Below are 60,935 nucleotides of genomic sequence, written 5' to 3' on the forward strand. Positions count from 1 at the left end.
ATAGATTTTATCATTGATTTGGGTTTGCCCCATTTAGGCAATGTAACAAACAATCTTTTTATTTCTTTTCTTATTTCGGGTGTATATTTTTGTAAGCACATGGATGCTTAAATTATCATTTCCCTTAGTTGTAATTAAATACTAGATAACTCATTTCTCTATCATTATGCACTAGTATAAAAGCTAAAACTAGCCATTACATGTCCCGAAGTCGAATGGTGGAGCAAGGCTAAACAAAGGAGACAGGGCTGAGGTTTTGTCTCGCCCTATCCCTTCATAGAGAGAGAATTCCTACTATGGCAGCCCCGCCCTAGTGGGATCAACCCGTTATGGCGGCCTCTGCAGGGTCAGCTTCTGAGGAGAATTTCCTGAAGGTTTACCCTCCTTCCCCGCTCCTTGAGATCATTTATCGACTTCCAGAGTTAAAATTAGGCCAAAGAATTAAGTCTCTCTTAAAACAATTTGGTGGAGTTCTCCCCAAGATTGAACCCAATAGTATACCCACAAAACTTCTCCCCATTATCTCGGTTTAAACCACATACACATTATAAGAATATGTTCATTAATCACCTTATAGATTAGCACTAGACCATAGCTCTCAATGAGTTACAACTCTTCTTCTGTTCATAAGTTTATCGAGGATCAAACAATAATATCTCATTGCGAATTTCAATATTCACGCAACTACATTCCACACATAGGCAATTATTCAGGCAACATAAAATATGCAACACATCATATTATCCATGTAAGCATATTTAATACACCATATTATTCATGCAAGTACACTCCACACATTGTCAAGCAGGCAGGTAACACTAAGCACATAGTCAAAAAATTTAAACTACATCACAGAAGCCAGTAAAAATCAATAACTTAATTCGCTTCATGGATGACCATTAGTTAATCATTCATGCACTTACACAGTCTCTAAGGCCAGATACCAATTGAAACCTTCTGGATTCTAATTTTTTTTGTTTGTGTTTCTTCAGCCGCGATAACAAAATCTGATTACTTCATTGAGATACCAATTTGGATTCAGAGATATCAATTATACTTAACCCATACCACAAGCGATAGACCGCACGAAAAGAGAAAAGAAGTGAAACAACTTTCTAGAATACTTTATAGCTTTCCGAAGATTAGATGTGGATGTCAATATATCAATCTGTAGGAACGTTTCCACATTTGCTCTTGTACTGGAAGACCGGTAAATTGGGATCCGATACCAACTTGTCATGACACAACCCATTGGATTGTTCTGGCACCCACTCTATACCTAAGTAGAAGAACCCTCAATCCCCAAAGCGGTATAACAAGTGGAAGTTTAACAAAATATAAATAATAGCATAAAAGAATTATGGAGTCACTATACGTTAAATTAAAACTCCAAGATTGATTACAAGAGGCTCTCTAACACCTTCCAAGGATACAAGTCTAAACAGGTATAAGCGTTTCTAAGAATACAACATATAAATAAAATAATGATACAGCTCCCACCAATTAGAGGTGTACAAAAACCAGCTAATCGATAAATCGAACCGAAAAAAGTATTATTGGTTTATTTCTATTGGGTTATTGGCTTAACGGTTACTTAATGATTTTATAAAAAAATATTTCAGTATTAATTTTTTAATATTGGGTTATTGGATAAATCGATAACCCATTAAGACTAGAATAATTTACTAATTTAGTTTTTTACTCATACACAAATATCAAACAAAAGTATTAATATAAATATATAATCAGTTAAATACTATATCATACTATTTAATATTTAGTATTTACCCTTTAGGCTGCTTTAGATTTAGTGCTAAGCAGCAAGGGTTTGCAAGTTGTTACGATGATGGCTCTAGGAATCATATATTTGTTTTAAAAGTATTTTCTTATAGGTTAAACCGAAAAATGAACCCTTTAAGACCAAAAATCGATAATAAATATCTTATTGATTTGGTTATCGATTTAGCGTCTTTGGAAATCAAAAACTGATAATACTTAAAACTAAATTGAACAGACCAATACATACCCTTACCACCAATAGGAAGGAAAAATAGAATATGTTGGGGAGCCATCTTCATCTTCACCTATGAGACATCACTTACCCTTCAACCATACTATGTCAAGTGACATATCAAGAGCAGTATCAGTCCTAATAACAAGTACTTGTAAGCATCATCGGTCAACTCGATACCCATCGCATAATACACAACAATCAACAAGATGAAGTATGCACTTAAGAAAATACACCGCCTAATCTTTATGCACAAATTCTACCATCCATCTTTTACCTCCTTAATGTCATTCCAACCTAGTACTTATCCCTTCTAGTTGGTCCGCTGCCAACTCTAATACGGATCAAGGCTTAGTCCTTCTATCACGCATGGAGGAGTTTTCGACTACAAATCACCCCAAATTCTCCTAGCTCGCTTACAATACTTTATACAAGTTTCCACTATAACAATTCGATCCTTGACCACATAGTATACCATAGCAAAGCTACCATCCCGGACTGAACCTCCTTCACAAGGTTTAACAGTCACTTCGTCCCCATGTCAATCATTCTGATTCTTACTTGTACACTTTCCTATACCTAGGATCCTAAGGACATCTGACCGCCACAATATGATAAAAATTGGCTTATTCAGAAACACATTACTAACTACAATTTCAGGAGCAATATACACAAGTAATAACAATATAGCAACACAGATAACATTTGAGCTTCCAGTCTTTCACATTAATTATTAAACAGGATGGGCCTGATCAGTTACAATTGTGCTAACTTCAAATACAACAGCCCTCACACATGAATTCATATTCAATCATAAGTATTCAATCAACAATGATTCTCTCATGGAATCCATACCAAATTATTAGTATGTACCAGCATGGTACCCAATTAAATATATGTCAGGTGACACCTGATCCAATTATGTGTCGACATGATATCCGATCCAATATGTACCAGCGTGGTACCCAATCCAACAACCACAATCATAAATCACAAAAAACAATCACAATGAATAGCTTATAGCTTTTAAAATCAAGTATCTGGCTCATTATATGTAATTAATCACCATAGTCATTTCATTAAGTTTATTACATCTTTCCTAGTCACATCCATGCATGCAATACTATTAATCGCAGTTAAAAAATGCATATAACACAGATAGAAATGTAAACCATCACCTATAATTATACATACAATCTTATCTCTCGATATACATCAATAACTAATACTGAACTTCCCCCTTTGATCATCACAAGCCCTAAAATCTTATAACAACCCAGCAATCACCCTACACTTAATCTCTCAAGAGTCATCAACCCTTTCAACAGGTATCACCAAGGTTTTCATTCAAGCACGAGACTATTACCACAAGTCATAAGCTAATCAAGCCATGTATACACCTGCAATTCTGTCCTAAACAGTAATAACAATCACTACATGTCCAACCCCGTGCTCGAAGGCATAAGCTTGAAAACTTCCATTAATCTACAATATAGTATGCATGGAAATAAGTTTCCAACTCTTTAATTGAGGAAACCTAGCCTACCTGGATGTCAATCAGATATAGAAGGATTATATCACAATCCCTGACTTTTGAAAGGAGAAACAATGGTGACGGGCCTGAATTTCGCAGTTTGTAGCCTTTCTTATGCTAGAATTTTCTTCCTCCATTCTCTCCAAGACAAAAGCATCTTTTTAAGAGTTTCTCTGATTATGCTTGCCAATTTTGGTACTTAAGGGAAGAAGGAGGAAATAGAAATTTGCATCTTTTAATTTTTTTCCCCGACCCGCCAAGGCGGCACCATTGTGGTGGGATGGTACAAACCAAACTCAACTTCATTCACAATTTTTTTGCCCCACCTAAATAACGATGGTTCGAATCGTTATAGAAGAAGATCTCATCAATATTCTGTCAAAACCAAGTTGACATTCAATTCAATATCAATAGATAATTGAATAAATTAAGAAATTAGTAATATTTACCTTGCACTAAACAAAAAATATTGATCAGACATACTCACCAAGTCCTGATAATTGAATCTATCATTCAAATACATTCTTATTTCCTCTTCCTTCTTAATGAAGACGTTAAAACCCTCTCTTTTCTCCACATCCACAGGTTTGTACAAATTCACTTTCAATTTGTTCTTCCCATATTTTTTGCCTTGGAATTGATTGTCAACCTTCTTTTTAACGTAGGAGTATAAGGAGATTTTCTTGCATAGCTCGAATATATAGTCCTCTTTAATTGTTTCCCATCTAACATTGTAGATAAGAATTTTACTTCCATCAAAAGGGTTTCATACTTAACACAACATGTTTAATGTTTGCAGCAACAATCAATATTTAAGGCATTCACATTTGTTGTTTTCATCACACCAAGGGTATCTCCTGCTCTACCAAGATCAGCTAAATATGAGTCACCTCTTTTCTACTCCACCAAAAGATTTACAAGTATCTAAAGCAATCTGACTATCACCGTCTCTCTCAACACCATAATATCTCACAACACTATTCACTCCACCAGTTATCTCAAGACCCTCCTCAGTAATAGTTTTATTCATTTTTATAGTTGTTATAAGTGTCAATTCTTCTTTTAAAATATCAATTTTTGGATCTGAACTGTCTTTATAGGGATCAATATTTTGAACAAAAATTTATTCCTTCTTTATGTTTGTTGGAAAAAGAAAAGGGTGAACAATCTGATTCAATTGTCCAACAACAACTCCAATTGTATGTCTTTATGGGAACAACTTCTATTGTTGCTAGACAACTGAAGTAGTTGTGGGAACAACAAGTTCAGTTTTTTAATAATCATGATAATATTTAAATATTGCATAACACAATTAATATTATATAAATATATAATTTTTTTGAAACAACTAATTTAATTGTACAACAATAGCTTCAGTTGTATGTGTACAACTTCTACTTGTTGACAACTGAAGTAGTTGTGGGAACAACAAATTCAACTAATTTAATAGTAATTGACTATTGCATAAAATAATTAATATTATGTAGATATATAATTTTTTTAAAAAAAAACTAATTCAGCTGTCTAACAACAGCTTAAGTTGTATGTGTACAACTTCTATTGTTGTTGGACAACTGAATTAGTTGTAGGAACAAGAAGTTCAGTTGTCCAATAATTACAATTGTTGTTTAACTGTTGCATAACATAATTAATAATATTATGTAGATATAATCTTACTTGTTCTTTTGTATGATAAATCGGATCAATATTTGTCTTATAAGGGGATGTTGCAGCCATCCATTTAACCATTCTTGGAATTGATCTTTCAAGTGAAGAATCCTTAACAATCGTTGAAGTGTCAAAATAGCTTCAAACGACCTTACAATGTAATAATAAAAATAGCTTAGTATACATAGTAAAGTCAAATAATAGTTTAACTAAAAATCATAAAATGAAAGCACCAATTTAATTACTTACGGCGAAGACCCACGGAAAGCCATGAACATTATACTGAATTTGATTGAATCTAGATCTTTCAAAAGATAGCTAATGGTAAGAAAAAAGCCTACTCGACTCCATGAATATGAATAGAATACACTTTTTTCCGACGTTATCATTAACGAATGAATTTCGATCTTCTCATCTCCACTTTTTGAACACAATACATAATGTAAAAATCAAATCATACTAATAGCAAATTTTTGCTTTTTGGTCAAGTATGGATTACACATTTTTTTATGAGTATAACAACATTTTCAGATTGACCCACTATATCAATAAAAAATTTCACCTTATTTTTCAATTTTCACTAACTACTGACTTAGAGGAGGAAGAGAATGACACCGAAGTCCAGTCATAATAGCGAATTCATTAATGCTTAAACAAGTAGGTAAATAATTATAATCAATCTAAAGATTTTTTTTCGTTTCAAAAAATATACGACGAAGACTAAGACCATGTACTAATTTCATTGAAAGTTGTACTGCTACAGCTTGATCCAACTTCAAAAGTGATCAAAACAAGATTTTTTAAAATTATTTTCAATATGTTGTGCGATTAAAATCTTTCTAAACTCAACAAATTGAGCTCCAAAATTGACTCTCGCATTGATTTTTGAATCATAAGACCCAGACACATTCAAGTGGGTCTTAAATTTATAATTATCATTGGAAATGATTTTGACATAATAGAGGATTTGATACCTTTTCCTTCTTTTTCATCAGATTGTTTACTTTCAATTTCTTCACTTTTTTCCTCTCCAGTTGATTTATCTCCATCACTGTCATCTTCTTTCTCTTCATTTGGTTTTTTATTGTTATTTTCATCATTTTTTTCTTCACTTGATAGGTCATTACTGTTTTTACCGTTTTTTCCATTTATCTAGATTGCTTGCAGCTACTTTGGTCACTTTTTTTTCTCCAAATGGTTGTCCACCGATATTTTAAAGTATTGTGGTACCTCTTTTTCTAGCAGCAGTTAAACGCTCAACATTTTCTCTAACATCTGGATTAGATGAAGATTTTAGTTCTCTTTATCTTATATTAAATCATTATATCTACACTAAAATAGTTAAAAATTAATAAATAGTAAAAAAATAACTGAATAGGATCAGTAGAAAAAGAGCAAATGCAGTACATTATAGACAGATAATTAAATTTTGATCATACAATTAATCACTTGACCAACAATTGAACACAATTGTCTAACAATTGCAGTAGTTGTTGGGACAACTTTTGTAACCGTCCGACAACAACAGACAGTTGTTGGACAATTTCTGTATCTAGCAGACATATCCAATTATTTCTACAAACAACTTCAGTAGTTGTCTAGATAAATACGAAAAATTGTTGGCTGAAACAACTAAATTGAATTCACTAAATCCAGCTGAAGAATAGACACAACAAAATAATTTGTATACTTATCTAAAATGTTCTTTTGCGTTAATTTCAAGTTAAAACGAAAAAGATTCAATGAATTTTTTTAAAAAAATATAATAGATAGATGATGATAATTTTCTTCTTTATTAAACCCTAATTTTAATCTTTTGAAATAGAAAAGAGAAGAAAATTTACCTTTTATTAGAAGCTAATAATTGAAAAGGAAAATACAACAAAGAAGATTTGATGATTTTGAAGATGAAGAAGAAGAAAAAGATTTGAATTTTTGTTTTTGTTTCTGATCTTCCGTTCCTAGACTTCCGTTTATCTAAGAAAAAATTTGATGAAGAAGCTAATGGGAGCCCATCCGCTAGTATGCTTTACAATTAAAAAAGGGTTACTTTTATTTTTATATTTTAAAAATTACTAATTTAGTTCCTTATATCAATTAAGAATTAAATAAATAGAGGGAGAAAAAAAATAGAGGCCCCACTGGTCCCTTATTTTAATTGGAGACTTGTGAGGCATTCTTACCTCATTTTTTCTAAATTAATTATCAAGTGTGAGGTTTTTCTTTGGAACTTGAGAATAGAGCCGATTTCAAAAATATAGGTAAATCATTACTTTAAAGATAAGATTTAAAATTTTAAGAAAAAAGGCATGATATATCCCTCAATTTTTGTCATTTAGAGTTGATATACCCCTCGTTATGAAAGTAACTCATATATATCCCTATTTTTACACAAATAACTCACATATATACCATTTTTCTTCTAATGAAAGTACAAATATTAATATTAAAAAAATAATTCATATAGGATATATTTGATCTTTGTCACATGTTTTTTTTTAGAATTTTTTATTCAACAGGTAATTTGAATTTATTGTTTTGAAGGTCAAATTTATTTTCTCACTAATTTTATTGTAAAATTTTATTATAAATGCTCCAATTTTTTCTATAGATAAAAAAAACTAAATTACAATATGGTCAAAAAAAATTATTTAAATTACCATATAGCCGCCAAAAAATTATTTTATATTTTTTCTTACTTTTTTCTCTTTTACGATTCACATTTCTTTCTTTTTATTTCTCTTATTTTTACATTAAAGAATGAAAGAAAAAATTAAAATAAGAATAAAAAACTAAAATAATAATAATTAAATAAGCCAACTGATAATTTATGTGTGAAAAAGATCAAATATACCTAGGGGTGTGCAAAAACCAAATCAAAAAAGTGTTATTGGTTTCTTGTTACTGGGTTATTGGGTAACGGTTATTTAATGGTTTCAAAAAAAAATTATTGATTTTTTAATATTGGGTTATTGGGTAAACTAATAACCCATTAAGATTATAATAATTTACTATTTTAATTTTTACTCATAGATAAATATCAAAGTATCAAACAAAACATATTAAATAATCACTATATCATATCAGCACCCTACACAATTCACAGTTCACATTATTTCACTGTTCGCATTGTATTTATCCTTTAGGCTTTAGTATTACTTTAGGTTCACAATGTCAAAATCTAAAGAACAAAGAACGATGACGACAATGGTTTGCAACAACAACAACAAGGGTTAGGCGACGGCTAGGTTTATGAATTGTGAGTATTCATAATAAGAACGTCTGATTTGCTTGTTTCAATGCATGCATGTATGGCGTCAAATTGTTGGAGAAGTCATATATTTATTTTGAAAGCATTTGCTTATTTGTTATATCAAAAATCGAACTGTTAAAGACCAAAAACCGATAACTTATTGGTTTGGTTATCGGTTTAGCATATTTAAAAATCAAAAACCGATAAATCGAACCGACCGATACACACCTCTAAATATATCCTACATAATTTTTTTAATTAAAAATAAAAGAAATTAAAATTAATTTTTTCAATGATACTAGATGAAAGGTATATGTGAGATACTCTTGTGATGGTAGGAATATATGTGAGCTACTTTGGTAACGGTAGAAGTATATTATGTATATGATCCACTTTTGTAACGGTAGGGGTATATATGAGTCACTTTTATAACGAGGGGTACATCAATACTAAATGAAAAGTTAAGGGGTATGTATATCTGACTCTTTTCCCAAAATTTTATAGTAACAATAACTTGGCGAGCAAAAGAGAAGGCGTTTAATTGAATTATATTTTTATTTGATTGTTTACTAATTAATGTTGTACTGGAGCCCACTGACTTTTCTTTAAAAAATATAAAAATTAATTGACAAACTATGTTGTTGACTAGGTTCAAACCAAAGATCATGATGTTGAAAACAAACCCTCAAACCAATGATCCATTTAGTCACTTTGAGCATAGGTTCCTTTTGTTAATATTTAATATATTTTTAAAAAATTATACAAGTAATATATCAAATTTAATCGGAGGACCACGAATTCCCGTGACCCAAAATTAACACATAAATCCACCCCTGCTTGAGAGGGAACGGATATTGAAGAAAACTTTGCTATGAGCTGGTCCATTGTATTACAAGGCTTGGATAATCATTCGATTCTTATAAGATCTTTATGATACTAGCCAGAAAATTCAGCCAAAATTTATGTGTCATCTACTTAATTATTTTCATAATATATAGGAATCTGCTTTTTATTATTTGCAATTGTCAGGTCTCATAATTTAACGTGACGGTCACATGCACCTGGTCCATCGAATGAAACTGAGTACGTGCAAACCGATAAACCGTACCAAATTGACAAATCGAATCAAATTGGAAAAAAACCCGACTAGTGGTTTGATTTGACTTGGTTTGGTGTTTGAAAAAAAAAACGACCATTATAGAATTGGTTTGATTTTAACTAAAAAAAAGTCAAACCGAACCCAAACCGACCCAATTATAGATATATTACTTTTAAATTATGTTATACATAAAAATATTTATTAAAACGTAATTTATAAATATATTTTAAAAATTTTTCATAATTTTTATTTTCTTTCTTATATTTAGATTTGGACTTGAGAAGCTCATCTAAATAATATACAAAAAAGACTCATCTTATAAAGTTATATTATAAAGTTAAAACTTCAAACAGTGTTCTGTCTCCATCTTATATGTTGATATTTTGTACTAGAACTCTTTTTAAAAAGCACCGCTATATGCTTTTTATTAGATACTATGAAAAATCCGAAAACCCCCAAAAAATCCAAAAAACCCAAAAAACCCGGAAAAAGTTAATATCGAAAAATCCGACTTTTATTGATCTGGTATGATTTATAGATTTAATAACCCAACACAAATAATTTAGTTTAATTTATAAAATTCGAACAAATTCAGTCCATGTACACCCCTAATTACTCATATACATATCAATAAATTGACAAGTGAGGGTTGCTCAGTTGGTTAAGCACCTCCACCCACGACCGGTAGGTCCTGGGTTCGAGTCACACTGGAGAGGAAGTGTGGAAACACTATAAATCCTCCAAAATGGGGGGTAAAAAAAAGAAAAAAAAAACATATCAATAAATTAATGTCCTTCAAACTGACAAACCCATAAACCTAGTTAGTTGGTGCAATTAACATATGGTTCACTATCATTACTAATATTGATTACACTAAATATGGACAAGTCAAGTCAATTAACTAAAGTATAAATAGTTTACCGTACTTATCAATTTTCAAAAGATACATAAATAATAATATATCATGATTAATCCATCTTGAAAAACACAAATAAAAAATCAAATGACACCTGATGTTGCATCAAAATAATGTATCTCTCCAGCTTTTTTGTTTGTTGTATCGATGCATAGTGGATACTGTACAAATTCAAGCTCATGTTTCTTCACCTCGACGTACAACTTTACTCCTATGTCATTCCTAATAATCACAGCGGATAAATTACCTTCTATGATGTGTCAGATCTCCATTGTTTTTCTCAATCTTCAATTCAGCTGCAATGATTGATTTGAGATTCACAAATGAAATATTTTCTCCAATAACTGTTTCATCACTTTTGTATCGTTCATACATCACTTCACTTTTCCAAATTTCTCAATGTCTCAGCAAAATCGAGAAACTCATAATGTATCTTCTCAAAATTTTTGACAAATTGAAATCAAAATTAAAAGGTCGTTGGATGATCTGGGAGAAGAAATTTGAAATTTGAAATTTTTGAAGTTGTTACGCTTTGTGAGGGATTGATTAGAAGTGATAATAACATGATTTATAGGATTATAATTTGATTTTACTTTTTTTTTTCCTTTTTAGGCGTAACAATCGAAAAGTTAATGTATCATGGCTATGTATCCGAACTGCCTGTGATGTATCCGAGATCCATCAATTTTAAGATTTTTTTGTAATTTAAAAAAGAATAGGGGATAGAATGTAATCAAGGGCGAATCTATGTAGATTGGAGGGGTGTCATGCCACCCATGGTCTCGGTTGAAAATCTATGTATTCATGTATATTTGTATATATACTTATAAGAAAACTATAAATATTAAACATGACACTCTTAGAAATAATGAGTCTTGTGGTGTCAGTGGTTAAAACTCAGGTTGCATGTAGGGATGCTAAAATCCTGAATCCGCCCCTGGATGTAATTAGCTCTTATCTTATCACGAAATTTGTGAATTTTTTTTACATAAAAGAATCTCTTAAGCTATAGCTCAGTTGACCTGTCATATCTTTTTAACTAAAAGGGTTAAGAATATAATTTTAATTATATGGATATAATGAGTTAAATAAGTTTATGATTTAAAAAATTAGACTTTAATTATATAACATGTCAATTAGTAGAGAAGAAGTCCTTATAGTATTTAGTATTTTTTGAGAAAAACAATATAATAATAGTAATTGGATGAATGAGAAACACAAAAAAGAGGGAAAGGGACAACAGATTACCAACAAAAACTCAACATAAGGTTTAAAACTTAAGGAATTGATTCGTCAAAAGAGAATAGTTTAAGGGTGTGTTTGGTGTGAGGGATGTAAAATATTTTCTCAAAAAATAATTTGTTGTAAAATAAGTGAGTTTATTATTTATTTTTTAATATTTGTTAAATAAGCAAAAAATTATTATTCAAAGAGCATTTTTATGTAACCATGACGGGATGAGGGGGTTTGGCGATGGTCAAGGGATAGGGATTAGAGATGCTGGATGGATGGGAGATGACAATGAATTAGAAATGTCATTTGTGCAATTTATTTTTTCTACTTACATTAGAGAAACTATTTTTATCATTTTTAAGAACAAACTTATTTTTCTAAAAAGAATATTTTCTAAAATATTTTAACCAACCAAACCAAACCAAAAAATTGAAAAATATCTTTTCCCATGCCAAACAAACTTAAAAGAAAACGAACCATAGTTTCTTGTTATGATTCACTTTTTATTGAAGGGAGAAATTAATTACTTCCTCCCTTCCAATTTAGGCGGCAACTTTCGAATTTTGATATCTAAATAAGTTTATTTTTTACCGTAATTTTTTTTTATATTTTAAAAATATTTTAAATTATTAATTATTATAATTTATATATTTTTATATAATTTACAAATATATAAATTTCATTTCAAAAAATTTAAAATTCTGGATCAAACTTAAATTAACTATAAAAAAAACAGAAAGTACCAGTGTGAATACAATTTTTTATAGCAAAATAAAAATATGGATTTTTTCTAACACCTCCTCCCTGTCCCTTGTGTTGATTTTTATAAGTGAAAAAAATAGTGAGAGTACTATGAGTTGTAAGGAGTGTAAATTGAACACGTCAGAACATAAGAAATCCGGTGGACAAGAAGATCCACCAATGAAAATGGTGGTGCTTATTAAATGTTCCATTTTCTCTTCTTTGTCTGTTTGTTCCTTCACCGAAATTGATACCTCCAGAAGAAGGAAGAAAAATAGGAACTTTATGATAGTGAATTAACTGAAAAGAAACAAAAATATCAAGCTAAGAGTGCACGCTAAGTGTTTGCTCTTTTTCCACCTTTCTTTTGTGTATTAACAGGCCAAACCAACAATTTGGCAGTAGAACCAAACTCCTTGTTTTTCTCATAAAGGGTCCACAAGAATTTGATTAAAGATTGGTTTGACAATTTAAGAGACTCTGATTCTGATTCTTGTCATTGTGCTTCTTCTTGCTACTCCTCTACCAGTTATTGTAAGTCCTATTGCTCTCTTTTAGTATTATTATTATTATTATTATTATAAGTTCTAATGTATATTTTGGTAAGGGAGGTGGGAAAAGTTTGACTTTTTTTTGCTTCACAATTGTTATGATGGGATTTGTGTGAGAAACTTTAGAGTGTGACACCAAGATTGACATTTTGTTGTTAATAGAACTTATTATCCCCCTTTTCTTGGTTAATATGTTCATTGATTTTACTGGCTCTCAACTATTGATGTCTATGTTTATATTGCTTTCTGATTTTGATCAAATACAACTGTTTGTTGCTTATCAGGAGTTTACTTGTGCTGGTAAGTGTGAGGCTTATGGTTCGATGGAATGATCCTGAATAGAGGAATGTATATAGGGGATTACGAAATTAATTTGAGATTGAGGAGTAGTTGATTGCCTACTGTCCAGACTGAATGAAAATGTGTCAAGGGTATGCATAATTTAGTTCCTGGAGATAGGGCTTGATGAATTCAAACATGTAAAGGGAAAAAATTTCCCATCTAGCTGTAGACTGTTCGAACAAATTTGAGCGATCAATTAAAGATAGTTGGGAAAGAATAATGGTTATAAAGGAGGCTAGTGATTAGGTAATGAAGTAGATTTTGGGTCTTTACATGACCAAATTTATCACTGACATAGTTGGCCAGTAGTACTAGTATCTCTTGTTCAAAATTCTCAGAAAACGTTAAATGTTTTAAGGGCTACCATGCACAACTTTTGGTATAATTACATTGGTTATCTTTAATTGATTCTTTATGCAATATCTCTTTCTTTACTACCACCAGTGAAAGAGTTGAATTTTGTCTGTTGCTGGCTCTAATAGACTTTTTTGATCTATTTATTGGCTCATGTTCAGGTTTCATATCATAGATGGCGGCAATATTGGCTTCTCAAAGCTGTTATTGCCGCAGAGGGGAATTGATAAATCATGGAAGCAACGTAAACAAACTAAGTTTTTCAGGCTCAATCTCTAGCCTATTTTTGTCGAAATTTGATAGAGAATCTGTTAAATCACCTAGAAAGATTCACCGGCTTAAAGTGCAAATGCAACAGACTGAGTCCCCTGAAAAAGTAGGTATAAATGGCCGTCCAGTTAAAATGGTACCTACAAGTGAAGTGACAAAGAGAATGGCACCATCTGTAAACGGTTCTGTGATTGTTAATGGTTCCACACAGAGAATCAATGGGTCAAATCTAGTTAAGCGGGTTCCTACTCCAGTCCCTATAAAGAAACAAAAATCTAAAGAACTTCTGCCTGCTGAAGATCTAAAGGTTTTACCTTCAGATGAAGGTTTCAGCTGGGCTAATGAGAATTATAACTCCATCCAAAGAAGTGTAGATGTGTGGTCCTTTGTCCTTTCGCTACGGGTGCGTGTTTTCTTGGACAATGCAAAATGGACATATGTGAGTGGCTTTACTGAAGATAAACAGGTTGGTTTTTCTATATTTAATTTGAATTGATATTTGAGGGTAACCCGGTACCAAGTACGGAGCACAAATCATGCAATGATACTCACTTATCCCTTCTTCGTCTTCTCGGATTATGTGATTCTATGAACACTTTGAGTAATGAGCTTTGTACCTGCAGAAAACCAGAAGACGTGGAACAGCTTCATGGTTAAGAGAATGTGTCCTGCAGCTTGGTCCTACGTTTATCAAACTTGGGCAGTTATCATCTACTAGATCTGATTTATTTCCTCGAGAATTTGTTGATGAGCTTGCTAAGTTGCAGGTATAGCTTACCTTCTTTCTGAAAAAGCGAACATGATCTACTTGCACAATTGCCTTTGTATTAGTTCACACTTTAAAATGAATTATGCTAGCATGACTTTGATTTCGTATTGCTTTGTAATCATTCAGGACAGAGTACCTGCCTTCTCCCCCGAGAAAGCAAAAGAATTTATTAAAAAGGAACTGGGAGTTCCAGTTGATATTTTGTATAAGGAGTTTGAAGATCAACCCATTGCAGCAGCTAGTCTTGGTCAGGTGTTTGGTTTATTTATATTTTCTTTTATGTCCTTAAAGTGAACTGTATTTTTTAAGCTCTGATTTCTTAAAAGATATTAATTAGACCATCAGCTTTGTTGAAACGAAGCCCGTCAACTTTGATGAAATGAAGCTCAAAATGGTTACCTTTTAGATTGTAGCCAGACTTTAGCAATCTGGTCTTTCCATAATACTGCATGTAATTCGTCCTGATTTTCTGTATGTAAAATGCTCTTAGGTGCACCGGGCTATCTTACATAACGGAGAGAAAGTTGTTGTAAAAGTTCAGAGACCCGGCCTAAAGAAACTATTTGACATTGATCTGAGTAAGTATTATGCACTAAAAATGTTAGCCAAACGTGTTTACTGTCTATTGAAAGTTTAACATTCTCTTTTGATTCAGGAAATTTAAAGTTGATTGCGGAGTACTTTCAGAAAAGTGAAACTCTTGGTGGTCCAACTCGTGACTGGATAGGAATATATGAAGAGTGTGCTAAGTAAGCCAGAATATTCTAATCCATGTTCTTACAAAAGCTAGACGTAGTGGCAATTGCTATAAGAAGTTATTTTGTCCACTTTGTGCTATTTATTCAACCCACTTTCCTTTCTAGTCTACCCGAATATATTGAACCTTTTGTCAAAATTACAACTTTTCCCTTCAGCAAAACTAAGTTGACGTCAGATATACAATTATTTATTTAGCCTGATCTGACATTTTTACAAGGAATCGTCTCTCTTCTATGAACTTCCAGTCTGTAACTTAATTATATCCTGCCCTAGCCTTAAGTGATATAAAGAACCTTATCTCTTGCTGAGTAAGATGAACAATTCAAACTTTTCCTTTCGTTCTAACTAAGGAAGTCATATAGTTGGTGCTGAAGGAAGTGATATTATAAAGTTCTTGAATCCCTTCCATTGATATTTTGATGTGTGTAGAATAACACTATTTGATTGAGTTGAAAAGTGGATACAATTGAAAGATACAAATGGACAAAGGGTTCGACATATATCATTTGTTTTGTAACCTTACAGAAGGTGTAGAAGTAAAGGTGGAAAGAAGGTGCAAACCGAGCGGAAAAATGTTTGTGTGTGTGTTGGGAGGGGAGTGCTGTAGGCCCGTCCAAACTCCAAAAGCCGTACTCACCTTTTAATATTCTTGGCTTTGCCCTTCCTCCACCTATTACTTGTAATTGTTTTTAAGTAACTTCAGTGAAGATAGCAGCAGAGGAGCCTCTAGTGGACCTAAAGGCTTACAACCAGAACCTTAAAAGTAAAGGTCAGGCACTCCTTACTTGGTGAAGTATCTCATTCCACAACGGGAGGTCCATAAGACATATGCTTTCAAACACATCTGTGCTTTTGGAGTTTTTCTTGTATTCCTAATTATTTTATAAAACTTGCACGCGGCTTTATACTTCCAAACTCATCTGTCGTTTTGGAACTTTTATTGTATTTCAAATCACTGTATAAAAGTTCACGTATGATTTTATCACATATAATATTAAAAATTCCTAAACATAATAGAAGATAGAAACTGAGAGTCTCTAGTGGTTACGAAGTGGTAAGTAAGCACAACAATTTGAGAAGTTACCAAGTCACTTGTAGAGTTGCAGTGCAAGCAACTTTGTCATCAACTTCAACTAATTATCTCTCAAGATACTTGAAGTAGGTTTTAAGTTTTATATCAATCTACTACTTCAATTGCATATATGAGGAAAAAGTACTAGCTAATTCTTAGGTCAGTTCTCAGTTATATGATAAGCTTAATCCAAGAAATAAATGAGGGGATGATACTTTAGTTTCTTGTTCATATTGTAGAGACTGACTATAGTAATTGTATGCGCTCAGTTGAACTTTGTTCTTCTTCTTTCTTCTTGTGCATTTATGTGTCTTATGTACTTACTCAATAAAATAGAAGCCTTACAGCATACTTACTACTTAGAATCCTAGATTTTGTTCTACACAAGATATCTGCTTCTTTTTCTTTCATCTATAATTATTTTTTTGCATATAAAGACCCTCTATATCTACTAGTTGCAAATTTTATTGATTAGAAAATGCAAAAAGTATATTTTCTTGCTTTCACCCCCCTAAGATGAGAGCCTTGTTTTCATCACTGTGCAAAGTTATACGATGCAGAATTCACCATAGTTATATTATTAGATTGACATTCCTGACTCAAATTTTTTCCCATACTTTGACTCCCTTGATGGTCTGTCATACTTCCTGATTCTTTTCTGGCTTCAGTTTTCCACATTATGTAAAAAGGAGAGAAGATTTAGAAATGAGGTTTTTAAAGAAGGTAGAAAAGAAGTTATAGAATGAAAGATGGCACGAGACAATGTGGCCTCAGAGCCGATAATAGTTCAGAAAAACTTCTAGAATACATTCTGTTATCTGGCAGACTTTGATTCTTAGTTAGAGCTGCTTTACTGAGTATTTATATATCCACTGCTTATTTCCAGTATTGTCTCTCATAAGCTTATTGCTTGTTAAGTCTCCCATAAATCACCATTTGGTTAGAATTAATTTTATTCAATGCTAAACGATGTCCAAACCGCAACCTTCTGATAAATAAGAAACGAGTAGAATATATTTCTGTCTGCTAAACTTTGTCTTCATGAAAATTTCAGGATATTGTATGAGGAAATTGATTATATAAATGAGGGGAAGAATGCTGATAGATTTCGTCGGGACTTTCGGAACATAAAGTGGGTCCGAGTGCCTGTATGTTTCCTTCCGAGTTCCAACCCAAACCATTTATATTTTTTTTTAACTCTAGTTTCCTTTATGTTGTTTTACATTAGCAGTTAACCAGTTAGCCCTTATTTTTCATTTTGTGTGCGTATTTTAAGTAGCAAATGCTAATAATGGCTACATATGGATAAAAGCAAGTTGTATGGAGTAGGATTCATGTAGAAAATAATTAGTGCATATAATGGTTGATTAAGTTCTCATTTTGGTAAAAATATTTAACAGGTTCGGCAATAGGGTTCTAATCATATTTCTTTTACTACTACAGAAAACCTTATTTCTTTCTTTTCCTTTTCCAATGTAGTTGGTGTACTGGGACTATACAGCAACAAAGGTTTTGACTCTGGAATACGTTCCAGGTTTCTCTCTCTGCTTTGTCCTCCTTTTTGTTCAATAAATACGTTCATTCAATTTATCCTGCTTAAGATTCCATTACCTTAACGAACAGGGATAAAGATCAACCAGTTGGATATGATAAATTCACGGGGTTATAGCCGATCCCGAATTGCATCTCGTGCCATAGAAGCCTATTTAATTCAGGTGAGTTGATTAATTTTGCACTCATTCTAAAATATTCTGGATAGATGCTAATCAGTTGGGTTACATATTATTCCTTTGTGTCTGATACTCTTTTCCTGGCATTACCTTGTGCAGATACTGAAGACTGGGTTTTTCCATGCTGATCCACATCCAGGGAATCTTGCAATTGATGTTGACGAAGCTTTAATCTATTATGATTTCGGTATGATGGGAGACATCAAGAGTTTCACAAGAGAGAGATTACTGGGACTTTTTTATGCTGTCTACGAAAAGGATGCAAAAAAGGTCAGGCTAGTGTTTCTTCTTTGTAGTTTATAGTTGCACAATTAGAAACCAAATGCATTGTGCTACTCTTATGCTCCAGTAGTCTTAGTACAAGCTGGTGCAAATAAACCTGCTACCATTATGGCCCCAACACTCTCTATGTTGTCTTCATATTTATGGAAGTTCTTTGTTTTTTGTGAGTGTGTTGTTGTCCTGCTGTCTCCATCAAGAGATATGCTTAGGTGCTTCATTCTTTCAGGTTTAACAGAGACCAAACCTGGTCCAAATGTAATTATGTGATCAACTAAACTTGTGAGATCAAAATTCTTTCTAAGCTAAACCCAAAATAAACACTTACGTGTGATTGCTTTCATCTTTGCACTGTGCTTTTGTCCTCAAGTAGAAAATATTCTCCTTCCGTTTTCAACGATTGACTATATAGTAATTCTCTGAAATAATTTATCAAATATATTCTCTGCAATATGGTGATTTATTTCAGCTTCATATGTTTAGTTAAAGGAACCCATCGCTCATAAGGATAAGTGGCTTCCTTGAATGATGTAACAGTAAAGCACTATTTTCATAAACATGAACATAATTTCCATCCTGGGAGAGCCTGCTACTGTGCTACATGAACTCATTTAATTCTCTCTAGCATTGTAAGTACTTTAGAATTAAATGAGTGCAATATATTGAACTCATTTAATTCTAAAGTACTTACAATGCTAGAGAGAATCATAAAGTTGTTGTATTTAGGCTAAGTTGCGCAGTCAAGGATGATTTAGAATTAAAAAGTAACTACTCAAAATTTCGTTGACTTAGTCTAGTTAGTTACCTTTATCTTTGACTCTTTTGTTGAACAAATCTTATAAGACAGTCAACCTTTTTCCTTGTACTCCACTTGCGGTTACCACCTGTCACCCGTGTCACCAGCCTCAAAGCAAGACAAATGTTGATTGTAAATTCCTTCAACTTGTGATCATTGTTGCGGCATTTAAAACTCAGTAGAAACAATCTAATCCATCTCTTAGTATCTGGTGGCCAGAAGCATTATTGTGCTTTGCATTAAAATATTTTGGAGTAGAGAGTTAATTCTTTGAGTATATTAATAAGAGAAATATTATGTCTACACAGGTTATGCAAGGGCTTATTGATCTGGAAGCACTTCAGCCTACAGGAGACATGTCAGCTGTATGTTACATATCCTGACCTCAAAACCCTGCAAAGAAAAAGGAAGAAAATCACGAATGAATTTAAGGCCTTATCTAAGACTAGCTATTTATTGACACTCCTTAAAACTATTTATTCTTCTTAGGTGAGGAGATCTATTCAGTTTTTCTTGGATAACTTGTTGAACCAAAGACCAGATCAGCAGCAGACTTTGGCTGCAATTGGTGAGGTATGCAGAATTTGCAATTTTTCTCTAAAAAATAGCTAAGTTTATTAGTAATTTTGGTATCTTTTCGGATATTGAAGAAAATAAATGTATGGTGGACTATATTTGATTCAAATATTTGTATGGTCCACTCATTTAAAGAGGCGTTTATGAAGATTGGCCGTAATGTCTCATGGCTGCCATGTTTTCTTGAATTTCACCTTGCCAAGATCTTAAATTGTCTTTTGGAAAGTCTATATCACAATTTTGAAAATTGATTCAGGAAATTAGACTGATATATTCCATTTTTTTAATTAATTGTGTACGGATTTGCTTTTCAATATCTCTCAACTCACTACTATGGAACTAAAGTTTATCTTCATGGCTGAAGAAATCCTTAATCTCATGCCCCATGCATACTTCTTTGCAATTTTATTTGTCCACCCTTAATAGTTAGTATAAGAGTGTATTACTCGTGAAGAACTTGGGAGGTTGTTAATAACTGTCAAGGATTAGAGAACTTAAGAGGTGGCTAATAATATGGAATCTAGTTTACTAACTGTTAGCAGCAAACAAACTAAACAAAGCAACGAATAAGCAAAAGAAATAAGGCATGTGGGCATTAATTTTAATGGTTTTCTGAATCATCGAACTATTCCAATAAGTAGAGTGTTAAGAAATGGATCCTGGGCCTAACTCAACCCAAAAAGCTAGTGAAGCTAGCGAAGGATTGCCCAAGGCCATATAAGGAGACCAAGAACCCCTTATCCCACCGATGTGGAACTATAGAGGAAGTGTCGTAGTCTGTTAAATTAGCTTCTCACTGTGTGTTGAAACCACACTCACTATACTTTTCAACTGACTTGCAATAACTTGTACTCAAACAATTCCGCTGTGGCTATAATACTGAAATTTCAAGAAGTAGATTGTTAGTTTCACTTCAAACTATCTTTGCTTGTTTTACAATGTAACAAGAGGAAGATAATGCAGGATTTGTTTGCAATAGCAACTGATCAACCATTCCGTTTTCCTTCAACTTTTACATTTGTGATCAGGGCATTTTCCACTCTAGAAGGTGCTCTCTCTCTCTCTCACACACACACATATTCTGAAAAGCAAGGGAACATCCATTAGTTAAATAAAAATGGAAGATCCTTGACTTTTAACAGTCTAGACTCTTGATATTAATTCCCTTTTTGTCAGTTGGTATTTTTGTGGCTATGATGTTAAATCCACTTACAGATCACTAAGCTGAATGTTTCCATCTCTTGTTGCATTCTTGCAGGGATCGGCTATATATTGGATCCTGATTTCTCCTTCCCTAAGATTGCTGCACCATATGCGCAGGTTTGAAAGATTGTCAAACAACCCGTCTGACAATTAAATCTTATCCCCTTATGGTCTAAAGTTATTCAATCTTCCCTGCAGGAGCTCTTGGACTTGAGACAGCAGCAGCGCAGTGGTCCACAACTTGTTCAGGAAATAAGGAAACAGGCTGATGATGTACCCTATCAAACCCTTGCTTAACAATTTCATGTTTTAAGATCCGATCAAATAAGCATAACTGATGTAAATACCATCTAATGTGAAATATATTCCAGGCACGGACATCCACCATTTCCATGCCTTACAGAGTTCAGCAGATAGAAGAGATCGTTAAACAGCTTGAGTCCGGAGATCTGAAACTCAGAGTTCGGGTCCTCGAGGTAATTAGTCTACTAGAAATCATTGGATGCTTCTCTGAAAATTTGTCTCATACAAATCATTTCACTTTCTAATGCTTCTTGAAATTGTGATCTTTCCAAGTCCGAGAGAGCAGCTCGGAAAGCTACAATTCTTCAAATGGCGACCATGTACACAGTTATCGGGGGTACCCTCCTAAACCTTGGTGTCACTTTTACCAGTCAAGGCAGTCAAATATTTGCAAATGGATCTTTTATTGGTGCAGGTACATTTTAAGGACTATCTTCAGGTTTGATGAATTTGAATTGCACTTGTTTTCACTGCCAAAAATTGACCTTATCGTTCTGTATGCAGGTGTTTTCCTGACTCTCTTGATTAGGTCCATGCAAAGAGTGAACAAACTTGATAAATTTGAAAAAATGATTTAAGTCATTATACATTTCCTCCCCTCCCCCCCCCCCCCCCCCCTCCTTTTGGCTTCATTTTTCCTTTTTTTATTTTTGTAAAAAATATTTTTGTGGGGGAGAGAGGGAGGGGCCAGGGAACTGAAATGTGATTTCTTGCCATATTTAGGAACCATTTTTATTATGTGGTGCAAGCATACTTGTACCAAAAATTAAATTGGGAAATGGGATAATAGTGTTCCTCATGTTTGTAACTATGTTCATATTCTTGTATAGGAATAAAATTTATATGCTTCAAATTAAGGAATACATGTATAATATAGGGGAAAGAACACTTGTATTTCAAAAAGAGAAACTATTTGCAAGCAGTAACTTCTTACTTTTATACTTCCGTTTTTAATTGCTAATTCATGTTTACTGCTTAATATTATCGAAGTATATATATCCTCTAATAGTGTTAAAGAGAAGTAGAGAACACTATTCAGTTACTCCTTACTATCATTAGAGTATACATATAACAAACAATGTTATATTTAAAAAAAATTATCCAATTACTACTTAATATCATCAAAGTATATAGATGTCATTAGAATATATAAATATCATCAAAGTATATATATATTCTTGTATAATAAGGGGCCTGTAGCCCCCAGGCAGAACTATAGCAATATGTACAACACTTAACGTTACAAGCTACAATTACACAAACGAAGAAAAGAAACCAAATATTTCTTGTAATGCTAATGCAAGGTTGTTTACATATATCTAGAATTATCTTCTGCGTGAAATGTCAAATACGTGATGAAAATCTCTGAAGACTTATTTTCTCCTGCAAGGAGTAACCTGCAAAGTTTCAAAGCCGATAATTAGAAACAACATTCTGACAAAGTAAATATGTCAATTTGTAACATAACTTGAACTGAAAAATTGAAAAAATTTAAAATAATTTTACATCCAAAACAATACTACTCTTGGGTCTCGAATATCCTTCAATGAACCCAAAAATTCATTCTTACCTTGCTTAATATGAGCGTACCACATATATGATTATAAAGTTCATTCTCATCTCACTTTCAAGCAGATCATGCATTCAAATGGCAATATAGTGGCATTGTAGGTGAGAAGGACAGTGCGAGAAATCAAATTTAGCGTTATTATGTCTAAACGCTAATACAAATATCGCAAAATGTAAAATACAGAGCTAAAACGCTTTGAATTTAAAGGTGATTTACTTTATCTTTTCTTTTTCAATCTCGTCTCATCTTTGTAACTGATGAATGCAGGACAGTCAGCTTGCAGAGTCTGCATACATGATCCTTATAGAATGCTTCACTGAAAAATTAAAAAGGAAACTAAAACATATGACATGACGAATGATGACTTCTTCATGCCACTGAGATTACACTATAATTGATACCTTCTTGGTATACAGCACAAAGTCTTGATCTCTCACCTATCATATGATAGCCATGAAAAATTCTACTATAAGTTGCATCCTTAAGTACAAGATCCCTTTCTTCCATTTTCGATATCAGCACTTCTGCTTCCTCCATTAGTACATCCTTGCATTGCTGCTCAACAAGCATCGTATATGTGTCCTGATCAAGTTCAACGCATCCCTCTTATCATCTTTTTCAGCAAATGCTTAGTTTCCAGCACATTTCCGATCGATCAATATGTTAAAAGCTTTAGTGGAAGCTATTCCCATGTGCAAAAAATTTCTCCTGAGCTTTCTGCAAGTTCCCGATCTTACAGCATCCATCAAGAAGAGCAATATAAATTATCCTATGCGGGGAAAGCCCCCTAAGTCTCATAGAGTCGAACAATCAAAAAGCCTCGGACAATTGTTCTCCTTTAGCTAAACCAGATATCATGATAGTGTATGTCACTCTATTTGGTCCCAAACCTTCTTTTAAGATGATATTGAATATCATTTTAGCTCTCTCAGTTTGACCTGCGTTAAGCAGCTCAACAATCAAGTAATTGCGAGTACGTAATTAAGTTGGGACGAATACCTCTGTTTTGCGATTCCTCGTAAAAGGTGAAGGCCTTTTCAATGTCAGAGTGTTTAACAAAATAACAGATGAGAGCTTCATAGGAGGAAACATCAGCAACCAGATTCTTGCCATGAAGTTCTGAAATGACTTCAGCTGCTTCTAGCATTTTTCCAGAATAATTCATCATTGAAGCTCTCCCGGGTATGAGCATTTCTCTTCCCATTCTTCATTATCATGTTTGGAAGAGAAGACATAGCCCAGTTGGGATCCTTGTTGCGGCAAAGACAATCAGTTATCATACAATAGGTTAACTCAACAGAGGCCAGATTTTTCTTCTTCATTTTTTCAAGCAGCTCTAAGGCAGTGACAACATTACCTCCTTGACAATGTCCCTCAATTAACAAGGTATAAGTTGTCGAATCAGGCTCGATACCTTCTCTAGTCATCTCATCCACAAGTTCATATGCCTTCTCCATCTTACCAAACTTGCAGAGCTCACAAAGAAACGTATTGCACAGGGCTAAATTAACACCTTTAGCATCCTTTATATCCTTCATTTTAAAAGCCCCATCCACATCATCATGTCTCAAGCAACAATCAAGTAAAGCTTCATAAGCAACTGTATCAGGCTTCACTCTCATCTCAGACATCTCAGCTAATACCATTATTGCCTCTCTAAATCTATTCGCAGCACAAAGCCCATTAATAAATGTGGTATAAATATGTCGATTAGGGACTAACGACTTGGAAAACATGTTTTTTTTAAGCTCAATTGCCTCATCCACATGCCCAGCTCTAAACAACCCCTTCATCAAAAACTTGTAGGCAAACATATTTGAACAAAGGCCCTTCTCTTCCATCTCAGTCAATACTTTCTTGGCATCACTAACATTCCCCTCACTACAATGAGCATCACCATACTGGAATACGTAAGGGCATTGAACATAACATTTGCTTCACGCATTGCATCATAAACTCGCCAAAACAATCTAAAGTTACTACCTTTCACAATTCATCAAACTCTTTACGGCAATTATCAATAGACTTCAAAACATCTAAAGGGGGGAAACCAAACATGATCACAGTTTCAAGATCAGAATTAGCAGGACAATACAAACCGTTACTACATAGAAGAGCAGCTAGAAATGAATGAATTTCCAGATCTGATTGAACACCCACTTTGTGTTTGGACCATTAGAAGAAACTGAGGAATTTAGACTGATATATTCCATTTTTTCATTAAATGTGTACGGATTTGCATTTCAATATCTTCTTAACTCACTACTATGGAACTAAAGGTTATCTTCATGGCTGAAGAAACCCCTAATCTCATGCTCCATGCATACTTCTTTGCATTTTCCTTCGTCCACTCTTAATAGTTAGTGTAACAGTACATTACTCGAGAAGAACTTGAGAGGTTGTTAATAACTGTCAAGGATTAGAGAACATAAGAGGTGGCTAGTAGTATGGAATATAGTTTACTAACTGTCAGCAGCAAACAAACTAAACAAAGAAGCAAATAAGCAAAAGAAATAAGGCATGTGGGCATTAATTTTAATGATTTTCTAAATCATCAGCTGTTATCTGTAGTTTGTTGGATTTTAATAATGTTATGAACTATTCCAATAAGTAGAGTGTTAAGAAATGAATCTTGGGCCTAACTCACCCCAAAAGCTAGCTCAGGAGGAGAGGATCACACAAGACCATATAAGGAGAGACTAAGGACCCCTGATCCTACCAAGTGGGACTCCAACATAGAGGAAGTGCCGTAGTCTTGTTAAATTAGCTTCTCACTGTGTTTTGAAACCACGTTCACTATATTTTTCAACTGACTTGCAAAAACTTGTACCCAAACAATTCTAGTGTAGCTACAATACTGAAATTTCAAGAAGTAGAGTGTTAGTTTCACTTCAAACTACCTTTGCATGTTTCACAATATAACAAGAGGAAGATAATACAGGATCTCTTGTTGCAGGGATCGGCTATATATTGGATCCTGATTTCTCCTTCCCTAAGATTGCAGCACCATATGCACAGGTTGAAAGATTGTCAAACAAACCATACAAATTATTTCTCACTTTCTAATACTTCTCAGAAAATTTGTCTCATACAAATCATTTCTCACGTTCTAATACTTCTTGAAATTGTGATCTTTTCAAGTCCGAGAGAGCAGCTCGGAAAGCTACAATTCTTCAAATGGAGATCATGTACACAGTTATAAGGGGTACCCTCCTAAACCTTGGTGTCACTTTTACCAGTCAAGGCAGTCAATATTTTGCAAATGGATCTTTTATTGGTGTTGGTGAGTTTTTAAGGACTATCTTTCAGGTTTAATGAATTTGCATTGCACTTGTTTTTGCTGCCACATTAACCTTATGGTTCTGTATGCAAGTGTTTTCCTGACTCTCTTAATTAGGTCCATGCAAAGAGTGAACAAACTTGATAAATTTGAGAAAATGATTTAATCCATTATACATTCCCTTCTCCCCTACCCCTTTTTTTGGCTTCATTTTTTCTTTTTTTCTTTTTTTTAATTTTGTGGGGGAGAGAGTGAGGGGCCCAGGCGCCAAAATATGACTTCTTGCGATATTTAGGAACCCTTTTTATTGTGTGGTGCAAGCATACTTGTACCAAAAACAATTTGGGAAAGGGGATAATAATGTTCCTTATATTTGTTACTATGTTCATATTTTTGTATGGCAATAAAATTCACGAATGCATGTATATAAGTATATTGCCAATTACTGTCTCTCTCCTGAATTACTCAATGATCCCAATGTATGTTTTTTTATTTTTTAGTTAGTGTAGGTTGGGTAGGGGGATGTGAAAACTATTTGATCAAACAGCTACTTCTTGCCTCCTATTCTCTCTCTTTGCAACTAGACTCTCTTCCGAGCTACTCCCGCTTTCTCGAAAGGCTGGCTTTCTCTCTCAGTGGTAAGGCTCTTTCCTTTTCTCTCAGAGAGTTGGGCAGCTCCGGAGCGCTATCCCTTCCCATTGACTTGATCTTCTGCATTTCTTCATCGTGTAACATGATGGATCCAGTAGGGGATTCGGGGGCGGGGCCTTTGGCTCAAGATCTAGGGTTGGGGTGGTTTGATGGGTGAGACTAATAGAAAGAAAGGACGGGGGGCAACCATGCATGGTACTATCGATAAAGCTACCGCGAAGGCTATGAACTTAGAAATGAAAAGCGATTTGAAGAAAAAGTCGGAACCCGGTCTTGACGCCCCTAAACAATAGCAATAGCATGAATCCTAAGCTACGACACGCGAAAGAATGGTTCCATGAATCATGGTCCCCCTCAGTACATCCCTTTTTTGCTTTTGGCCCTTTTTGTTTAGCTTTTAGAATCCTCTCTCTCTGATCCCCGACCGTAAGACCCTTTATGAGTAAGGTTAAACGAAGGCCGATGGTAAGTACGTTTTTTTCATTCACAAAAGAGAATAATTGAAACCTAAAATCCTAAAATGAAGAAGATTCTATTGATTCGAGCAGTAGTTGCTGACGAAGAAGAAGATAATGAAGCAAATTGGAATGAAACATGGGTATTGGAAATCTTAAAAACCCGTAGGTTCCCAATTTTAAAGCGGGAAAACTCCAGAGATTGCTTCAAAATAAGATCCTTGCATTGACCCTTTCCTGAACCAGAACCAGGGGAGGATGAGAGGAAAAGTGGATCAAAATGTCCCATCAATAAAGTTCGGGTGCAAGCAAGCGAAGTGGAATCTATTAGAATAAAAAATAGTACACCTCGATCAGTATAAGAATAAAGCCAGGAGGTTGGCAGGAAAGGTGACTTTCTTTTCCTTTTCAAAAAGCAGGTTCTAGGGCAAGTGAATTTGAAAGCAGTCTCTTTTAAAGAGAGTTAGAAAAGCCAATACAGTTGTTTCTTTGGAGGCAACTAAAAAGGTAGCGAGACTGACTGCAATTTCAGGAATAAATTGACTTTCGACTTTGCGGAGACCTGTGTTTTTGGTAAACAGTCGCTCTGGCCTGGTCACTGCGACCCCCTTTGTGAGGAGGCACCCCTGAGGGCATTGTATATCCAAGTCTTGTCAGAATGTCATCCAAAAGAATCTACTGAATCTACATTTGAATACCCATCTCAAGTCAAATCCGCTTCATAAAATGGGATACCCTTCTCCTATAGTTTTGGAAATGTTCGGCAAGCTCTCTTACCGATGTCCATGATGGTAGCAACTGGTCTAGTTGCATCCATGTTTCTAGATACTTGATCACACAAGTCTTGGATCAACTTTTGTCAAATAGGGGAATTGTGGTAAGTAAAATAGGATAATATAGGGTCGTCAAAACGACTAAAATCATAACATAAAAATGCATTGTGTCTTTAATCGTCAGGCAGGTGGCAACGACCAGGCAGTAGGCAGAGGAGGCTCCTTTACCAATCATTTTTTCCCTACCCATACCCTCTTTCTTTTTCTTTAAATAGAGAAAGTGGTGTCTAGATTCGCGGCGAGTCTTGTTGGCTGGCTTATGATGGTTTCCTGTCCCAATTCAACATATTTCTGTTTTTGCTCCTGCTTGGTAGCAAGCTTGTGTGCAAGCTTACACGGACTTAAAAGAGTACCTAAGGCGGATTAGTGGTTTATTTTCAAAAGGTATTTTCTTTACCGTAACTTTTAGACAGCTAACAGCTAATCCACTAATCATACAACTAATAAAATAAAGTCGGTCACTATTGAAACAGCTTATAAAAGTCGTTGCCTTGATCGGAGCCTGGTCTGGGATCGAGAATTTTCCCTCTAATATCAAAACTACGAATCTGAGGTTGAGGTCTAGCCTCTCTTTTCAGCGGAAGTTGAGCTCGTCGGATCTATTGCCCGTGATGTGAGTGATCCTTAACCCTGTCCCTTCTTATTGCTATTTGTTGAAAATGGATTTCAGACAATATGAACAACAATAACTCGACATTCTCAAGTTCACCAATTGAACAGGCATATGGTCGCAAAGTAGATCCATACCATTATAGTAGAAAGACAATAATGGTTGTGGATTAAAGTTGATTGATACCTAAGTTGGAACCTTAGGCGCCCCCTCCCCTTTCTAGCTCTTCTCGAATTTGGAGCATGAAGCGGTCTTGTGGATAGTTCTCCGGTTCGGGTACCAAGGAAACAAGCAAGAAAACATATGCGCATCCGAACTATTAGCTTCACTAATGCATGCCTGGGCTCGAGAGGCTTAGGGGCCTATACAATCTTCAATGGACCAATCAAACAATTGGTGTTTAAGCCTTTAACTTGATGTTAGAAGTCGACCTGAACTGGTTGGTCAAAAATTCCTAATCCATTTTCAGAAATGGCTCGTCCAAATTCGACTAGAAAAAAACAAAAAAAGGTAGTGTTCAATGAGCTCGAGATAGCTGCTGATGAGAGGAAGGGACGCCGGGTACAGTCTTTCTTTGGTTCCAGCCCCCCGGCACGAAGGATCAGAGAGAGAGAGGATCCTAAAAGCTAAAAGCCTAGAAAACGTCCCAAAGTCCTCTGAAAAAAGAGGACGACGGGGGAGAGGTTGTGCTTGACAGATGAGGACGGTGTGTGCGAAAGGGAATGACTGGCCCCCCTAGCATTGATTTAGGGGTCATCCTCGATATTTTGAAAGCTAGACCGACTTGCTCTTAAATCAAAAGCAGCAAGAGCAAGTAGGCTTTTCTCGGCAAGAACTATCTTGACTTTCATTCCAGGATTTGCAGTTCGATACATTTCCATTATGTTACCTAGCCAAACCCGCCACCTCATGTGCCAAAGTAAAACGGTTGTTCTTCCTTCTTCGCTCCTTTTTTTTCAACATATGCGGCGGCGAGTTACCAGAGAAGGGGGGACAACTCCTTTCTCCTTTGCCTTGCTCAATCTTCCTTTTCTGATTGAAAGTAGAATGGAATTTCCGATCTTGTACCCAAAGTGCGGTACAATTCACACCAACCCAAACTCCCTACCCTCATAAAAAAGAGTGACCCCCTTTGTTTGATTAGTCAGTTTTCAAGATGTTGACCCAAGTAGGCCTAGGCCAAGACAAGACATCTTCCCACCTTCCTTCACTCTGCAATAGCCCGACGACTCTTCTCTTCACAAGTAGGCTTGTCGCTTAGTCAAAGATGAGAATTATTTTTTTTTGAGATTTAAATAGAGATAGTCCTAGATCAAAATATTAGGAAACAAAGCAAGGAAAGTAGCATTGATGGAACGGGGGATCGCATCTTGTGGAATAGGGGGGTTCCTTGATATTAAGGTGTCACGGCGGTCGAAGATGGCCACAGGTGGAAGCAACTGATGCCTTGATCATTCAATTGACTCCTTGCTACCAATCCATGCTGCTTTAGGATAAACTAGATATGTTGCGAGAGAAACTGGATATTTTCCTATGGCTTGGACCCTTTCACTCGAGAACTCAAAGCGGGGAAAGAATTCTTCAACATAGTCACAAGAAGGTGGTCTACGACAACCCATTTGGACCCCTTAAAGGCTCTCAGTTGAGAAAATAATAGGAAAAATTCCTGGATCACCCGTGGAGAAGAACCAAAACAGAATGTTTCCGAAGTCCCTTTAGAGATAGGGACGAGCCAGGAGCTTACTTCGAGTATTTATGACTCCGGTGGTAACTGACAGGCGAATGACATGATTCTAGAGGAGTTACACGACGGCCATGTGATGATGCATCAAATAGATGCAAGGGCAAAATGACCTTTTGCAATACTAGCAGATGTTGAAGATTCTTGTTATAAAATTGGGTCATAAGATTCTCATTTATGATTTATTCGTTCACTAGCAAAAGAAGATTCTTGTTATAAAATTGGGTCATAAAACCTAAGGTACAGTTATAGAACCTATAATGGAGGAGAATGTCCCACACAATGATAAAGACAATCTAAGTGCAGCACTGATTTTGAGTACAAAAGCAGCAATAGCTTATTAGAAGGTAACGAATCTGAACCAATCAAACATTTGACAAGATAAAAACCAATGGAATGACAAAGTTCAGTGTTTGCTTCAATAAACTTGCTTTATCATATCATATGAATAAAGGAGGGAAACAATTGTAGATCCTTAAGAGGGATCAAGCCCGCACGTACTTCTTTACAAATATTATAAATCAGTTTTTCGTGATTAAGCTATCTATTGTCAGTATCTAGCAGCCTTCCAGAAATCATGCTAGTGTATGTGGCACTATTTGGTCCCAAACATTCTTTTAAGCAGCCCAACAATCAAGTGCCTGTAAGAACGTAAGTTCGGACGAATACCTCGGTTCTGTGATTCCTCGTAAAGGGTAAAGGCCTTTTCAATCTTAGAAGTGTTTAACAAAATAACAGATGAGATCTTCATAGAAGGAAACATCAGCAACCAGATTCTTGCCATGAAAATTCTGAAATGACTTCAGCTGCTTCTAGCATTTTTCCATTCACCAAGAGACCATGAAGGAGGACAAGATAGGCCTCACACACTTCCAAGAACCCCATAGCAAGCATACTTCTAAATACCCCAAAGGCTTCGCTTACCTAACAACTTTTGCAGTTCGCACTGATCAAAGCACTATAAATTGCTTTGTTGGGCTTAAACCCATGATGCAGCATCTGAAATAAATATCTATATGCGTTTCGCAACTGCCCTTTTGCACAATATCCAATAATAAAGGGTTCATAAGTACCCTGGTCAGGGTTTAGGCCTCTATCCAGCATTTCAACCAAGCAACTTTGAGCAGCTTCCATTTTCTGCGTCTCGCAGAGGCCCTTTATAAGAATATTGTAATGGGGAGTAGCTGGCACAATCCCATGCTCATGCATTGCCTCCAAAATCCCCCTCAACTGCTGTAAGTAGCCTTTACCAGTATAATTCATTAATAAAGTTCTCCAGGTATGAGCATTTCGCTTCCCATTCTTCATTATCAAATTGGAAGAGAAGACATAGTCGAGTTCGGATCCTTATTGCGGCAGAGACAATCAGTTATCATACAATAGGTTGACTCAACAGAGGCCAGATTTTTCTCCTTCATTTCTTCAAGAAGTTCCAAGGCAGTGGCAACATTACCCCCTTGACAATGTCCCTCGATCAACAAGGTATAAGTTATCGAATCAGGCTCGATACCTTCTCTAGTCATCTCATCCACAAGTTTATACGCCTTCTCCATCTTACCACACTTGCAGAGCCCACGAAGAAGCGTATTGCACAGGGCTAAATTAACACCTTTAGCATCCTTTATATCCTTCATTTTAAAAGCCCCATCCACATCATCATGTCTCAAGTAAGAATCAAGTAAAGCATCATAAACAACTGTATCAGGCTTCACTCCCATCTCAGACATCTCAGCTAATACCATTATTGCCTCTCTAAATCTATTCGCAGCACAAAGCCCATTAATAAATGTGGTATAAATATATCGATTAGGGACTAACGACTTGGCAAACATGCTTTTTTTAAGCTCAATTGCCTCATCCACATGCCCAGCTCTAAACAACCCCTTCATCAAAAACTTGTAGGCAAACATATTTGAACAAAGGCCCTTCTCTTCCATCTCAGTCAATACTTTCTTGGCATCACTAACATTCCCTTCACTACAATGAGCATCTGCCATACTAGTATACGTAAGGGCATTGAACGTAATATTTGCTTCACGCATTGCATCACAAACTCGCCAAAACAATTTAAAGTTACTACCTTTCAACAGATCCGTCAACAAACGATTACAATACAACAAACTAGGAACACAATCAAGTTCTTTATTATGAGCAAAAACAACAGTAGCAGCTTCAAAAAAGTACCCTTTTTCCCTATACTTATCCATCAAGAACCCAAATATCACATTGTCAAACTTCCTCAACTCATCAAACTCTTTACGACAATTATCAATACATTTCAAAACGTCTAAAGGGGGGAAACCAAACCTGATTACAATTTGAAGAAGAGAATTAGCAGGACCATACAAATTGTTACTACATAACAGAGCAGCAAGAAATGAGTGAATTTCCAAATCTGATTGAATACCCACTTTGTGTTTTGACCATTGGAAGAAACTGAGGAGGCGTTCAAGGTGATTACTCAATTGATCTTGGTGAAGAACAGACCGAACCATATCTGGGTTTAGCTTCTTTTTCAAGCTTGAGGATTTAATGAGGCTTTTCCAGTTCTTGTTTTTCAGAATTTCTGTGAGTTCTTGAACCAAGATTAGGTTGTTCTGGGGAAGCTGAGAATTCGAGTAATGTCTGTTAAATGTAGTTTGTTCAATACATCTTGTGATTCTTCTATGAAAAATCCTCCACATTGTTCTTTTTGGGGTTTTTCAGTGGCTAAAAACAGTGGAGAATTGACTAGGTTGGCAACAACTAGGCCAGGAGAAACCTAGAATTGCAATTTTAAAAAGTTTCCACAAGTAATTTTTTTCATTTTTGGTTCCAAAGATATTACTCTTCCGTCTCAATTTAAGTTTTTTAGTCAAACTGAGAATAAAATTTAATAAATGAATGCGATTTTTAAATCTTATAATTTTAATTAAATAATATTTTTAATCTTAAAATTAAAAAACTTACTAAATATAAAATAAATTTATGGGACAGACTAGAAAAAAGTAAGTGAAGGATGGAAGGATTGGTTATGCGTAATTTGATAGTTTTGATATTACTCTTTAAAATTATATCAAAGTAATGAATTAAAATCGTTCTAAACTATCACGTTTTCATTAATTTCATACATAATTTTTTTTTAATTTAAGTTATTTTTGAACAAGCTTTTTAAAAAAAATTGAAATAGCCTCGAAATTGGCCGTGGTCAATTTACAACTTTCAGGTGTTAATTGGTTTGGATACAAGTTGTACTGAGAGTAGTTTTTATTGTTTGGTTGGTTTGTCATATTCAAAATTATATTTATTGTATAAATCTAAGAATAAGTTGTTTGTTTACAAAAATACAATTAATTTATTTAGTTTGTTTTTACATTTACTTAGCAAGATTTAGTTATTCATTCTTAAAAATAAAATTTTCATCTTATCTAACTAAGATATTTTTGTGTATGCATTTTCATGATTGTGCCGTATATTTTTTTAATTAAATTTTCATCTTATTTAACTTTAAAATAAAATTTCCATATTATTTAGCTTTAAATAAAATTTTCATCTTATCTAACTTAAAAATAAAACTTCCATCTTATTTAGCTTAAAAATAAAACTTCCATTTTAAGTTTATTAACGTAAAATAAATTTTATTATTAAAATTATCTACATTTTAAAGTTATTTACATTTTAATTGATATATAAAATATATTTTTTAAGTGAGCAATAAACTAGTTAATTAAAATATGTAATTTAGTAGTGAAGTGAACATTTTAAGAGAAATCAAAATATAAATAAACATAAGAATTAGACAATTAAATTCAACTTATAATATATTCATAAATAGAAATTGTATTTATAAAATATAATTTTTTAATAGAAAATATATTATCATAAAACCAACAATTAATTAAGGTTATGAATGTTATTATAAATGTGGTTAAAAATTATGTTAATACACATGAATGTAAAAAGTGGTATATAAAAGAGAGTTTAAGGGGGGTATTTTTATTATTTAACATACTTTATTCCAGGATAAGTTATCATGGATTACTATTCCATTCTCAGAAATGGATAACTTAACCTAGTACTAATTGTTAATCATGCGATAAGTTATCACATCCTTTTCAACTAAATGAGAGATTAAAGGACACTTAAAAATTATCCCGTGATTAAACCATTTTATCCATCACACGACTTCTTAGTACATTTTTATTAGTTTCATACTATAACCAATTTACGTTACCCATTATCCATTGAACTATAACTTTGAGGTGTTAAACCCCCATTGCTCATTCTATGTTATGTAAATGTATTTAAGCTCCCAGAAAGCTTTTTAAAATGTCAAATGGCATAACACGTGTTATTTAATGCTCTACAAATACAAGTAATCAAATTTAGATTTTTGAAGCATACATATAAAAGTTAGCAAGGATAATTTGGTATTTTGCCCCCAATAAATGATGTTTAAAATACTGAGGATAAATGGTAATTTGGGGGGATATAAAAGGGTAAGTCAAACAAGGAATTGAAGTAACATGTGAGAATCTGTTTCTTAATCTGAATTTCAGGTTTTCAACCACAAACAGAAACCATGTCTCTTATCAAAACAAATGAAATTAACTTTCTACCCAATGATGAATAGGATTTACAAGTATCATGTAACTCTTACAACAACAACATATCTAGTGAAATCTCACAAGTGGGGTCTGAGAGGGTAGGATGTACGCAAACCTTACCACTACCTCATGGAGATAGAGAGTCTGCTTTCGAAAGACCCTCGGCTCAAAAGTCACAACCCCAAGTAAGAGAAAAAAATAATATATATAGTATAATGGCAAAAAAAACGAAAAGCAATGCAAATTTTACAAGACAAGAATAATAACGATAGCAAAGTAATGTGATAATCAAAGGCAATAGCAACACAACTATAATGACACACCTAGACCTACGACCAACCCTAAACCGACACAATACAAGACGTCATTCTATCCCTACTAGCCTTCTACCCTAATCTGCGACCTCCACTCCTTTCTATCTAAGTCATATCCTCGATGAAATGAAGTAGCGCCATATCTTATATAATCACCTTTCCCCAATACTTTTTCGGTCTACTCCTACCCCTCCGCATAACCCCCAAATTCAACCGCTCGCACCGCCTAATTGGAACGTCTACACCCCTCCTCTACACATACCCAAACCATCTCAGTCTCGCTTCTCTCAACTTGTCTGCCACAGAGGTCACTCCCACCTTCTCCCGAGTAACCTCATTCCTAATATTATCACTCCTAGTGTGTCCAATGTCCATACATCCATCTCAGCATCCTCATCTCCGCAGCATGCATATTCTGAACATGAGAGTTCTTTACTGGACAGCACTCCACTCCATATAGCAACGTCGGTTTAACCGTCATTTTGTAGCACTTACCTTTAAGTTTAGGTGGTACATTCTTATCACACAGAACTCCAGAGGCAAGACTCCATTTCATCCATGCTGCCCCAATGCTATGCGTGACATCATCGTCGATGTCCTCACTATGCTAGATGATGGATCCAAGATATTTTATCGAATTTGACTTTCCAAAATCAATGTTGCATGGATCATTCGCTTGCCTACATGTACCCATGTCGAAAAGTTGATATATGGATATGGGTACTCATATGAATTCTTCAAATTACACTACAAATTAGCAAAAACTGCACATTCCCATACTAAATACTTACATCTATCTGTATTTGATATGTACCTATATTAACAGGCATTAGAAATCTACAAGAAAGCTTGACAGCTAGCTGAAGTGTCCATAAATATCAATCATGTTAATCCCAAATCAGTTTGGATCGACCATATAACTCCTGTATATCCATTAAATAATTTTTGACAATTTATGATTTCAGTACATAATTTTCACATTTGACATCCTCTTTCAGAGTAGTCAAATACATACTAGGCATGTTCCCAGAGTATCATAGTCCAAACCAGATATTGCTTCTTCAAGTACATCTTCTTTTTTCTCTTTTTGTCATATATACCTCTTCAACTATCCAAGTTTTTTAGAAGCAAACATCAGCTACCCAGCAAAAAAAGCATTCACTTGGCACATAAGAAATGAAATCATGATAACTGAAACGCAATGCTTTCTTATGTCTTCCATCTTCTAACCTCCGTCTTAGCTTCAATCATACATCACAATACTCCCTCCAGATATCCAAATTATTTCACAAAGTTACGCATCATGAATCTGTTTCAATGCATTAGACTGGCATCTTAATCCATCAGATTGTCACAATCATGAATTACTTTTCCCAGGCATTTAGCTAAACTCTCAACATTGGTAGGCTGGTCTTAAGCATCTATTACACTATTGTTAATTAATTTCCTCTTTCAGACTAGACAAGTGTGTATTTCGACATATCTACTCTTTGAAAGAAGTATTTCAGCTACTCTCAAGTATATTCTTGAATCTTGACATCAAGTTGTTCGACTAACTTTCCTAGCAAAGATTTAACATAAGCCGAAAAAGAACAGTGGCATCTGCCTATCTTTTAAGAAGCAGCAAACTGGAGCCACAACAACCATGTCAAACTGCAAAAGGTCAGATGAATGTGCCACTAAACAGATAATCCTTCCATCCCAAGGTTTTCTCTCCTTTCCTTCTTTGATGTCTGTTGCTTTTTCCACAGATAGAACTTTTCATTCCAAAAATACCCATAACTTAAGGTAAAGGGCATTATTCTTGAAAACCTTTTATAAATGAGGGCAATAGTAAACTCGACATTGTAAACTTCGACTTCTTAATTTTGTGAAAGATCTATAGTGCCACTACTTATAATTTATGGAAGATACTATGTAAGTGAAAATTCCACGTAAATCTTTCAATTTAAGAAAGAAATATGGCATGCCATTCACATTGACACCTCACAGAAGTCTTGTGTCTCATGGTAACTACATCGGCAGAGAGGCCATATAATGACACATTTTTCTAATCTCAGCAAAACGCAATTTTCTTTGGTTGAAACCAAGGAATACCTTATCATTGATATAACATGCAGATAGCATAATATATTTCCCTTAAGTTTCACAGATCTACATAAACCCCCAGTATACGTTTTGCTTAGTTATCCAAGGGAGAAGTAGAGGATACAGAAATATTCACTACTTCCATGGTTTATAGAACTGGTAATCAAACAGTCCTGGAAACAAGAGTTTATCACAGGAAGTGAGATCAAGTTTAGGACTTAGGAGATGGACCCAAGTCACCCAACAGATGATCTGATTCAAAAGTTCCTTTCAATGCAGTAAAAAGACAGGAACTAACTGTTGTTTCATTTCACAAATGTTAACGTACAAACTCAGGGAGCAAATTTTATCATTTTCTTGTTGATTAGAAAAGCAACTCCAAATTGCAGACGGCAAAAATATGGGGGCGACGAGACTATGAACCTTGTTCTTAGAATATAAGCTTCAAAACACAGGGAATGTCAGAAATGACATCTTATACATTACAAATTGCAACAACTGAGGCAAGCAAATTGTCCCAAGTAGAGTTAATAGAACATATAAGTCCTTTGCCTAGGGGAGGAAAGGAAATGCAATCAAACCAATTCTATGCCTGCTTCTCTCACTGAATCAATAACTGCTTTGACCTTTCCATGGGATCTTTGTTCTTTCTTAAAGAAAACAGATATGGCAGGAACTCCTTTAGCCTGCAACCGCTCTCCCAACAACTTGCCTATTTTTGCTGCAGCAACATCTCTATTATTTTCTTTTGATTCTACCATGGCAAGCCTTAAGACTTTCTCTTGTGTACTTGCAGAAGCAGCCACTGTTGCCGTTGGTGTGTGAACTACTTGACCATTTACATACTTGTTTGTGAAGTGCATCCTCAACACGTAAGGTTTGAGATACTTTAGCAGTCTGTCTGGCCTAACTGGTGGAGGAATCACCATTTCTGCTTGAGGAAACAAAGATGTATCAAAAGAAGTATCATCAAGGAGGTTAATTGAAATATGAAAACATATCAGATAGAGCTCAACATTCAGCAAGTACTTCTCATCTTCGAGAAATACAGTTTGGATTCTCACTCTGGAGCTAATTAGTACTACTTGTGACAGAGAGCTAAAGTTGGGTACAAAGCAACCTTCTATATGATGGCTTAACAGATTTAAGTGACAAATCAAGCAAATAAAAAAGAGTTGAGCAAGATGTACAACTTGACAAATCATTTAAGACTCGCTTTCATCCTTCACTTTTATTGACCAAGGGAAGTTCTTTTTACCAGACTCTTGCAAGCTTCAGTTAAAAATAGAACCAAATCCCCAGTAGGGTACTGAAAATGAACCACATCATCAAGGAAGTTATGGACAAGCAAGAACCCCCTAATGTTCAAATCTACTCTTAGGCAATACCATTTTCTCCAAAATTGTGATGCTCCTCTTAAATATATTTTCTTTTTTCTTTTTAATAACATCGGGGTTTTGGTCTCACTTGTGCGCACCTCGACTAATTCTAGCGTGATACCTGCTACCTCGCACCAACACAAATGTCGAGTAACTCTGTCTACCAAAGTTTGAATAGATCAAAAGAAATCAGTGTTTTTGGCTCTGCTAGAATTTGAACTTGAAACCTCAAGGTTCTCAAACTCACTTTATTGACCACTAGGCTACACTCTTGGGTGCAAGCTCCTCTTAAGCATATTTGAAAAATAATGTCTCATTTCAGATCAAGAGAGGTAATGTCCCATTTATTTCCTTTTACAATTATGTGGACAACATAATAGGAAGATGGGTCTGAGATTAAGGCAAACGCAGGTAGAAAACAACATTAAGGGAGCATGTAAGCTTGTCCGGCAAGGTACAAACTGGGATGGGCAGATTTAGGGTTTCACGAAGACGGTGCACTATTATGAATAAGTGAACTCATTATATTTTAAAAATTATTTTATTTTTAAAAATTTTGATATTCTTTTACACACACACACACACACACACACATATATATATATATATATATATATATATCTAAATTCCATGTCCAAATTGTGGATCAGTTGAACCTATTGACTATAAACTACATCTTCCACTGCTACTAGTTTTAGTATAGGCAGTTCGTTTAATTATACAAAATTTTACGATGACAAAATAAGAATAGGAATTTCAATGCATCATACTTCAGATTTTTGAAAGAACAAACCAAACAAAGAAAGAAAGAGAAAATACGAAAGTACATAATCAAAATACAAGAAGGGACACCAAAGTTACTCTTATTGACTCTCCTTTTGTTTGTCTACATATGCTATGAGGAAATAACCAAAACAATTTTGACAATCTAGCTCATTATGGATGGGATTCCTTAGATTAAGACCGGTAATGTCGTATACTATGACCGAGAAAAGGAAATTACCAATAGAAACTCATTATCATTATTTTTGTTTCTTGATTGTTAGAAAACTCATCATTTTTATGATCTTAAGGAATCTTCTAAAGTGGGTTGATACCTCATTTTTTATAATAGAAATAAGATTGTAAATCTAAAAGGATTATCGCATAGATACCACAATTGATGAAAAAATAGATCTGGTCGTTCACTACCAATTCTTTTCATTTTCAATTCAGGAAGATGATCCCAACCCTGTCGGACATAGCTCTCTTACCGGTTTTGAACTTGAATGGATAGACTGAAAACTAGAAACATATTCTTTGAAAGAAAGAGGATATCCTTGCATCATCTGAAACACACATGTCTCTATCTTTCATCTCTTTGGTTTAATTTAAAAGCTATAACTGACTTGGACAGCATGATTAATTTCATTAGCTCCCTACTAACTATTGCAATTTCACTTACCAGCACCGCTCTCTGGATGTTGACTATTAACTAATGAACCTTACTTTTCTCAATCAAAAAAAAATGGCACCTTATTCCTCCTAAAAGTATGTTATATCTTTAACTGAGAAACGAGAATGCCAAGTTTGGACAATTAACTGTGGGATTTCATTTTTGCTCATAAAAGGTGGGTTTAAGGCTATGAAGACCAATTGTTGTTAATTTTACAATTTTTTCCCCTTCCCTTGTTAATTCTAAGTTTATTTATTTAGATGTTAAGATCAATATGTTCCTCCATGATGTCAGTTTGCAATCAGTGGACTTCCAAAAACAGAAATCAAGCAGCTTAAGCTGCAGTTACTATTTGCTCTTCTACTAATGACATGACTCTTCGAAATTCTAGTATAGCACCAGTTAACTACTCAATCTATTCCACCTTAACACTTTCGACGTTTGCAACAATATGCCTGTGCAACAGTAGTTACTCTCTCAGCCCAAAATGATAGTGTATTGTCTTAGAGAGTACTGAAAACAGTATCATAAGAAACCTAGAAAAAACAAAATGAAGGGGAGAGGGAGGAAAATGCTCTACTTTTCTTCACTTAATTCCTTAAGGATTCCAATTTCTGAATGCATAGGCTATACACTTTAAAAGAAAAGCATATTTGATAAACTAATTCCTCTAGCGAGAAAAACAATGGAGTCAAGAACTAGCTCGGAGTTTCGCCATCTTGTGTAATCCAGAGCTAGTTCTTAAGTCTATTTTCCAGTTCTAGAGGATTTGGTTTATCAAGTATGCCTTTCTTTCAGATATATAATGGTTCCCATATAGGTGTTACGAAACCTCACTTCTTAAGGAATCTAGATCCAAGGGAGAAAAGTTCAAAATTCTAACCAGACATGCTGCTATCCTGTGATTTTTCTTTGTAGATTAACTGATAAAGAACTAGTCAATTATTTAAAAATAGAAGTTATTCGGTTAAATTAATTATTATGTACACTGTATAAGAAAAAACAAACGAAACAGGCCCAGAAATTTTCACCTCCTAGAAAACATCATCTCAATGTTTCATCACTTCCTGTATGACAATCTCTGTCAGATACCATATTTACCGTTCTTACTAATTCTTAAAAATTCAAGCTTTAACCAGCAAATGTCATCTCATCTTCTTCCAAACGAAAATATTAATATTTCCCAGGAGCCCAATACAAATTGCAGCAAAAACAATTTTTAATTCTTGGGGGAAATTACAAAATTTCATACAAACAATCCATTGAACTGATAGCAAGTACTACTCTATGAAGGCATAAGAGAGAAAAGATGAACCTGAGATAATAAGAATCTGTCGCCGTCGCCGTCGCCGTCGCCGTCGCCGGACAGTAGTTGCTGTCGCTCAACCTCATTCACGCTTCACAAAATCAAAAATGTCTTAAAAGGGATCGGCTTGGGTTAATGGATCGGGCGTTACCTTAAATGGTTCTTAATGAATAACAAAAAGCTTTCATTTTGATCCTGTATTCTAAATCTAATAAATTTATTTATAGACCTCAAGACTAACAAAATCCAACATTATTGTTTTCTTGGGAAATAGTACGCCCGGTCAAAGTCCGGCCTTTCGCTAGCTCCAAAGAAAAATGATATGAAATATAACACAATTGTTTTTATTTTCTCTAAGGAAATTTACTATTCTCAAAATGGTGTTCATTGGAGTAATTTGTCATACATTAAGAACCATTTCAATCAAGTAAAATATATTATGGATCAAAATATGCAATTTGAATTTTTAAATTGTATTTTTTGTTATAAACATAAAAAAAAAAAATCACCAGTTGTGAATACTATCAAAATTGCTTTAATTTTTTATACAATTTTACCAAATAAATAAAAGTTCACAACAAAAGTATAATACACTATCATAAAATTATTCTAAAAACAATACAACATTTATTGATCGAATTTCAGTTTAATAAAGTAAAAAATTGAACATGAGTAGTAGTGTATTACTCTTTAATAAAAAAAATTGAACTTGGTCTATCATTAGTAATTGTATCATCATGTTCATATTATGTGAACATTTCATCAGTCCTTTCGTATTCTCGCAAAAAATTATGTAGATATAAAATGATGGGTTTTTCTTTTACAAAATATATACTTGTGGATCAATTTTTGTATTTCAAAAATGTAAAATCATGATATAAAATTTGATGTTGAAACACTGATTCATCTCATGATTTCAAATTACGAGGTGAAATTACATGTCTAAATGCCTACTACGTTTGCCAAAACAAAAAGATTTGATTTTAAAAAAGTGTACTTTGCCAAAACGACTTGTCACGCCCCGAGAGGGTACTCTAGGCGTGGCTGGCACTCGAAGACCATTGTTGGCCCCAAGTGAACCACTTGGCCTGATTACTCTTTCAATCATTCTGCGGAAGACTCAGTCCAATAACAAGGAGACTTTCAAGTGGTCTAACCAATCAATACTCGATAAAGGAATAATTTGAAATTAAACAATCTTAAAAGTCAACTCAATCTCATAAGAAATAGTTTTCATAAAACAGACTCAAAAGGACCTCAACTCAATCTATGTCTGCGAAGTCTCTATCACTATCAAGAAGGTACCGAGACAAGCCCATGGCTACCTTAAAGAAACTACTCATAAGCAACGAATGAAATAAATATGATTCCTCAGAAAGTAAGGAGATCTCACCACTATCAGGAAGAGAATAAATCTTCAATGGAGCGCTTGTTAATGATCTCTAGCACCTGTATCTGCATCATAAAATGATGCAGACTAAAAGGCATCAGTACATGGAATGTACGAGTATATAAAATAATTGGGAGGAAAATACGATCAACAATACTCAACCTCAACTCAAAGAACTCAACCCGAAAAATACTCAACTCAACTTAAAGAACTCAACTCTGAAAGTACTCAACTTAACTCGATAAACATGTAGTTTAAAATTAAACAGTGCTTTGAAAATGGACTCAATCGTATGCAACTCAACCAAATCAACCATTCATTTTTAGGGAGTTTCTCTAACCGATAACTATCACTTATGAGTTAGTGATGATACAACATTTTGCACTGCCGTTGCTGCAACTGTCCAATAACTTGCCAAGGTAAGGGACGCTCAACTCACTGGATCCATACTCAATCAAGTCCATCGTTTTGGGACTTAGAGGCAAAGCCTCTATCCTACGTTGGTTACGTAGCTTATGGGCTTACCTCATATCGGTGCTCCCAAAATACTTTATTATGCTCATATACATCAAGTGAGTAAAATATTCAAAATACTCATTGAGTCTCTTTTGGACTTAGCTCAAAATTCAACTCATCTCAACTCACCTCTTCTCTTTAAATTTGATACAATTTCAACTCAATCTCAAAATAGATGTTTTAATATAATAATGCTCAACTCGTTTATACTCAAAATATTCATATCCAAAATAACAAAATTTAAGAATTTCTCTGACTCAATACATTCTCAAATATATATTTCTAAAGAACATATGTGAATTCTCAGCTCTTTCATACTCAAAATAGTAGTTATGGGATCCTCAAAAGTCAACTCTTTCTCATTCAAAAACCTTTACAAATCATATTTTAAAAACTCCATCACTTCATAATATAACAAAAAATGAAATCTCAATTTGAGTTCATGTGAATGAGACATGAATGTATACCTCAATTACTCAACTCAAAGACATCTTCAATACATATGAATTTATAAACAAAACTCAATAGAAATTATAGATAACTCAAGAACCCATTTCATGGAACCTCAAAACTTAATCAACTCAACTCAATAAAGATGTAGGGCACAAGGATGAACTCAACCCAACGTTATGAGTAGCCTTACATACCTGGAATAAAGATTATCTTACCGAAAATCAAGGATCTAGCTTGTAGATCTTGAATCTAAGCTCTTCTTCTACTTTCTAGTCTCTTCTCTCAAAGCTCCTAAGGTGAATGAGAGGAAAACATCTTTGGGAGCTGATAAGAGGCGGATTTTTGTCCCAAAATGTAGTGGGTTAGGTTGGGCAAGGTAGGGAAAAGACCAAAAAGCCCCTCATAAAAATTGAAAACAGGCAGAAATTTGCACTAGGGTGGAACAAGTCCGCGTCGCGGAGTTGTTCCCCCATAGTTCATTTTTTTCCGAAGTTTTAAGTTGAACCAAGATTGGCCAAGTCCGCGACGTGGACTAGTCGCGCATTCTTCTGGTTAACTGAACGTAACTTTTTACTCCGAACTCCAAAAAATATAATCTTGGTGACGTTGGAAAGAAGACTCAAAGACCTTTAATTTGATAGGTCATGGGACATCTAATTCATTATATTCTAGGAGATATGATCGTTTGAAGTTGACCCTTATACGGACTCATACGAAAACTTAACCGATAGAAATTCTTTGTATTGGGCTTGGTGTTAGAGATCCCTTATGACCCTAAACCATACCTAATGCACGTTAAATACTTAGGAATTGATCCTAACTCAAATATACAATCATAATTCATCGAGTTCGAGCAATACACATATGAAAAATGGTTTGGGTCTTGGCGAAAAATTTTGGGGTGTTACACGACTAATATTTGAAATGGAGGTACAAAACATCTAGAAGAAAATGTGTGAGTTAGAACACCATAAAACAGCCAGACTCTGGCACTTCAAAGAAAACTGCTTTCTTGTCAACAAAGCTACTAAACTCTACTCTCTGGTAAACTTAAAGAGGGCCCTTTAGTACCCATACAATGGTTATGGATACAGACATACAGTATTAGCAGCGTCAATTCAGACATGAAAAATCAGATCATTAAGAAGAAATGAGAATTTGGAGAGGCATTTACAAAGACTCACAACACAATGGACAACATGTTCAAGATCTAATATTCTTGTTAATATACATCCAACCAGAAAAGATTGAAGATTTGCTCCTATTTGAAGATCCATCTCTCTGAATTAGATCTCTGTAATGTCATGTAGTTGATCTAATTCTGAGAATATTGTTATGACCCGCCACTTATATGCCCCCAACAAAGCTAAGTGTGAGTAGTTGTGGTCTCAGCTGCTTCTCTTCTGCATTCTTTGGCTGAAAATTTGAAAATAAAGAAAGTTAGAGCAATAACCATATAAATCATTACAAATAACAAAATTTTCAAATAGACAAACTCGTTGTTGGTACAATTAGCTAGCAAAAAAGGTTCAGCCTCTTTCTTAATTTTCAGAACCTTTGTTTATCTCTCTTGAATAGGTAAGAGTCTATACTTAACAAGGTCTTTAAGACTACAAATAATTTCAAATTTTTGGAAAGCAGAACATTCATGTGCTAGACATAATTTTCTTTGAAAGGTCGATCGTTTTCTTAAAATAAAATAGGATAGGGAGAGATTTATGATTCATATCTCTGAAAAAAGAACTACATGTAATTTTAAATGTCCAAATCTCTTTCATATTCAGAAGAAAGCATAGTCTTGGGAAATGCAGAACAGCGGGGGCAAACAAGGAGAGGGAAAAGATGAAGAAACCCCAAAGTAGACCATAACAATAGTGAAAGTCGGTATACAAATGATCCGGAGGACAACACAACCAAAACTGCAGAAATTCAGGAAAACAGACACATTAGGCTAGTGTTGAAGGCATGTTCAAGACCTAAAAGTATTGATGTGACTCAGTGAGCTTAAATTTGGTGTCTCTGCTTCATAAGTTTTCAACATCTAAAAGCGTAGATATCTTGCTAACGACCATTTCCTATTTGCTTTTCCTCAGGTACTTGGCCTTTTCTTTTTCTTATTTTGAAAAAGGCCTTGGGTGGCTAAGCCTAATCAACCACTTTATGGACATAATACAGAGATTTATTCTTTAGACTCAAGTCAAGCTCTTTAAGAACTTCTCGAGTAAAGGTGCCTAGTAATTCATAAATCTTAGAACCCCGTCCTCACCTCACCATTCATATCCTATCTAGATGTCCCAGCTTACATACTTTTGCCATCATAATTCACCCCTGTGGTCATGTCTTCCTCATTATTTGACACTCTACATCAACCATTTAGCTGTTCTGATCGGAGCTTCTAGGATTACTTACCTTCCTAGACTAGTAACTAGCAACTGATCTTGAACCATTCCAACAAGATTAACTCTTTTGGTGGCAACAAAATCAGTACAACTACCAATATACAAATTCTTGCTCTTATAAAATGATTGGATTAAAAACTGACGACAACAACAACATCCCCAGTGTAATTCCACAAGTGGGGTATTGGGAGGGTAGAGTGTACCCAGACCTTACCCCTACCTTGGGAGGTAGAAAGGCTATTTCTAGACCCTCGGCTCAAGGAAAAGCATATCAAAAGCAGATCGAAAAATAAATAATTGAAGTGAAGGGATCATGACAAAATACTATATAAAGCATGACAAATAATTCTAAAAAAAAAAGGAACTAACTACGCCAAAAAAGTGAGATAATCGAAGTAAAAGAGACAGTAGAGAGTAACAAAAATCGATGGACAATAAAATGCAGGAGAAACGCTACGATTACTAGTATGGAAAGGTAAGCGAGACAACACTCTACTACCTACTAACCTTCTATCATAATCCGTGTCCTCCACAACCTCCTATTTAATGTCATGTCATGTCTAATCATCTCTACCCAATACCTCTTCGGCCTACCTCTACCTCTTCTGAAATCATTCATTACCAACCTCTCACACCTCCGCACTGAGGCACCCATGCATCTCCTTTTCACATGTCCAAACCATCTCAACCTCGCTTTCCGCTTCTTGTCCTCCACCCCAGGTGTGTTATTCACTAGGTAATGACTTGGGAAAATATAAGCCCACCACCATTATTGGGGCGAAAATAAACACATGCCTTTTCTCATATGCCTAACAAAGATGAATACCATGGTTGCATCTCCATAAGCCGCCTTTATTAATAATAGTTGATTACTTCCCTCATGATAAACATACTTTCAGCTCTCTAAGAACTGCTGCCTCACACATCATTTAAAATAATAACAAAAGAATACACACAAACAAACACAATCACAGAGATAGACATAGAGTCACACACATTGGCATGGATTAGAGATGGGAAATAAAATGTTGTGTGAAAACAAGCTTTTAATATCAAAGAGAACTGGGAGTGTTATAAAGATAACAAACTGTTGCCACTGATACAATTTAGTCAAGAACTTAAGCTAGGATCAGCAACATCTAAGGATGATTTCATGTGTTTTTCTCTAAATTTTCTGGTATTTTAACAGGAAAAATGGGATAAATGACGAAGAAGATGATATTTGTAAACTTCCATCGACCTAGGGGCCCACTTCACGTGCCTGCTTGTGCAGTCTCGCGAAACTATATATATCTCTTTTCTTAAGTTGTATGGACGAATGGTATTAAGCGCTGGAAACTAGACTCATAGATCTTTGATTTGGTGGATCAACCCCTAACCTCCATAGTAGATTGAGAAAAAAGCTTCAAAACCTCTGACCCAAATTTGAAGGAATTTATTGAAGTAATTTACGATGACTTTTGACGACTTTTATTTTACAACTTGCTTGACTTCATAACTTAACATATGACCATTGGGCGATTTAAATACCTCATAACACATCTCTATTAACATATTAAGCACTATTAGTCTTACCCCTAATTAAACGCTCCAAACGAGTGGGATGTTACACTAAGATAATCGAGTGGAAATATAGAAATTGAGGTTATATTCTTACCCTATGTTGAAATGAGAAAAACACCATGAAAATCGCTCAAAGCTCAATAACTCTCAAAATCGTGAACGAATCAGCAATCAACCTTACCTACCTTTAATTATTTTATTTCCCCACTCAGAGGCTTTGAGATGAGAAAGGACAATGATGAACAATTGAACGCACCCGTCTCACTACCACAATGGCATTTGTTGCTCAAAGATCCTAAAGAGGGTCTGGGGATTTCTCTAAAGGAAGAGGTGCTAGATCATAACACTCATTTAATCAAAGACAATATTTTGGTGGTTCACGCACAAATCAACAAAAGGACCAATACTGTTCTTACCCTTTCTTGAATTTTCTAAAAGAAAAAAAAAACTTTATTGTTAAAGACAAGAAAACTGGGAACACATTGTTAAGGATAGTAAACGAATGATCTTTGTACAATAGAAAAAGACTTACACTAAGCCTTTGGCATGTAAGTAAAGTGAGAAAGGATTAGATATCATGAAGCAACAAAGACATAGACATCCACGTACAAGAATCCTATATTTTACAAGTAAAAAAGTTAGTGAATGTAAAAACTTGGGATTAGGCATAAGAATTCTCCTGAACTATGGCGAAATTGTCAGTTACACATCTAAATTATGTGAGGGTCCTATTACCCCCATGAACTTAACTTTTTTGTATTATATACACCTCTAAATTATGTGAGAATCCTTATTATCCCTCTCCCCCCAAACTTAATTTTTCCATATTATTTAAAGCCCTGAATTATTTTGGTCTAGTTTTTGCTGAATTGTTGTTGTCTAAGTGCAGTTTTTGGTCTAGTTTTAGTAGTGTTTCTGTGCATTTGTTTCTGCAATTTTGGTCCAATCTGATCCAATGGCATGAAAAAGAACAACTTGCAAGTTTTGTACACCAAATAAATGAAGGAAACATGTGCAACATACCAACTTTACAAGTATGACAACTTCATAAATGACGAAAACCTGTACAAAATATTAAGAGCCCGTTTGGATGAGCTTAAAAAAAGTAACTTTTATGTATGAAGTGCTTTTAGAACTTTGAAGTGCTGAAAGTTATTTTTATAAATAAGCAGTTGAGTGTTTGGATAAAAGTGCTTATGATGTGAATTTTAGGGTTAAAAGAATGAAAAAAGGTAGTTTGAGAATTTAGTTAAAATATAAGGGATATAAAAGTAATTTTCATGGTCAAAGAAAATGACTTTAAGCACTTTAGGAAAAAAAAAGTTAGGAATCCTAACTTTTCATTTTTGACTGATTTTAAGAACTTTATGGCTTAAAGTCAGCATTAGACAAACACGTCCAAAAGCTAAAAAGGGGCTTTAAGTTGTTTTTGACCAACTTAAAGCCAATCCAAACGGGCTCTAAGAATAATTTTATAGATATCAAAACAAGTGATGCTGCTTCATAGATACAAAAATCAGTGCAGAAATGCACTTAACCATGCAATAACATCATTTTAATAGACAAAATAGGTTAAACACAAAAATCAGTGCAATCTTGATGATTAAGTTCAGGGAGTTATTGGACCCTCACATAATTTCGGGGGGGGGGGTATGTAATGGAACCCTCGCATAGTTTGAGAGTGTAAATAATACGAAATAATTAAGTTCAATGGGGTAATAGGCTCACATAATTTAGATATGTAACTGACCATTTGGCCATTGTTAAAGGGGGTTTTTATGCCTTTTTCTGAAAGACTTGCGGAACAGAATTCATTGATTAGATAGTGCATTTATTTCGTTTTAAGATATTAAAAAGCTAAACCATTTTTTACTGTTGACACCAATTAAAGAACTAATTATAAAACCTCTACACAACTTTTAAATCTAGAGGGAACCACATTAAATGAGAGATCATCATAATCGGATTTTGTTTCCCAAATACAATGAATTCACAGTTAAAGACAAAAAAACATAGCAATATAATACTACTGGAGTTACATATCTTTGCCCCATTTCTCAACTTCATTATTAATTGTTGTTCGCGATATCTACAAAATACTGTTATTCTTCAATCTCGGCCTAGTTTCTAGTGGAAATGCGGAGGTAAGTGGGGGGGGGGGGGGGGTATCCATTAATTCTTGGTAATTTCATTTTGCAGAATTTACTCCATATATCTAAAAAAAAGGGCAGCCCGGTGCACTTAAGACAACTTATATTTGATTCTTCTTTTTTGATGATGTGAATGCTTCAATTTTCTCTCTTTGATGATGTTGAAATGTGTGAATTCTTTAAAAAACGTGAAAAAATTAAATTTGAGTCAACCATGTCTATGTAGATCAAATTCTCCTTTGATTCTCATGAATTTGTTTTTTAAGTAGCCCTAGATATATCGGGTAAATTCTCCAGAATGAAATTGCCAAGAATAAGTGGGAAAACCCTCACAGGGAAACATTGGAGACTCAAAATGTGAAATCACTAGGATCGGAATGATAGGTTGTAGAAACAGAATGTTCCTACTAGCTAGTTGGAGCATCAATTTTAAATGTATCTTTTTTTTTCTTTTCTGGTTGAGGTTGTTTTGAGTTGTCCTGGATTTGATTTCTTCTCTTTTCTTGATGGTAAGATATTGTACTTAGTTTGAAGATGCTTCTGGTGAGATAGATTTTGAACAATGTTTCCTACAATTTTTGTAGTTAACATAGCTTAAAACGATGGGATCACTATTTATGAAGCAGTAGTGTCAATCCGATTAAATGTTCACATATCTCATTGAGGAACAAACTTTGTAAGAGTAATATCAGCTACCTTTATGTCTTAACTATCTTCAAATTACTCATTGTAAATAAGCAAAGAGAGGTATACTTCAATTTTTTTCTCCGTCTGATTTACGTGCAACTTTTCAAAGGTGTTTACATACTTCAATATTGTTGTTAAACTTGAATAGCACTAGCTTTGTATTCTGCACAAATTTTAAGAACATCCTATCCAAAATTCACTTTGAAGAACAACTTCTTTTGATTTAAAGTATCAGAATATTGATTCTAGACTGACATTCTTAGTTCTATTTAATGATATCATGGAGAAGTTTTTCTTTCCTTACTTCTAAGAGGGTTTCAAGCTTTTAAAAGGAAATAATTAAAGAGACCACATCAGAGTTTATCATTCATATTTTTACTAAATCATCACTCTAAGGAAAGTAAAACATATAGACCTGCATTGCTCTTTGACTAAGATTGGATTAATATACCAAGGAAGACATGAAATATGGAAAAAAAATGCCCATAGATTAAACCTATGTTCAGGAAGACTAATTAAGCTAGGCAACCGAAAAGTCCTTCATTTGTTTGCTAAACCTATCCCTTATCCTAACTAATCCAATATCAATCAAGCCATATTGCATCTCCTTTTAACCATACACTTCCATAACACAATATTAGTTTAGTATTTTCCAATCCTACTGATCACACTTAACTTGTCCTACAGAAGAGGAGTCCATCTCTAGTACAAGGACTCAAGATTTAAGCTCTACCTCAAGGAAGATCATTTCAAGTTTGAATTTGTTCATTTGGAATCTGGGTTCTTCTACTTCATATTATTTAATATGAATATTTTCCCTCTCTTCTTTTTATATCATTCCTCAAGTCCCATTGGTTCAGGTTTGATTCTGTAGAATTTGACCTTGTTCTTCTACATCTATTCCAATGAGCCGTCTATTGAATAGTTGCAATTGATGTTCGATCCCGAAGAGAAGGAAAAGATCTTCGAAAGTGGGTTTTTATGATCCGATAAAAAAACATACTTATTTAGATGTTCCTACTATTTTTACATTTTCTTGAAAAAGGGGCTCGACTTATACGAACTGTTCAGGATATTTTAAAGAAGGCAAAGGTTTTTAAGGAACTTCGTCCTAATCAACCGAAAAGGATTCTTCTTAATTTCTTTTGGACACACCTACCACACACAAAGTGGCTAAGAAAGATCATGAAATATTGCTTTATACATCTCATTTCAACATTTCTGAATCTTAAGAACCATCTGTTTGCATCTTTCTTTTGAAGAGAAATGCAAGAACGAGCTATCTTCAAGTTTTCCATCAGAAATTCCTCAAGTTGTAGCAAAATTCTCATATCTTCAACAATTTCGGAAAGAAAAGAAGTAAGACTGAAATGGTACAACAGAGCACAAAAATGTCTTCAGCTCGTTTCCTTAAAATGCTAAACTATTCATAACCCAATTGGTAAGAAATAAAGGATCGCTAAATAAGAAACTACTCTGGAGCATCCGAAGAAAAACAAACATAAAAATGATGCATCGGTAATACTTATCTATAACATTAAAAAGATTTAGAGTATGCTAGTGATTCCAAGAAACACACGGAGGACACCTTGAAAGGCTAGTACTGAATACCAACAATGGATTGTAAATGCATCATCATGTATCCCGGGAGTAAAGTAATGAAACTTGGTGAAGTTACACAAGATAATAGGTAATCCAAAAGAAGGAAGAAGATACTTGAAAGTCTCACAATCACTGTAGTTGCTAAGGTTCATATCTTATCATATGCAAATCATTTAGAAGTCAATGATGATAACATCATGTGATTGAGGCCGATCCTTCATTAACAATCATAACACAAAAATCTCAGTAGGATCACATTATGTAGCTTGAACTCTTGTTTGAATTTTATTCTTTACTGTTTTGTTTTTCTTAATTTGCACGTGTATGGAGATTTTTTGTTCCAATCCACTTTCCCTCCCTACATTTCTGCTCATCTATTTTAAGTCACACACATGCTAGTTCTTACAACTGCAAAACCCGGATATGTACGCTTTCATAAGGTTAAGAGTAATTCCAATTATTCATGGCACATACTACACCATCCATCCATCTTATGCGGAGACTGATGGAGAAATTTAGAGAAAGAAAAAGGGATCTCCATATGGTGTTCAATGACCTTGAAAAGGCTTATGATAAAGTTCCGAGGGATGTTCTATGGAGGTGTCTGAAAGCTAAAGATGTTCCGATGATGTATATTAGGATGATAAAGGACATGTATGCTGGAGCCAAGACTCGGGTTAGGACGGTGGGAGGTGACTCGGCGCATTTTCCTGTTGAGATGGGACTACATCAGGGATTTGTGCTGAGTCCTTTTATTTTTGCCTTGGTGATGGATGAGCTGACATGGTCTATTTAAGAGGAGGTTCTATGGTATATGCTATTTGAGAACGACATAGTTTTGATTGATGCGACTCGGGACAGAGTTAATGATAGGTTGGAGGTTTGGAGACAAACGCTAGTGTCCAAGGGATTCAGATTGAGTAGGACCAAAACAGAATACTTGGAGTGCAAATTTAGTGTTGCGATGGATAAAGAAGGCACGGAAGTGAGGCTTGCCACTCAACCTATCCCCAAGACAGAAAGTTTTAAATATCTTAGATCCATCATCCAGAGTAGTGGGGACATCGATGATGATGTCACGCATCGCATTAAGGCAGCGTGGATGAAATGGAGGCTTGCCTCTGGAGTCCTGTGTGATAAGAAAGTACCACCTAAACTTAAAGGTAAGTTCTATAGAATGGTGGTTAGATCAGCGTTGTTATATGGAGTGGAGTGTTGGCCAGTAAAGAACTCTCATGTTCAGAAGATGCATGTTGCGGAAATGAGGATGCTAAGATGGATATGTGGACATACTAGGAGTGATGAGATTAGGAATGAGGTTATTCGGGGAGAAGGTGGGAGTGGCATCTGTGGCAGACAAGATGAGAGAAGCGAGACTGAGATGGTTTGGGCATGTGCAAAGGAGGGGTGTCGACACCTCAGTTAGGAGGTGCGAGCGGGTGGAGTTGGGGGCTATGCGGAGGGATTGGGGTAGACCGAAAAAATATTTGAGAGAGATGATTAGACAAGATATGGTGCTACTCCATATCACCGAGGACATGACCTTAGAAATAAGTTGAGATCGCGGATTAGGGTAGAAGGATACAACAACAACAACAACCCAGTGAAATCCCACAATGTGGGGTCTGGGGAGGGTAAAGTGTACGCAGACCTGACTCCTACCAAGATAGGACGGCTGTTTCCGAAATACCCTCGGCTCGATAAAAGTATAACAAGCGGTCAGATAAGGCTAATATGTTCAAAGCGATATGTGAGAGCAAATTAGGGTAGAAGGATAGTAAAGATAAAATGGTGTCTTGCGTGTGTCGGTTTAAGGTGGTCGTTGGTCTAGGCGTGCCTTTATAGTTGTGTTGTTATTGCCTTTGATTATCACATTACTTTGCTATCGTTATTGTTCTTGTCCTATAAAATTTGCATTGCTTCTTTGCCATTATGCTATATATATTGTTTTTCTCTTACTTGGGACTGTGCCTTTTGGGCCAAGAGTCTTTCGAAAACAGCCTCTATCTCCATGAGGTAGTGGTAAGGTCTGCATACATATTACCCCCCTGACCCCACTTGTGGGATTTCACTGGGTATGTTGTTGTTGTTTTTATACTACACCATCCTCTCCTATTCTCTCCTGTCCACTTACTTAAAGAGTACTTTTCATGTGCATTACTGCCTAAATTCAACATCATAATTGAATAGACTGCCTTGGATATTTCAAGTCTCAAAAGATGGAGAGTTTTGGATAAATATCAACTATCTTAATTCATCTGCAGACAGTTAACACCCCTGTTGTAGACCTATATAGCAATTCAGAGGTTGATCTCATTTCTTTGGAATCTTCAAGCTAAAACCATAAGCCGGTTCAATATCTTCTCAAGCGGTATATGCACCTGGGGTTCTTGCATCTAGATCTCAAAAATAAATAATATATCCTTCATTAACCCCATGACCAATCTCTCCTTCTATTAAGAAGTGTTTGAACAAGACTCCCCCCTCAGCATTTATATACAACCAGAATCGGTCTTTTATTGGATGGAGTTATGCATAGGATGCCCTTTTAGAGAATTTATTTTCTATTTTTCTGCTAACCTCATTGTTAGCTAATGAAATTGGCTTTCTATTGAGTTGCTTTTCCACTTAGCTCAAAGTAAACTTGTAATAAATTCTAATTTAGTCTATCCAGGAATAGACTCGTTACATTTTACATTATAAAGTATTGAGTTGCTTTTATTTGGTTTGTTAAAAGTACACCATCTATGTTGTATATATAAGCTTAGATAGATATTCATCCCTCTTTGGTGGATGTACAACTTGAATAAGCAAGGACTTGAATCTACTAAACGAAGCATGGACATTAAGGTCAACATATCAGCATATAGATCTATTACCAAATGAATCAAAGAAGATGATTAGAATTCAGAGCTAGGGAAAAGGGAAACTAGAAAAGGAAGACTTGGAAGTGTTAAACAGAAAAAGTTTATTACCAGAAAAGAAAAGGAGAAAATCCAGCAATACAGATGTAGTTATAGACTATGATAAGGTGTCTGTAGCTGCTCTAGTGTCTTGAAAGAAGCCTCATTCATACCATTTTCACAACAGATTGCATCTAATAATGACTTCCACACATGGATATCTGGAGTCAAGGCTAGAGAGATCATGTCCTCCAAACACATAATTGCACCGTGTAAATCACCTACTTGGCAAAGACCTTGAATAAGAGAATTAAAAGTTCCAACTCTAGGCCAAAAGGAATTGATTGACATTTGCTCCATCACATTGCTTGCTTCAACATATTTACCATCTTTACATAACCCATCTACCAAAGTTTCATAAGTCTCATAGTTTGGCACGCAACCTACTTGCCTAGACATCCTTTCCAAATACTTAACAGCACAAGTAGATTTCCTTTCATGGCATAGGCCTTTTATAACTGCATTATACAATCTTATATTCGGAACACAGTTTTTTTGCACCATCTCACAATCAATGACCATAATTGCCTCGTCAACCTGGCCATCCCTGAAAAAAGCAGCTACCTTTGCTTCATAAATTGCCACTGACGGTTTGAAGCCTCTGTCATGCATTTCCTTGAGCACTTTGTTACCTTCATCAATCTTGCCTTCGGCGTAAAAGTCAACAGCCATTGCTCTATAGCTATCTGAACTGGGAACTATGCCTTTTATCAAAGCATCATTAATCAAAACTTTCATATCTTCTGTATCTGATCCATTCTGGCACTGAGTAAGATCAATCTGCTTGAAGAATCTTTTCGGAGATTTTAGTCCTTTTCGCAATACCTTACCAAGAATTTGTATGGCCTCCACCCCTTCTTCATTATCACACAATGCTTCCAATAAAGTTCGATAGACAACCACATCTTCACCACTTCCCTTCTGAGATATCCTCCAGAACATTGAGTACAGCAAATGAGTAGCCTTGTTGAGCCGCTTTTCTTCACATAAACCCCTCATCAAGATCCTATAGCTCTCTTTGTCTGGATAGCAGTTCTGGTAACTCATCTCTTGAAAAATATGCAATGCAAGATCTGAGCGTTTCATTCTACAAAGAACATTCATCAACAAATTCAAGAAACGCGCCCGAGACTTCACTTCCCATCTACAAGAGTTCTCAAGGAATAACTGATAAACAGATTCTAGCTTAGATTCTTCTACCAATATCTCCAAAAGAGTATTCAAAGATCTTGTCCATTCTATACAATTGAACTCCGGGAGAGACTTAAAAAGAAAAATGGCTTCGTTTGTTAATCCAGCCTGTGCATAGCTTCTAATGGCGTTCACAAATATTGAGTCATGACACTCACACGAGTCCTCTTTCATCTGATTAATTATTCTCTTCATTTCAGTTGTTCTACCTGATCTGCCTAAAATATTAATCATAGTGCCATAAACAGGACCATTGTGACGGTAAGTTGGATACTTGCATTTTGCTTCATCAAAAATTTGAAGCGCTTTCAGTGGGTTCTTCTGGCTCAGTATTAGTTGTGAGAGCTGCTTCGGTCTTAGAATCCTTGGCCATCTTATGCCCATAAGCAGCTCCAAACTTGATGTGATTCTGAAACAATTTACGAGAGATATTACTATAGTCATATATAGGACAACAATTTCATGTTTTGAGAGTTCCACCAAGAACTACTGACATTATTGTGTTGTAGTAAATCCATGAATTTAATTCATGTGACAAGTTACTTCATTCATAATTCCTCATCAATCATTCTAACTTCAAATGAACTGGACAGTCGTGCAGGGAATTAATTATTCAGTGAAATGGCTATGGTCAATCACAGTTGTTACAAGTTCCAGCTCGAGTGGACTGTTTCCAAACTACCCCACACTTATTCTTATGAATCTCCCACTAACACTCGGTTACTCAGACTTCACCAACAAGCTCATTTTCCTCTCTGACAATATATCGAACAGTTAGGGTGCATTAAGTTCTCGTACTCTTCTTCACAGCTTGGCAACGGTAATACCCTCCCATAAATGGCGGGAATTATAGCTCACAACCCAAGAATCACCAATAAGCAAGAAAGAAATCAAACCCAACTCCAAAAGCCTCAGAAAGCTTTCCTGAGCTCATGAAACTATTCAATACACAAAGGATTTGTGATGAGTACTGTGGCTAGAAAGAAGGAAGAAAAGAGGGCTTACTTGATTTGGCAGTGCAGTGGCGGGAGACGAGAGGGACGATCGATGGTAGTCAGGCGAATGTCGTGTATGTTCTCGCTTTAGCGCGAATCCCGCTGTTTGCTGCCTTTCGATACATCTCCAACTCAACACCAAATTTTACCTTAAACTAATATATCTACCGGCACATATTATAAAAGATAATCACATTTTAAAATAAAATTAGCTTAACATTTAGCAATGAATACTCTTATCTCTTCAACTTTCTTCACTTTGAGCAATGAATACTTGTTTGGTGTTTGATTTTTGGCTGACGATTAATAGATTTCTCCGTTGATGTCTTCCGGTATCTCTATTTTGTCCCCATTTTGTGGTCTTTGCGAATTTCGGTAAACTCTATTCTTATTTATTTTTTTCGATTTGACTATCCATTCAAGATTCAAACTTGATGTGGATGAGCTTGATGCAGCTTCTGGGTTTAGAGGCTATATTTTTTCAATGAGCTTGTAGATCTCTTCTCCTATTAATGTGAAAAACTATTTCGAGTGTCCAAAATTGAGGTAAACTCTTTAATTTGCTATTGATTGCTTGTTTTTTACACATTTCTAAACTTCTACTTCTTTATGATTTAGATCAATATTGTTATTTCTACGTGAAAAATGTACAATTTAATCATTGAAAAAAACAACTTAAAATATATAACTTACTATAATCACGATTCAAATCTTACTCATGATCCTGGAGTTCCAAATTCATAAAAGCACTGGACTTATCACCTTGTTTGTGTTCTTGTACAGGTCCATAAGTAACAATCTCTCCTATGATATCTATCATAAAGATGAAAAGATAGTATAGGTGTTCAAATTAAATAAAGTGTTAAAGGAATAATTATCGAATAATTTAGTCTCATCAACATGAGCTTGACTTATCAAATGCTCAAATGGGCGAAATTTGAAGATTTGATCAAAGCATAGTTCATCTGTTTTCTCTATGACTGTTCTATGAGTAATCATTAACTTCAGTTTGTGATTGTTGGTTTTGATCTTAGATTTATTTGGTCCAACAACAAAATTCTTCATATAATATATTCTCAACTTTTGAATTTGCTCTTTGAACCTAGTTGATATTGGACCATGCCTGAATATGATCAAATAGTTTATAGTTAAGATTACTATAAAGCATTTGGAATAAAAATAATGTAGTAAAATATGCATGTAGTATACATACCTTCTCATCCTGCAAGAGCATTTCTAACAATAATAGGTTATTAGGATTTTCACGTTCTCAAATCTGCCAAAGTCGAACTATGCAAACCTTCAAATTCCACTGCATTTTCATACTTGATATGTCATTAATAAAGTCAATTTTTGTAGACATATTCTTGAAGTATATATTGAATTCTTACGGTAATCTTGAAATATACGCTAATTCTTATGTCTTATATATAATGAGATGTTTATAGTATTTGATTTGCAGCGGACTGTTGTTTAGATAGCCATTCGTTACGTTTCATCCTCGTCTATTAACCTACACAATGATAATTGAACTCTTTATATATTTAGTTTAGATTGATAGGATTGTGCAGATACACAAAAATAGGACTCTTCTTAATTAAAGAAATATTACTTATTATTGATTTATATCATCAATTAGTAAATAAACTTGAGTGAAATTATATATTTTCGTTGTACTATTTAAGTGATATTGTATCTTTATAGATTCAAAATAAATCAATAGGTTCAAAAAATATAATATACACCGTAAATAGCTCCATTAGAGCCCACTTAGAACTCCTTTTCGATAAATTAGGAGTCTGAAAGCTTTAGCATCTGATAACGATAAAAGTCCAATTAGGACTCTTCTTTAGTGTGTTAAACTACTATTTCTAATATGTTTTTTAATTCTTTATTTTTTAATTTAAATTTTTTATTGTATTCTTTTCTGCTGGTATAATATTTGAATGCTCATCCGCAGATTATTTATTTTTTAATTCAAAATTTTTATTGTATTTTTTAGGTCTGCTGCTCTAATGTTTGAATGCTCATCTGTTGATTTGTCACCAAAAGACTGTCTTCAGCTCCTCGGTTAAATTTGAAGCTTATGATATTTTTAGGCAATGTATTTAGACTATCATACATAATCATCATTTCATTTATAGTATTGTACCTTGTTATTTATTAATCTATAATAGATAAAAGAGTCCAACTATTAAAATTTAATTTGTAATATTTGAAAATGATAAGTTTATGAAATAGTAAGAGTTCATCTAGAACTCTTTAAGTGCAAATTTTTATTTTTAAGCTAATCGATTTCTTTTCAACTAAAAGCCTGAAATTCAAATAATTGTAATTTTTCAATTCAAAACTTCTATTACATTATTTACTAATTGTGTCTTAAAATTGTCACTTGACTTTTCTATAGCTTGTCACTTGGCAAAATCTCATGCAAACTACTCTCCTTTATAACATATATAGATTTTATTTTAGAGCTACATCAAATTTTATTTTGATGTAATTTTTGGTATTTTAAAGCTCCAACCAAATGCTATTTTAATGTGTAAATAATATCACATCAATACTATTCATCCACGCTAAATCACATTTTCAATATTTTATAATTATTTTCATCATATAAAATTTTTAATTTAACGTTTTATAAATTATATATTTTTAATTAAGTTTTTGTTATACTTTATTATTTTTTATGTAATATTATCTTAAATTTGGCATATATATGATTTTATATAAAATTTAAATTAATTTACTACAAATTATAATTGGATAAAAATATAATTATAACCTTCACAAAAATAAAAGAAAATGCAAATATAATAAATGTGTGAAAATAGAAGAAATAATTTATTTTATAAAGTAAGAAAATATAAACGAAAGGATATAATATATTAAAGAGAGGAAAGAATATAATGAGAATATTTTTTTAGTGTAAAATTTAGTGTAGTTGATTGAAGTTAGTTTACATTAAAATAGTATCGATACTATTTTAATATAAAATTTAATATTATGAATTGGAGATGCACTATGGCCGATACTATTTTAATGTAAACTTTAATATTATGAATTGGAGATGCCCTATGGCCTGGCTCCCGTGTATATCATCTGGTTCCAACACTTCTTCTACTGTTTTCGTAATACCTTCTAAAACAAAAAATTAACTATAAATGTCAAATATACATATTTCCTTATATCAATCGTCCAAATATGCCCCTTACAATTATACCACGCCATAAACCTTGCCTTAATTTTGATTGATGGACTCATGTCAAGCTTAAAATCAAACGACTCGCATAAAAATAAGCAATTTAATGCATTAAAG

The 60,935-nt window shown here is 34.4% G+C and overlaps 3 protein-coding genes and 1 pseudogene across 5 annotated transcripts; 1 reads left to right on the plus strand and 3 right to left on the minus strand.

The window, feature by feature from the left end:
* The first annotated feature begins 12,588 nt into the window (after positions 1 to 12,588).
* Positions 12,589 to 22,320, plus strand: LOC129892018 (protein ACTIVITY OF BC1 COMPLEX KINASE 7, chloroplastic). The gene is made up of 18 exons (XM_055967541.1): positions 12,589 to 12,989; positions 13,864 to 14,438; positions 14,596 to 14,739; positions 14,868 to 14,993; positions 15,232 to 15,319; positions 15,397 to 15,490; positions 17,627 to 17,720; positions 18,052 to 18,106; positions 18,196 to 18,287; positions 18,402 to 18,572; positions 19,686 to 19,742; positions 19,867 to 19,950; positions 20,917 to 21,001; positions 21,212 to 21,273; positions 21,355 to 21,429; positions 21,528 to 21,632; positions 21,733 to 21,874; positions 21,964 to 22,320. Exons 2-18 carry the CDS (start codon positions 13,878 to 13,880, stop codon positions 22,035 to 22,037), a joined length of 2,109 nt encoding a protein of 702 aa, XP_055823516.1. The 5' UTR covers positions 12,589 to 12,989; positions 13,864 to 13,877; the 3' UTR covers positions 22,038 to 22,320.
* Positions 22,321 to 22,792: 472 nt separating this feature from the next.
* LOC129892708 (pentatricopeptide repeat-containing protein At5g61990, mitochondrial-like) lies at positions 22,793 to 33,413 on the minus strand (annotated as a pseudogene).
* A 4,573-nt stretch (positions 33,414 to 37,986) lies between these two features.
* On the minus strand, positions 37,987 to 42,006 carry LOC129893458 (uncharacterized). Its single transcript, XM_055968994.1, has 2 exons — positions 41,717 to 42,006; positions 37,987 to 38,518 (listed from the first exon to the last, which is right to left on the minus strand). The coding sequence occupies exon 2, from the start codon at positions 38,514 to 38,516 to the stop codon at positions 38,163 to 38,165; it is 354 nt and encodes a 117-aa protein (XP_055824969.1). The 5' UTR covers positions 38,517 to 38,518; positions 41,717 to 42,006; the 3' UTR covers positions 37,987 to 38,162.
* A 3,053-nt stretch (positions 42,007 to 45,059) lies between these two features.
* LOC129892524 (pentatricopeptide repeat-containing protein At1g05600-like) lies at positions 45,060 to 59,026 on the minus strand. Of its 3 annotated transcripts, none has more exons than XM_055968110.1 (3): positions 58,830 to 59,026; positions 55,443 to 57,030; positions 45,060 to 45,482 (listed from the first exon to the last, which is right to left on the minus strand). In XM_055968110.1, the coding sequence occupies exons 1-2, from the start codon at positions 58,835 to 58,837 to the stop codon at positions 55,482 to 55,484; spliced, it is 1,557 nt and encodes a 518-aa protein (XP_055824085.1). In that variant the 5' UTR covers positions 58,838 to 59,026; the 3' UTR covers positions 45,060 to 45,482; positions 55,443 to 55,481. The 3 variants fall into 3 exon arrangements, with proteins under 3 accessions (XP_055824085.1, XP_055824086.1, XP_055824084.1); XM_055968111.1 differs by lacking the exon at positions 58,830 to 59,026 and adding an exon at positions 57,627 to 58,291; XM_055968109.1 differs by lacking the exon at positions 58,830 to 59,026 and having other exon boundaries at positions 55,443 to 57,620.
* Between the last annotated feature and the right edge of the window lie 1,909 nt (positions 59,027 to 60,935).

The sequence above is a fragment of the Solanum dulcamara genome, chromosome 6, assembly GCF_947179165.1.
Source record: "Solanum dulcamara chromosome 6, daSolDulc1.2, whole genome shotgun sequence".
Taxonomy (NCBI): domain Eukaryota; kingdom Viridiplantae; phylum Streptophyta; class Magnoliopsida; order Solanales; family Solanaceae; genus Solanum; species Solanum dulcamara.

What these genes read in the sequence shown, in the direction of transcription:
- LOC129892018 (XM_055967541.1), top strand. Translation starts at nt 13,878, where the DNA reads ATGGCGGCAATATTGGCTTCTCAAAGCTGTTATTGCCGCAGAGGGGAA. An exon ending in GCTTTACTGAAGATAAACAG is followed by an intron (nt 14,439 to 14,595) that starts GTTGGTTTTTCT and finishes TTGTACCTGCAG; the next exon opens with AAAACCAGAAGACGTGGAAC. An exon ending in TCAGAGTTCGGGTCCTCGAG is followed by an intron (nt 21,633 to 21,732) that starts GTAATTAGTCTA and finishes GATCTTTCCAAG; the next exon opens with TCCGAGAGAGCAGCTCGGAA.
- LOC129893458 (XM_055968994.1), bottom strand. Translation starts at nt 38,516, where the DNA reads ATGGTGATTCCTCCACCAGTTAGGCCAGACAGACTGCTAAAGTATCTC.
- LOC129892524 (XM_055968109.1), bottom strand. Translation starts at nt 57,065, where the DNA reads ATGACTATAGTAATATCTCTCGTAAATTGTTTCAGAATCACATCAAGT.